Consider the following 72,089-nt stretch of genomic DNA (forward strand, 5'->3'; position numbering starts at 1 on the left):
GCACTTGAAGCTCACATGGCCCATCATGCAGTGAGCTTGGCCCATAGCCCAGTGTCACTGCTGTGACATCTGCCTCTAAAAGCCTGTGCCTCTAGCACTTTTTTCTTGAAATTTTCTTAGGTTCAACCTGTCTGTCTGCCTGCAGTCAGTGAGCTTAGTCACATAGCCAGCATTAAAAACACATTCAGATGGTAAAGGATTCTACTCTCCTGCATAATTATCAACTACAAGGTTTAGGGGTGTGGGGATGTTCTTGAGACTATCCTGAGGTTCTATAATTTACTAGGACTTCCAGAACTCACTGCAAGCTGTTATATTCCATTACAGTTTATTACAGCTAAAGGATGCAGATTCAAATCAGCCAAGGGAAAAGGCACATAGCACGGAGTCCAGGAAAGTTCCAGACGCAGAGCTCCCATGGAGCTGCAGACCATGTTAACTCCTCCCAGCAATGATGAAGGACGTATGCACAGAGCACTTCCAACCAAGGGAGCTCACCTGAGCTTTGGTGTGTATAATTTGCATGGGGGCTCCTCAGTTGACTGCCGACACGGCTGACACCTCTGGAGGTAGAATGGAAATTGCATGGCCCAAAGACCCCATCATAAATCACATTGTCCATTGTGGCTCAAGGCCCCCAAGCAAAGAAAGACACTCTTATCAAGTGGGATATTCCAAGGGCCTAGAGATCACCTGCCAGGAGCTGACAGCAACAGCTAGATCTTCCTGTGAGTTAACTTAATTTCTTTACTATATACCCATCCCCATGGTTTGTCAGGGCAAGCAACTCGATTGCAGGATTCTACAGCCACATACCATATTCTTAACGTTGAAAATGAAAGCTTCTTGCCTCAGGGGTCCAGGAGAGGGACTGGGGATGACTCCTTGCTCACCAGACCCACTGCGGCCATTTAATGAGATGGCAGGTCAGCGTGAGGCCCACCAGGGGGTGCTGTGGTTTGTCCCTCAGCCTTCTTCATTGGTACACTCATGCAGGGGTCAGCCCCAATTCTAGGGGTAGCCCCAAACCCTTCCTGCCCCAATGAACTATCCAACTCACTCCTTTCTGCTTATTGCAACCCCAGCTCAACCAATAGTGGGTCTTCATCTATTTAAAAATGCCTCTTCTTTCAACTGCCTAGCTTATCACAATTATGTCAGAAATAATTGACCAGATTTGCAAACTTTAGATTACTGACAATAAGTGGTGAGATGGTGGCTTAAGCTTTACAAATGAAGACCCCAGAACTCCTTTGGGGCTCAAACCATGCACCCGTTTTCCCCACGTTGCAAGGCAGAGGACCCAGACTAAGAGAACGCAGCTGCAGGCAGGCAGGACTTGACTCACATGAGAAAAGCCAGAACTGATGACTGACAGGGGTGGTGAGGGAGGCTGCGAGGGAGGCAGGTGGGTGAGCTGTGTGGGGGGTTCAGCCAGACAGATCACAGGTGCAGGGCCAAATAAACAGGTACAAACACTGCAGCCTGATCTACCCCAAGGGCAGATGCTGGGCATCTCTGACAAGGTGTGAGGGCTCCTCCAGCCCCACCTAGGCATCTGCCCAGCATCCTCCTGCAAACTTCTTTCTGCCTCAGGAATGGGGACATTTGGGTCAGGTCACCCTCTTGGTTCCCTCACTCCATCTCACAACTAACTAAATAGGACCTGTCCCATGACCTGCCCTCTCAGGGCCCTGGAAGGGAAGTAGCAATTCTGCTTTGCTAAATGGAACTAAGGTGTTACACCAATAATGTGGTCAGATAACATTTTCTCTTTAATAAGGGCTCCGATGCCTTCACTGAAAAGAAACCAGAGGCAGAAGAGATGTTTTCACTTTCATAGGTAATTGGCTTAGCTTGGCACCAACCCTGTCCACAGAAGCAAAGAGACTCAAAGAAACTGGCAGGCTTAGTATCTCAATGCCATCTAACAGTACTCCAAGATCATATAGATAAAAAATAAAGAGATTTCTCTAAGTTACCTGGATTTGCTATGTTTCAGAATCTGATTCCAGAAGCCTGAACAAGCCAACTCACCCCTGTCTTACCCCAGCTGCATCCTTCTGCAGCATGGTCCATCCTCCCTTCACATTCCCACAGAACCCTGCTTGAGCAGACCCAGCCCTGCGTCCCCCTGCCTGGCATTATCCTGTGAAGACTGGGATAGGGCTGGGCAGGGATCTCACCTTTTCTATCTCTGAGTCCCATGGTGCTTAGCAGGTCAAAATGGAATCGCCAGCTCCTGCCTTAGCTACACTAACCCTGGTTCTGATCCCCCCTCCCCACCCCAGCTCCAGGAAAAGAGGAAAGCGGGCAGCCTTGTTCTCATTTCCTGACTATGTCAGACCCGGTTCTACTCTCTTCAAAAAGAGTAGAATGTGGGGAAAGGCCAGGTGCAGAGCCCCCAGAAACAGTATGTAAACCATGACCATCTGCCAAGACCGCATCTTCAGGATTACAATCTCAGCATCCCCAATAGTGGAGGCGCCAGGGGTGCCCTGGCAGCTGAGCTCAACAATGAGTCCCCCCCCCCGCCCACCAGTTATGAGGGGGGTAGCAACAGCTATCCAGGGTCCAGAGGATGTTGCACAGGGTTGGAAGGTACTTTACACAGATGATGACTTTTCAAATGCTCCTTCTTAATCATCAAAACAAAAACGAGCCCGGTTGACTGGAGGTCCATTCCTGGTTCCTTTAATCCAGGAGTCATGAACTCAGGCCTCTTTCTCAGCCCCACCTCAGGGGGCCAGAAACAAGGCCAGACCTGGTTGTAGCTAAGACCCACCATTCACATGTTCATCTCAATTCCATCACCAATTTGTTGTGACCTTAAGCCATCTCACCTCTTCCCCTCCAATTATTTCTCCCTCAAATGCAAGTACACTAGCTCTGCAGAGATGTCCTATGGAGGAGAGAGGGGACACATGCCAGGAGGAGCCAGGAACACCTGCAGGCGCAGCAAAAGCTCTATTTTTATGTCCTACCTGAAAGTAACTGTCTCTCCACAGAGTCTGCTGTGTTGCCTTTTCTGCCCATAATATTTGTGGTCGAATCATGCCTGTATTTAAACCAAACACAATATTTAAGCCACCAGAAATAGGAAAACAAAGAGAGGAAAATTCCATTACACATTTTAGGGGGATTTTTTTTTTCAGTCTATTCATCCAGATGGTGATAATTAGTGGGATCGCCTGTCTGTACCTGTTATTCCACCTACAGGAATGTGTTGGGAATGAGTCTAACAAGTGACGCTGTGCACCAGACATAACCTCTAGCTCTAGGAATCACCCTTCAGTTCTTTGGTGGAATCAAGGGTAGAGCTCTTAGTGCCACAGGGAAATAAAAAGCCAATGACAACTTGGCCTGAGAGCCTCAGAGACTCCTACTGCTGTTTTCAATAAAGCTGCTTGCACACCCTGAACACAAATGCCTGGTGATAGCGAGAGCAGCCACGTTAGTCACCTGGTGTTTCTTAAAAATCTCCATATCAGGGCCCCAGTCTAGACCTCCTGATTTGAATTCTTTGAAGTCATGCCTAAAAAGACATCTATTTTAAATCCCCAAGTGATTCTGACATTGGTTGAGTTTGGAGTCTTATGGACTGGAAGAAATGAAGATTTTGAATGGAGACCTCCCAGGCATGGAGCTAACTTCCTGTCCTTGCTGTGTAACTCTGGGCAGCTCACTTTCCTCTGGGCCTGCCTACCTCTCAAAGAAGGATGTTGGACCTAAGTGAATTCCTGGTTTATTCTAGAAGCCCTAGGATTTCCTTGGAGGTTCCAGAAGCTTCTAAGGGGAAGGGGGGAGGAAGAGAATAGTTTGGGCTTGGGGTTCCCTGCCTTGGGAATTCATCATGGGGGCTGCTAAAAATCTATTTACAATGGCCTGACATTAAGCAAGATCAAATGTGAACATCTGCCTGGGATACAGGAAACACATAGTCCTGGAACTAATTTAAGGTGGCTTAAATGGGCACGGTTATTTAGAAATCATATTCTCCAAATGGCAATCTCTGAGGGAGTCAAGAATTTGGACTGGGGGACCCTAAGAGTACCACTTCATTTCTGGGAGTTGTGATTGCCTCATCCTTTAAAGTAAGGGTTAAACTGGGGTTTTCCAAGGATTAGGGTTAGGATGGTCTGCGTCAAATTCAGACCCCCCTATGCTGTGAGCAGACCTAGGCAGAATGTTACCTGTGCCTAGAACCAGGGTGAGTCAGCTGATCCCCTGGCGTGGTGCACAGACTCGACCTCACTGCCATCTGCTACAACTGAGTTGTGCACCTCCCCCATTCATGTGTTGACATCCTAACCCCAATGTGACTGTATTTTGAAGTAATTAAGGTTGGATGAGGTCATAAGAGTAGGGTTCTAGTCTGACAAGATTGTTGGCCTTATAGGAAGAGACACCAGAGAGTCTCTCTCCACATGTGTACTGAGCAAAGACTGTGAGGACACAGTGAGCAGGTGGCTGTCTGCAAGTCAGGAAGGGAGCCCTCACCAGAATCCAACCCTGTGGGCACCTTGATCTCAGACTTCCAGCCTCCAGAACTGCGAGAAAGTAACTGTGTGTTTATGCCACCCAGTCTGTGGTATTTTGTCAGGGCATCCTGAGCTGAGACACCATCACACCATGATGTTAGGTTCCTCGGCCACGGCCAGCTGAGGTAGCCCCCGGGCTATGTGTGGATATCACATTCTGCCTTATGGCAGCTACTGCATCATAAAAAAGTCACTTGCTCTTATTTAGAGGGTAAATCTTTCATCCCGCACTAAAACGAAGCCCTTGAGGGCCGGAAGTTTGACTTTTTTTTTTTTTTTTTTTTTGNCAAAACTGTTCATGAGGTCAGCATTATCAGACATTTTAGCAGATGGAGAAACGGAGACTCTGAAATTGGTGGCTCATACCCAGCCCCACCAGATGGAGAGAGGACCACTGGCAGAAGGTATGCCTCCAATTTCTGCCTCTCAGTGTTTGCTAGTGTGCGATTTCCCTTTGGGGCCCCAGCTCAGAGAAGACCTATTGAGGGAGTGAGTGTGGGAAGGGAAGTGATGGCTTCCTGGTGCTTTGGCTACGTCTTACCCTTCAGGACAGACGGAGCAGCAGTTCTTGTGGCCCAGCAGTTGGGCATCCTTGCACAGGGGGACTTCCAACACGAAAGGAGCGGGTTTCCTTGGTGGGCCACGGTGGGCCTGGCACAGCAGAGTCGGTGCTTCTGTGTTTCACTCCAGAAGTCCTAGAGAGTGAGGATGCTATTTGTCAGGTTAGAGAGGCCTGTGGATTCTGGAGCACCAGGCATGAGCCAAGTTGATAAAACACAATACTAACAAGGTTACAATTTTTGGGTTTGTTCCTACACTAATAAACACCTTAAAATTACTTGTCTAGAGCATTTAGATTTAACTAAGCACTTTCATAAACAATGCCATTTATTCTTTACAACAACCCTGGGAGGCAGATCTTATCCCCAGTTTATAGGGAAGGAAACAGCCTCAGCTGTGATTAACCAAATTCACGTAGTGTTTGAGCAGCAATGCCAAGACATGAAGCCCTGTGTTCTATTGCACACCCAATGTTCTATTTCACCCGGGGTTTGCTTCACACAGAAATCAGTAACGATTCTAGGCTGTTCCTCAACTCAGCCACGTGTACTCCTGTGCTATTGGCTTTGGGGTGTGAAGTGAACAGGTGAAAATTTGGACAGACTTAATATAAAGTGGTGTTTCTCAGATGGAGTTCCAGGAGTTCCTAACAAGATGTTCCAACATACGTTTTAAAAACAAGAGTGAGACTATTCTATAGTCAAGTTTGGGCAATACTGCATAGCGCCTGTTGTTTCGAGGTAATTACGTTAACCCTTCAAGGCTCTGAAAAGTCCAATGAGGAAGCTGGTATACATTTAATTCGTCTTTTGACAACATAACACATTTTTCTATCAACATCTTGGTTCAGAGAGAACGTGATGCAGGATTTTGAAGTGTCATTAGCTAAGAGTACAGTGGGCATTTGTTCACTATGACAGAAGTAAAGGATTATTGAATTAAAAGGAATTAAAACTACTATCATTGTCAAATAAGCATGCTTAATTCCTCTCTTAAAACTTGTCACTAAAAATATGTTAGCTAAATCACTTTAAAGGATTAAATCATGTCATTGCTCATGTCTACGTGTATTTTCACTTAAAGGATTAATAAACAAAACATCAACTACTTTTGTTCTTATTTTATCTCACTTTCCTGCATTTTCCAAGTTTACAAATAGGTATCATTTATAAACTATCCAAAACAAATGATTTAAAATAATCTGCCACCCAACAGCTAAAGATTTAGGACCGAGAGTGGACCATGGGGGACCAAGGGAACAGAGGAGGAAATCTCAATGTGTAGCCTACGAGGTAGAGATACAACATACTGGAAGGTATTGAAAAACCGTGGGTTCAAAAGTGATTCTGTAGGTATGGAAATGTAGGTTTTAGATATGTAGATTTACAGATCCAAGACATACATACACCCCAAGTCTGACCTATGTGTGTCCCCGTGTGGCCAGAAGGAAGGACGAGGCCGGGGAGCTTGAAGGGCAATGTGACACAGGGCAGTACTCAGCTTACAAAGTGGGAAATGGGGAGCAGGACAGCAGCATGGTCTGACACTCTGCAGTCCTTCCAGGGTAGACAGGGCAAGGCTGTGTGCAGGATCAGCTGGAAACAGATCACAGCAGTGGCTGTGATAACGGAAGCTCATGGTTAACCCTTACCCTGTACTAGGCACTGTTCAGAAAGCTTTATGATTGACTCATTTAATTCTCACAACAACCCATCTTCATTATATAGAGGGAGAGATGGAAGTAAGACAAGCTAAGAGCTTGCTCAAGTTCACAGAGCTAGTAAGTGGCTGCCCCAGCAGCTCACTCCCCTGAGAGATGGTCAAGGTGTATCTGACCCACACTCCCTGACAATGGAGGAAGAGAAAGGCACATACGTCCATTTCAGAAGGAGGAGACTGGCTATGGAAGCTCAATGCAGGACCCAGAGAGGCCAGCCCTGCCTGGGAGGACAATATGGAAAACCAGAGCTGGGGGGTGAAGGCCTGGCCAGAGTCTAATCAAGTCGTTCATGTTCCCCAGGCAGATGAGGCCAGGCGAGGACTTAATTCCCAGGGGCACAAAGGTAGTTTGCGACTTAGCAGGGCTTTAGTTCCTTGTAGCCTGGTGCCTTGTTCGGTGCTCTTTCCACTTCCCACATCTCATGTCAACTGTAGGTTGGGGCAGGTCCATGACAGGCAGAGACTAGGGTCTGGGAGTACATCAGGAAGATTCACTGCTCTGGGTTGGGGAGCCAGGCTTTAAAATGCTTTAGCTTTGAAGGGGCCCATCTCCCTCCCCAACCCAATGAGGTACCGGCCCTGACAATGGCCCCTTCAAACTAAAGTATTTTAAAGCCTGATAAACCAAGATGCAAATAAATCATCTGGTTTGGTTAACCCAGAGCTGAGGTTTAGATGACCTCATTAGATAATTAGGGACTCAGATGAGGGGGAGGACCCTCCCTGAAGAACTGGGGCAGAGCAGGGTGGGTACCCACAGCATGAGGCCCACCCTGGGCAGGAGCAGCATAGATAGAGCAGCAGAGACACAGGGGCACCAGGAGGAAGGCGAGGCACAGGGATGAGAAAGACACCAAGATGCCCCTCCATATGCATGTACATGCACACAGCCTCTGAGCAGCCCTGGGAGGCTCGCTCTAAGATCCTCCCTTACCCCAACATTCTCTTCCACACGTGCCACCTTCCACTTCGAGTAGATTTCCTTTCCTAACATCACTCCCCTCCACTCTCCATCCTCCCCTCCTTATAGCTTCCACCCTCCTCCCTGAAGCGGAGATGCATGGGCCTGAAAAGCAGGGCTCACAGTTACCTTGATCAATGAGTAAATGCAGGTAAAACACCCAGAATGGTGTCTGAGACTTAGTAAGCACCATGCCTTACTAGTTTCCCCCAGGCAGTATTTTGCCAAGGACATAAACTTTGAGGCACTACTTAACATTTCATATTTTTAAAACGTCCAAAGTGACTCCCAGTGTAATGCTGCTCCCAATTTAACAAACAGGAGAGGAGTGGGCGGTGCAAAAGAGATGCTGTCAGTTAAAATTCAAAGCTGGTCCCTCAGTCTGTTGGCTCTTTAGTTGCACACCCTCCATGCTCATCTTTCCCCAAATAGCATCTCAGGCACTATTTCACTTGCTGCTAGATGTCCCAAGAGGTGGGATGGGCCAGGGCATGAGTTAAAACCTGACAGCACAAGCTAAAGGGATAGCTCTTTCAGAACTATACCTGTAAAAGAATGAAACTGGACCCCTTCCTCACTCCATATACAAAAATCAACTCAAAGTTTGTCACAGACCTAAATGTAAAAGCTAAAACTATAAAACTCTTAGAAGAAAACATAGGTGGGATGCTTGGGGGGCTCAGTAGGTTAAGTGTCCGGCTCTTGATTTCAGCTCAGGTCATGATCTCAGGGTAGTGAGATGGAGCCCTGTACTGGGCTCCGTGCTCAGTGGGGTGTCTGCTTCTCTCCCTCTGCCCCTCCCCCACTCGTGCACACACTCTCTCTAAAATAAAGAAATAAGTCTTCTTAAAAAAGAAAACATGGAGTAAATTGTTATAACCTTCATTTAGGCAACAGTTTCTTAGGTACGATGCCAAAACCACAAGAAACAAAAGAAAAACAATACATTGGGCTTCATAAAAATTAACAGCTTTGTGCTGCAAATGATACCATCAAGTAAATGAAAATACAACCCACAGAATGGGAGAAAATATGTGCAAATGTTATATCTGATTAGGAACTTGTTTCCAAAATATGTAAAGAAATCTTACAACAGTAAAAAGTAACCCAAGTTAAAAAATGGGCAAATAATCTGAACAGACATTTCTCCAAAGAAGATATACAAGCAGTTAATAAACACACAAAAAGATGTTCAACATCCTTTGTCATCAGGGATATGTAATTCAAAACCACTGTAGGGGTGCCTGGGTGGCTCAGTTGGTTAAGCAGCTGCCTTTGGCTCAGGTCACAATCCCAGGACCCTGGGATCAAGCCCCACATTGGGCTCCCAGGTCAGCAGAGAGCCTGCTTCTCCCTCTCCCTCTGCTTGTGCTCTTTCTCGCTGTCAAATAAATAAAATCTTAAAAAAAAAAAAACCCACAGTGTAACACCACAACAACTAGGATGGCTATGATCAAAAAGACAGACAAGGCAATAAGCAATGATGAGGATATGGAGAAATTAGAACCCTCAGATATGGCTGTTGGGAATGTAAAATGGTGGAGCCACTTTGGAAAAGTGTGGCAGTCCCTCAAAATTTTAAGCATAGGTAGGTACCACAGGACCCAGTAATTCCCCTCCTAAGTATATATCCAAGAGAAATGAAAACGAAAGTTTACACAAAATCTTGTACACCAATACTCACAGCAGTATTACTCATAGTAGTCAAAAAGTAGAAACCCTAATCTCCATCAACAAAATGTGATATATTCATACAACAGAATATTTGATTATCAGAAGAAATGAAGCTGTGGCACACGCTACAGCAGGGGTGAACCCTGCAAACATTGTGTTGAGTAAAAGAAGCCACATAATGTAGGATTCCATTTTTACAAAATGTCTAGAATAAGGAACTTGAGACAGAGAGAAAGTAGATTTGTGGTTGCCAGGGACTGAGGATTGGTGTGGGAAAATGGGGAGTGATTGCTAAAGGCCATACGGTTTCTTTCCAGGGTGATGAAAATGCTCCAAAATTAGACTGTAGTGATGGTTGCACAACCTTGTGATTTTGCTAAAAGACACTGAAATGTATACCTGAAAAGGGGGAACTGTATGGCATATAGATGATATTTCAATAAGCCATTCTTATTTTTTAAAGATTAAGAAAATAGCGTAACCCCATTACGAAACCAAAAAGGCCAACTTAAATGTCCAATTTTGCTTTTGACTGGAATTCCCCCAGTTTGGCAATACTGACAGTCATATATTGACTATAAGTTGATTTGGAGACCTAAATACCTTCACATTTGGGTATTTACCATCTGCGAGGTCTAGGGCTAACACTAGTGAAAATAACGCCTGGGGTCAAGATGAAGACAACAGTGGGCAGAAAAGGCTGTCTTCTGGGTAGGAGGCTCTGGGCCAAGAAGGCGGCCAGGACATGTGGTCTCTCACTTCACCAGCAGGAACAGGGGATACTATGATGCCTCTAAGCCCCCAGTTCAGGCCTGGGGAGAGCTTCCCAACTCGAGAGGAAGAGCCAGACCACTTGAGCTCTATCCACCGTTGACTCTCCGAGCTCCCAACTGGCTTCTAAAATGCTCCAAGGTTTCCTTTCTCTAGACAGGGGTCACCTCCATCTCAGCAGAGGCCTACCTCTCGGCACTGGAGGCAAACCCCCTCCCACCCAACCCCAGAGCTCATGGCAGCTTGGTGGTCTCTCTTGCCATGATGGAGATGGTCTTACACGTCAATGCCTGTTACTGAGCTGGGAGAAGCAGGGCAAACAGTATGCGATGAAATTCACAGATGATACTAATTTGGGAGGTGCAGGATACACCAACCCTCAGGGAGAAAGCAAACAATCTGTGGAGGGAGAGGTTAGAAACCCAAGGCAAATGATCACCAAGCGAGGCATGTTGGAAAACAGTGTCTGTTAACCAACACTGCTGGCAGAGAGAAGAACCAGAAGCCTGTTCCTTGAGGCTCAGGAGACGCAACTGTTGACTTCAGCTCCTGCCGATCATCTACGGCAAATGAAATGAGAACGTGCCAATTGAAAAGGCTGTGCAATGTGGAGCCATTAGCTCAGCCAGTCCAAGCAGAGCATGCCAACTCTTCTAGTAAAGACCTTGGTCCTATCATGATAGAAGGATATTTTTTCAGGGATATTTCCATATCCTCTGGCATTCTCTTGGGTGGCATTAACAGAAACTTTTGAGAACAAAGGTTTATCAGGACTGACACAAGACTCTACAAATGTTGCCTACTGTGAGTTTATAGATGAGATCTGGTCAGTTGAGCAGGGCAGCAAACAGGTGCCATAAAATGAAGAAAAGCTAGCCGGGGCTGCGGGGAGGAGTGGGCAGAAGCAAGAAAGGCAGATCTCTGGCAGGCCTGGGTGGGGGGTCAGGGGGGTTTGGAAGAAGCACAGATATTTGCTGATGAGTTGGGGCTGGGGGAAGAACAAGCTGTTATGGACTGAACTGTGTTCCCGAAATTCATACATTGAAGCCCTACCCCCAACATGGTGGTAGCTGAAAATGAGGCCTTTGGGAAGTAATCAGGGTTAGATGAGGTCATGAGGGTGGGGCCCTCATGATGGGATGAGTGGTTTTTTTTTTTTTTTTTTAAGATTTTATTGATTTATTTGACAGAGATAGAGACAGTCAGTGAGAGAGGGAACACAAGCAAGGGGAGTGGGAGAGGAAGAAGCAGGCTCCCAGCAGAGGAGCCTGACGTGGGGCTCGATCCCGGAACGCCGGGATCACGCCCTGAGCCGAAGGCAGACGCTTAACCGCTGTGCCACCCAGGCGCCCCATGGGATGAGTGGTTTTATAAGAAAAAGAGACACAGCTATGAGGAAAAAGAGAGGAAGCAGCTATCTTCAAGCCAAGAAGAGTTTCCTCACTAGGCAACAAATCAGTCGGCACCATGATCTTGGACTTCCCTATCTCCAGAACTTCGAGAAATAAATGTCTCTTGTTTAAGCCACCCAGGCAATGGTATTTTGTTTGGCAGCCGAATCCAACTAAGAAACCAGGTGTCCACAATCAGGCAAATGGCGCTACTCACATTATGGCAAGGGACTCAGGGAACATTAACTCACAACAACTGCTGAAAAACCCTGTATCCCTCATGCACTCAACAAATATTTAAGAATCCCTAGTCTCCAGACACTGGTAACACAGCATGGAGCCAAAAACAGGGCCTTGCTCTCATAGCGTTTATATTCTATGGACTTCACCATATGGCTAACAATTCAATAAAGACATTTCTGTGTGCCCCTGAGTGAAATTCCTTCAAACAGTGTTTTCCTAAGACTTACATTGATGTAAAGATATACTTTAGAATATAGCAACTTTTTTTTGCCATTCCAATTAAAGCTTATTAGGAACGAGACACTGTATGAAGCACCTTATTACACCAGCCCTTTTGGGGACAATATTCTTTTTTTTAAATATTTTTTATTATATTATGTTAGTCACCATACAGTACATCCCTGGTTTTGATGTAAAGTTCGATGATTCATTAGTTGCATATAACACCCAGTGCACCATGCAATAAGTGCCCTCCCCACCACCCATCACCAGCTTATCCCATTCCCCCACCCCCCTCCCTTCTGAACCAATATACTTATCCCCATTTTACAGACGATGAAGCAGACTTGAAGAGGTTTAAGTAAGTTCCCAGAGTTCACACAGCTTTCAGGTTAACTGAGCCAAAACTCAAGGTAAGGTCTGTGACTCTAAAACTCTGCCGTAACTGTGTCTTCATGATACAGTGTGCTATGGTTATGTACGCAACACTCAGCATTCTTTCTGCAAATAAACACCTTCTACTAGGCAGGAACCATTATTCTGAAGGCCAGAACTCTCCTCTCGTCTCTCAGTTAGCAAACTTGAGCATGAGAAGGGTCTCTGGGGAGCCGAGCATTCCCTGACCTCACTCCTGGAGGGTCTGATCTGTAGGTCTCAGGAGATGCCTGGGGAATCCATAATCTAAACTCCCCAGGTGTTTTGTTTTTTCAGATGCATAAAAGTCACATGTATTATTATACTATATAGCAAATGTTTTTGCCTATTTCTTTTTACCAAACGAACGGGGGCAATTCCAATTCTTGTAAATTCAGAAAGCAAAAAAGGTTTAATTGGATTTCTTTCTTAAACATCTTAAAGATATGATTCACCTACCATAAAATTCGCCCATTTAATGTGCACAATTCAGTGGTTTTAGTATATGCAGAGTTGTACAACTATTACCACCAAAAAGAAACTGTACCTTGTATCAGTCACTCCCCACTCCCCCTAACACTTACCCTGGCGCCCACTGTATACTTTGTCGTCTCTGTGGATTTTCCTTGCTGGTTTTCAGGGCTCATCTGTACCATAACAAGTATCAGAATTTCATTCCCTTTCCTACCAAATAATATTTCACTGTGTGGATATGCCACATTTAGTTTCTTCATTCATCAGCTGGTGGAGATTTGGGTTGTTTCCACTTTTTGGCTATTATAAGTAAAGCTGCTATGAGCACTCATGTACAGGTTCGTGTGTGGGCCTAGCTCTTCAGTTCTCTTGGGTCTATTTCTAGGGGTGAAACTGCTGGCTCATATAGTAACTATGTTTAACTGTTTGAGGAACTTCTAGACTCTCCCAAAGCAGCTGCACCATTTCACACCCCCAGCAGCGTATGAGAGTTCTCATTTCTCCGCATCCTCGCCAACACTTGCTAGTGTCCTTTTTAATCACAGCCGTCCTAGGGGGAGGGAAGTGGTATCTCACTGTGATTTTGATTTGCATTTCCCTAATGACCGGTGATGCTGAACGTCTTTCCCTGCGCTTATGGCCCATTTGTGTCTCTTCTCTGGATCTTCTGCCCATTTCCCATGTGATTCTGATGTACCTGATTGGGGAATTCATTTCACACTGTTCCCTTCTAAGGATTAAAAGTCTAACCTTGAGCAAACAGTTGGCGAGAAAGAGGCTGAGGTGACTGAATGTGAAGATATCATTAAAAACCCAACCCCTGCTGGAGAGAAAAAAAAAAAAAAGCTAGCCTGCAGTCGGCGCCACAATAAGGGAAGCTCAGGAAGTGGGAGAGGGAGGCTGCATCTGTGTTAAATGCAGATGGATCAGGTTTTCAGCCCATGTAACACCAAACCAGCTCAACCACATAAAGGACAAGGAGAAATGTATCACCTCTCATAACAAGAAGTCCAATGGTAGACCAGTTTCAGCGGACGCACGGGCTCTTCCCACATTTTACCTCTGCTCTCCGCCATGTCTGTCTCTGTCCCCAAGCCTGGTGCTCCATGATCACAGGTGGGCACCCAAGCTCCAGTCTTGAGCACTCACACAGCAACATCCAGAGCCATCAGGGGACATTAAACCCAGCCTCACTAATGTCCCTATTTAACCTTCCCAGAAGCACCCAGAAAACTCCCCACATCTCATTGGCCAGAATTAGATCACATGTCCACTCCAATCACTAACAAGGAAAATGAAATTACTATGATTGGCTTAGGTTATTTAAGATTCATCCCGGCAGCTGGGAAGGCAAGGCAAGTTGCCCCCGAAAACACCTGGCCACCTGATACTTGAACAAACTCAAAGAAGGATACTTTTAGGCAGGCCACAGTGAACATCATCACAGTCTGCGTGAGATTATGGGGAAAAGCACTGGAAGAGACCTCGACCTTCTTATACTACTCTCCACCGATTTATAGAGATTTTCCTGAAGGATGTTATAGACCAGCCATAATCTTTTTAGTGCCTAGTAATGATCACTCTAAGGACATTATTTATGTGACTTCAAGCTGTCTATAAACCAGGCAGTGGCCCAAGTTCTCCTGGCTCTAAACGACTGTCAGGTCCAAATGGATGGTACTTGAAGGTGAGCCAGAGAAGGTGGGTGGGAGGGTGGGGGGTAAGTCTATGGACCCCTAGACTTCAGACCCACGAGGTAGGTGGTGCAGGTATCAAAATAAATCCTGAGAACAGCAGGTTCAGGAGAGGTGAGGGAACTGTAAATAATTAGCTGTTTTGGGCAACTTGAGATGGTGGTAAAAACTGTCCAGGAAAATACATGCAGAGTTCTCAGAATTTGATTTCTTTTTTAATCTTCTAGCAACAGGAAAAGGGCACAGTGAGGGCGAGTGGTTGAGGCTGACTTGGTGATATTTCATGGGGCCCCCACGCACCTGCTCTGTACCTGCATTATTGAGCAGCTCCGGCTTCAAAGCCAGTGACCAGTCACCACTGAACATGCCTTGAGAGTTCCAAACCAAGTTACTTTTCTTTGGAAGTCTTCTTGCCTCAGGAGACCTTGGAAAGCCAGTAGGAATGTGGAAGTAAGAGTTTTATTTAGAATGGCTGGGCTCTGCGCCCTGCACCCTCCTGGCCCACCTAGGGCCTGCGGAGCGGTTGCACCTGGGACACCCTCCGGAGGCAGAAGCAACAGGCATGCACGCAGCCTGGCTGCTTCTCCATCGCTTCCTGGGTGGCAGGCCGAGGGAGGGAACATGATGAAGTTAAGCAGATGACTTGGAGCTCAGGGAAGGTAAAAAAGGAAATAGGGAATTTGTCTGACAAATGCCGGCAAGCAAAACTAGCATCAGCCAGAGGCAGGAGGCTTTCTGTGATTGTTCCTCTGCCTCAAACCTCAGTAACTTTGCACAGGAAAAAAACTCTTGCACTAGTGCAGCCAGTACATGAGAGAACGTGGATGAAAAGAATGGAGCGTTTACTGAAGGCTTATATTGTACAAGGCACTGGACTAGAGGCTGTGGGGGGCGGTGTGCGGTTACAGCAGTTTACAATAAACAGAGATGCCCTGAAGGTCTTGGTGGCAGGATGAGGTAAGAGCAGAAAGGGGACCCTGCAGCAATTAAGAGCCAGACTTCTGAGGAGAAACGGGACTGGGTCCAGTTTACTAGCTGTATGACCTTTGGCAAATTACTTAACCCCTCCAAGCCTCAGCTTCTTTAACTGTGAAATAGGAATAAAAGTACCTAATTTATAGAATTACTGCAATAAGAGATGATGTATATAAAATGCTCAATACAGTGCTTGGCTCAAAATACCCCTCAACAAATGTCAGTTACTAACTGGTAGGTATTGTCAAGGGAGCAGAAATGACTTTGTAGTAGGGATAGCTTTAAACCTGTTTAAATTTATTTCGAACACTTCTTATTGTGAAGTATAAGACACAATAAGTACATAAATGTACAGCCCAGTGAATTATCATAAATTAAATAGATCGATTTACCACACAGGCAAAGAACGAGTATTACCAGGACCCCTGAAGACCCATTCTTGTCCCTTCTCATCAGTAACCTCTCTGATCCCCAGAAAGGTCACAGCTATCCATTTATGCTAATACTTCAATTTTCTTCAAGTTTAACTGCATAAGCATCCATCCATAAACGCTATCATGTACTTTGCCTTTTTAAGCAGTTTATATGAATGGAATTATACAATATGTATTAATATTACTTTTCCTCGTTTGTGAGAATCACCCATTTTCACATATAGCCCTAATGCATTCATCTGTAGTAATGTATACTATTCCATATGCTTCCATACATATTTTTACTACAAGGCACATTTGGTTGTTTCCACTTTGCAGCTAGTATGAATGCTATTGGGTGTTCTCTGGGATGTACTTAGACATGGTATTGCTGGGTCATCAGTTATGGGCATGTGCTATAGAACGAATGTGTGTCCTCCCAACATCAAATGTTGAAACCTAATGCCCAGCGTGATGGTATCTGGAAGTGGGACCTTGAGGGAGGCGATTTGGCCAGGAGGGTGGATCACCCATGAATGGGGTTAGTGTCCTTATAAAAGAGATCTCCTAGAGCCCCCTTGACCCTTTTGCCACGTGAGGGTCCAGGGAGAAAACAGCCATCTAAGAACCGGGACCTGGCCTGCACCAGACACCAAATCCGCCAGCACTTTGATTTGGGATTCCCAGCCTCCAGAACAGTGAGAAATAAATTCGTGTTGTTATAAGCCACCCAGTCATCTATAGTAGTTCTGTTGTAACTAAAGCAGTTATGTTCAGCTTTAACAGGTAATGCCAAATCATTTCTCAAATTGGTTGTACCAATTTGCAGTCTTACCAGCAACGTATTAGAAGCTAGTTGCTTCACATCCTTGTCAACACTCCGTATTTTTCATCTTTTTAATTTCTGCCATTCTTGTGGTACATGGTGGCATCTCATTGTGAATTTAATTTGCATTCCCCTAATTAGTAATGCTGTTGAGTACATTTCATATGCTTATTGGCCATTTAGATATTTACTTTCTGTGAAGTGCTTATTTCAGTCTCTTGCTCATTTTTCTGTTCAGTTGCCTTTTTCTTACTGATTTGTAGTTCTTTATATAGTCTGGATATGAGCCCTTTGTTGGCTTATGCTTCACAAGTATCTTGTCTTTTAAGGCCTGCCTTTTCACTCTTCATGGTGTCTTGATGAACAGAAATTCTTAGTTTTAAAGTGATCCAATTTATCAACCTTTTCCCTTATGGTGTTTTTTTTTTTTTTTTTTTTTTTTTTTGGTATCCTGTTTAAGAAATTTTTCCTTACACTGAGGTCACGAAGCTATTCTTCCGTATTGTATTCTAGAAGTGTTAGTCTTTTGCTTATTCATTTAAATGACACTCCAATTAAAACTGGCTTGAGTATGGAACAAAGTAGGGTCCAATCTCCCTTTTGCTCCATATCGGTATTAAATTGACCCAGCACTACATATTTTTTATTGAGATCTGACATATAACATTATAATAGTTTCAGGTATATAACATAATGATACAATATTTGCACATATTGTGAAAAGATCAGCACAATTACGTCTGATATCCATCACCACACATATACATTTTTTTTCTTGTGATAACTTTTAAGATCTACTTTTTCTACTCTTAGTGACTTTCAAATATACAATATGGTATTATTAACCATAGCCCCCATACTGCACATTACATTCCCATGATTTAGTTTAGAGTTGGAAGTTTGTACCTTGACCACCTTCACCCATTTGGCCAATCCCTCCCCCCCTCACCTCTTGCAACCACCAATATCTTCTCCATTTTCATGAGCTTGGGTTTACTGAAGATTCCACGTATAGGAGAGATCATACAGTATTTGTCTTTTTCTGATTAGCATAATGCCCTCAAGGGCCATCCATGTGGTTGCAAATGGCAGGATTACCTTCTTTTTTATGGTTTAATAATATCCCATTGTGTGTATATACACATAGATCTCTTCTTCATCCATACATCTATTGATGGACACAGGTTGCTTCCCTATCCTGGCTATGACAGTAAAAAACTACAGTAAATAATGCTGCAATGAACATGGGTGTGTGTATCTTTTTGAGTTAGTGTTTTCATTTTCTTCAGTTAATACCACAAGTGGAATTTCTGGATCATATGGCAGTTCTATTTTTACTGTTTTGCAGACCTCCATATTATTTTCAATAGTGGCTGCACCAACTTACACCCCCACCAACATGCACAAGGGCTCCCTTTTTCCCCACATCTTCACCAACACTTGTTGTCTTTTTGATAATCATTCTAACAGGTAAGAGGTGACATATGTTTTTAAGGACCAGTCTCCGGCCTGCAGTATTACCTTGGTTATACAGCAACCATTCACCTATGCATCGTTCTGTTTGTGGATGCCCTATGCTGTTCTACTAGTCTGTCCAAGGTCATACTCTCCTCATTAGTGTAACCTGATAATGACTCTAGTGCAGCAAGTCCTCCCTTCTAGTTCTTCAAGAGATTTTTATCTATTCCTTTTTTTAAAATTTTTTAAAGTAAATCTCTTTACTCTTGGCTACTTTATAATTTTTTTGATTTCAAAATAATTCCAAACCTATAGAAAAGTTTCAAGAAGAATACAAATAACTTTATCCTGAACCATTCGACTGTGAGTTGCTGACTTGTGCCCCATCGCCCCAATACCCTGAACAAGAATAGTCCCTTACATAACTACCATATGATCATCCAAAAAATTAAAAAGTCACCATATTACTATCATCTAATCCATAGTCCAGTCCCTGTTCAAGTTCTGCCAAGTATCCCAACAATGTCTTTTACAGGGCGCCTGGGTGGCTCAGTCAGCTAAGCATCTGCCTTTGGCTCAGGTCATGATCCTGGAGTCCTGGGGTGGAGTCTTCACGTCAGGTTCCCTCACTCAGCAGGGAGTCTACTTCTCCCTCTGACCCTCCCCCCTCTCCTGCTTTCTCTCTCGCAAATAAATAAAATCTTGAAAAAAAACCACAGCAATGTCTTTTACAGCAAAAAGGTATCATCTAGGATCACGTACTGGATTTAGTTACTGTTGTCTCGTTTCCTTCAATTTGGAATAGTTCTTCAGCTTTTTTCTTGGCGTTCAGAATTTTGACACTTTGGAAGGTTACAAGCCTTTCATATACTGTCCCTCATGTTGGGTTTATCTGATATTTCCTCACGATTAGATTAGGCTACACATTTTTGGTAGGAGTATTGCAGAGGTGATAATGCCATTGTGTGTCCTCACTGCATCCCATCAGATCTTGATTTGACCCATTATTGGAATTGGAATGTTGGTCACTTGATTAAGGTTTCTGTCAGGTTTCTTCACTGTAAGGTTACTCTTTTTACTTTTGTAATTCATAAATTAGGCATCAATTGAGACTATGTTTCTTAAAAATCTTCCCCCCGTTAATGTCCATTGATGTTTCTTGGGTGAATTATCACTGTAATGGTTGTCTAGTGATGATTTTGTAATCCTATCATTTCTTTTCCATTTATTAGTTTGCAGTCTATCTTAAGGAAGAAGTATTTCCTTTTCCCTATCTATTCATCCATTTATTTATATGTATCCATGTTATTCCATGGATTACTATCAGTATTTATTTTGATGCTTAAACCATCCCAGATGTGAACAATGATATCCCCTTCAAGCTGGCTCTGCCCTTTTGGTACGTTCCCATCTTGTATTTTCTGGGCCCCAACCCTGGAGGTAGTCGTCATTTCTTCGACAAGTTATGGTTCCTTTTGGCCCACTGAATGGTATTTAGAAACCAAGATCTGGGTACCTGGAATGCTCATTGCCATTAAGATGCTGCTGTTTCTCAGTCCTCTCAGTGACAGAGCTAAGGAATATATGTATGAATATACATACAAATACACACACACACACACACATATGTACTTAATATACACAATGATATGAATATGTACATAGCAACATGCACACACATACATATCTGCATTTATTTCTGTACCTATATATATTTAAAATCACAACCGCATCAATATCTCCAATTCCAAAACGACACCACAGAGTTCTTACTTTTCTCCTCTTCCATATTTGTAATTCCTTCCTCTGACAGTAAATAACTTCCTTCCTCTGGCTCCCATCATCTTCACTGTATTTATTTCCTAGGTCAGTGTCCTCTAGATATAATCACTTTCCCATTGCTACTGCCACCATTCTTCCCTACCAACACAACCACCCTCCCACTCAGGCTCTGACACCACACTGTAATGTTCCTCTTCCAGGAATGGGCACCCTCCTCACTGTGTTCAGGCATCCCAATCTGGGCCACCATCACCCCAACCTCCAGCATGGAGGCTTACCTTGTGAGATCCCACCTAATGGCTTTTGGACTGAATTATTCAGGAAGGAAGAAAAGGTAGAGAGAAAGGAAGGTGCTCAGCTACTTTAATTATTAGTAGTGAACATTAACTTGGGATAATCCTTGTAGCTCATCAGAAAATAGAAGCCATTAGAAGAGAATGACCTGACCCTCTCATGACCAAACCCATAGCCTGCCTGCATCTATATTTACGAACTTGACCTTCTCTCCTATCACAACACACAAACTGTGCCTATCTAAGACTGGATCCCCACCTCTTGGCCTGCTTGCTCTGAAACTTTTCACTGAACTTCTCTTCCCTTGGTTATTTCCATTGGCATACAAAACAGGCTAAAATATCCCCAGTCTTAAAAAGAAACCTCCCTAGAACCTTCACAGCTCTTCCACCTACTTCTCTGCCTTTTAGTTAAAACTTCTCAGAAGTGCTGTCTCTCCTGTCTCCACTTCCCAAACCCATTCTTTCCTCAACCCCATTATCACAGTCACCAAAACTGCTCGTCAATTAGCCTTCAAGTCGCTGAATCCATTGACTAAATCTGTCTTCCTCTTGTTTGATCCATTAGCAGCACTTAATACAGCTGGGCATGCCCTCCCTTTTTAAACACTTTCTTCCCTTGGCCTTCAATTTGGCCTTGGTTTGTCCCCCACCCCAACAGCCACTGTCCTATTCCTCTCTGCTCAGTTCTCTCCTGAGAGCCATAGGACTAAGTTGTCCGTTCACTCCCTGGGTGAGCACAATCCGTGCCAAGGCTCTGGATCATGGCCACACTGATGCCTCAATCTTATATCTAGCCCCAGTGTTTACCTAACAGCCTACTCAGCGTTTCTACTAGAAATTGTAATTTACATATTAAACATAACACGATCAAAACTGAATCCTTGATTCCTGCCCCCCCTCCCCGATCTTGCTTGTGTTGTGTCTCCACCTCAGTAAATGGCTGAGTTATTAGCTGCTGAGGCAAATCTTGGGCTTCTTATACTTTCCTCTCTTTCCCTCACCCCCACCCCCATCTAATGCAAGAGTAAGCCTTACTGGGTCTACTTTTATCTATAGATGTCCTAAATCTGATGACTTCTCACTTTCTCCATTGTTGCCATCCTAGTCCACATCTGCACCTCTTGCTTACATCATTAATAGTTTCCTACTGTTCTCTCTTCCACTTTATCCAAACTTCAGATAATTCTTCACACAGCAGCCCGATTGATCTTTTAGAAATGTAAATTAGATAAACTGATGACCCTGCACCAAACCCTCCAATGGTTTTTAATCACACTCCAAGTAAAACAATTCTTACCATGGAGAAGAGGTCCCTCCTGTTTGGACTCTGCCTACCTCTCTGAACTCATCTCCTAATACCATTTGCCTTTTTTACTCCACTCAAGCCTCTTCGCTGTTCCCAAACACACCGAACTTATTCTCCCCAGCCTGGAATGAACTTCTCACTACCTTCAAGAATCTGCTCAGCTGTCACTTCCTTATAGCTTGTCTTCGCCACTGAATCTTACAGAGCACCCTCCTCCCCCCACAAGCCCTATTCCATCTCCCTGAACTCTCTAGTCCTCGCCCTGCTTTAATATTTGCGTAGCCATTTACTATTCTGTGACATTATGTTTACTGTTCATTCCCCTCACACCCCGCCCAGCGTAAACTCCGCGAGGCCAGGACCCGTCTATCGTGTTGATCACTGTCTCCCTGACTCCTGGGACAGTGCCCGGGGCACAAAGGTAGCCTCTGCAGCACCAAGGTGTGGATGATTTAGGCAATGCCAGCGTGGCATGGTACTGTGGCTGAAAACCACCCCTGCCGGGTCCAAGAGAGTGCAGGAGTGATGAGCGAGAGTGGTACAGGGAGACCCATACGGTGATGAACAAGTCACTCCTATCCGGAGGAAGAAGTTGTAAGTGGTTATATAAACTCGGGACAGTAACTTCTGATGTTCCTGAAAGAGCACCACCTCAATGGGGATCCATAACTTGTTTTCTGCTTCTATACAATAGCGTCTTTCTAACTGCACAGATAAATTCATTTCCAGTGGAGGAAAATCACCTTCTGCCTTCGTTACTGAGGTTTCCAGGTTCTGTGTTACGCACCTGAGAGTGAGGAGTGTGGGCTCTTTTATTTTGGGTCCACATTTAACATGTGGCTCCTGCAAAGGCATTTTAAGAACACTGAGGTAACTCAAAATAAACTCCCGCCAGCAGGTGAGCCGACATCCTATTCAGCCTCAGCTATAGCAAAGTTGCCGGTGTCCTCTAAGCTTGAGATAAAAAGACACTGCCACTTCAACTCTGTGTTGAATGGTATTTTCAATGACGTTGTGGACAAGTTTCTGAGACTAGGGTGCACGTTACCTCAGGGAGATGCAAAGCAAAACTCAACTTTGCACACTGGACTGGTCTCTGGTTTGATGCTGATGTAGGGGAGCAGCCTGTGGCTATGAGATGGAAGAAAATGTCTTTGTCTCTCAGGCTGCACAGGCAGATAATAAGCAGGTGGTCCCAGGAGCAGGGCCTTCAACCCCTATTTTCTATATATTTGCCAGGCACGGGGGAAACAGAGCAAGCACAGGCTCTCAACCTGTGCTGAAGCCATTGACGAGAACCTAGTAGCAGGCTGGCCTGGGGCACACCTGGCAGAGAAGGGCGCCGCGGGAGGCTCCCCAGTCTGGGTAGGCCCTTACTGCTCCAGGACCAAGTCTAGGAAGGAGAGGTGTGGCCAGAGCAGAGTGGGACCCTGCAACTTGGCCAGGGACCTCAGGCTGCCACATTTGCATTTAAAAGCCATTATGGAGGAGAGCCTGGGTGGCACAGTGGTTAAGCGTCTGCCTTCGGCTCAGGGCACGATCCAGGCGTTCTGGGATTGAGCCCCACATCAGGCTCCTCCGCTATGAGCCTGCTTCTTCCTCTCCCACTCCCCTGCTTGTGCTCCCTCTTTCGCTGGCTGTCTCTATCTCTGTCAAATAAATAAATAAAATCTTTAAAAATAAAAAGCCATTATGGAAATGTAATTTACTTTGAAGACAAGGTTATAGTCAAAGCACACTGCTCTCTCAGCAAAGTGACAGTGACCAGGAGAGGAAGAGGGGAGACTGTGTAGGGTACAAACAGGTGAGGGAAGTCAAACTTTTTTGCACAGGGAAACTCTTTGATGTGTACGGAGGCCATGCCTAGTCATGCTCACCTCAAGAGGTCTGAAGAATTTCATTAAATTGAGGTATAGCTATTTCCCATTTAGGTTGACTTGGTTTGAGGGAGTTTCAGGGACTGAACTTGAGTTTCAGTTTTCAGTTTCTAACTTCCTTAACTGAAAAGCCATAAATATGGTGACCATATGCTTGAGTCTAAGCTGGGTTTAATACTGGAATGTCCCATAAATACAAGGCATATTATTATGGTCTAAAGAAGGCTGTGGGTCTGGGGTGTCTGGTTGGCTCAGACAGTAACTCTTGATCTTCGGGGTCATGAGTTCAAGTGTCACATTGGGCATCGAGCTTACTTCAAAACAATAATAAGGTTGTGGGTCTATTTGGAAGGTTCAAGACAACTGATAGGAAAAGTGGAAGATTCTTTGATTGGGATGAATACTTTACTAAAGGAATCAGCTGGGGAGGGGGGGTGGCATGGTCCTACCAGCAATACTGAGGCTGGAAAAACCTGGAGACAGACAGAGAGAGAGAGAGAGAGAGAGAGAGAGAGAGAGAGAGCATACAACATGAAATATAAAACATATATATTCAATAGAGAAGGTACAGTGAGAAACCTAAGAAGGGACTTGCCCCAATCGGCAAGAGCAGCAGAACCAGAGTAAGAGTCCAAGATTCTGTACCCAAGATAATGCCCTCAGCACCCCTGTAATAACACCTCCCAGGAGCTGGCCCTGAAAGGCCAAGTAGGATGAGAGAAGTTTAAGCAGATAGAAGAAGCTAGAAGAGGAGAAACAGATGGGAAAGAGGGGAGGAAGCAAAGAAATGGTTGGAGACCTGGGGGGTTAGGGGAACAGAGCAGTGACAGAAAACAAATGAATTATTAACTCATTCAAAGTATTAGCTTTTCGAGAATATTAACTCAAAACAAATTCCTAGTTTTCAGTTCACTTGGTCTGAATCACAGTAAGTTATTGCTACCCTTTCAATTGTTCCTTTGCTCTAATTCTTAAATCTTGAAAGGGTCAGATCCTATGGCTCACCGAAAGGGGGGAAACAGAATTATCCTGTGGGTTTCTGGCAAAAGCAATTATACATGTGGACTGAAAGATATCAAGCTAAGAACCGCAGGTTCCCAGCTCCTAAGCCAGAGAAGCTAAGGCCATCTGGCTGCTTGTTCAGTTCTAAGCAAAATACAACTCAGAGCTGCTATGGAGTCTCATTGGTTGACCAGCAAGCCACAAGCATCTGGCTTTTAGCAGTCCACATTTGCTATTAATAATGATTAGCCAATAATTTTTTAAACCATCACATGTTAGCAAGTCTTCTGTAATAAATTCCTGACTGATTTTCAAAGAGAGGACTTTGTACTGGTCTGACCCAGCTGTCTTCTAGAAATTCCCCAGACATCTGCTTAGTGTGACCAACTTTCAGGATAGATACGTTATTCTTCTGGATTTCAAGAACTAATCTATTGTGGTTCAAGGTCTGCTCCACTTCCTGGAGAAAGTGATTGGAGTGTGTCACTCCTGAGACTCATAAATCACAACATTCTTCCCAGGCAGTTGTCCTAAAGTCAACAGTGACCTGAACAGAGCTGTGATGTAGTCAACAGGGAGGCCTCCAAAAGTGGTGGAAAGGCACCATGTCATCCTTTTATTTCCCCCAAAGTGCTGTCTTCCCCCCTCCCCCGTATTCATCCCGTTTATCAGAATGATAAATCAGTAATCTGACAAACCACCCTCCCATTCTCATGTATCTAACCAGCTTGAAATGCCTGATGCTTCAGTGCTGCATTTCTCTGCCAGCGACAAGACTGGCAGCCTGGGATGTGCCAAGTTCTTGGCTCTCAATTGCAAAACAAAACAGTATAGGAGGGAATTTGTGAGTTAGCTGATTTGCAAACACTACAGCAAGTCACCGCGTAAACACTTGTTTTTGTGTACCTACTATTTCTCCCAGGAAGTTACCTGGATGCGGTCCTGACAGTGGCCAAATGTGCTGCTCAAGTTACCCTGCTTCCTTCATTCACATTTAAGTAGGCTCAGCTTATTTTGCACCATTAAAAAACAAAGACAAAAACAAAAAAACCTTCATTAAACAGTAATCACAGAGCCTCTCGGTTAATTATGGAAGGAGAGTCACCAAGGTCACTCACAATCAACATCAGGTCTACAGGTGTGTCCATAAAGGTACAGGAAAATGCCATTCAAATGCAACCAACTCAGGAATCAAGAGGAATTAAGAAGCCACACTTACATATACGGGGGTTGCTGGAAATTTCCAAGCACAAATTCATCCTGATTCCTCTACAGTAGAAGGTAATCTGGGTTATATGGACATTCTTTCCATGCCCCCAACTCCAAATACCAGTTTACTGAATGATCACACAAACCAACAACAACGTATACTGAGCACGACTGAACGTATGTGGGAAGCACTGTGACTCTTCCTCAGAAGCCTAACAAGGCAGGTTCTTCAACCTTCCGTCTATTTACGGTTGAAGAATCAGAGGATCGGTATACTTGGGTGACTTTAGTCCCAAAGTTGGTAGAAGCAGAGACACAATCTGAATACAGATACTCCTTATTCCAGAGCCTGCATTCTTAATCATTTTGCTAAATTCTCTCTCTCTCTATCAAAATAAAAATGGAATAAAACTTCTACATGACAAAAGCTTTTCAGATGACATCACAGAGCCCTGGCATTTTCTTCTCCATGTGTATCCCAGAAAGAACTTTCCATTCAGCTTCAGTGTGAATGCTAACTTCCAACTTACCAAAATTCAGGGTTGAAGCACCAATCCTCTGGTAGAAAAATAAGTTATAGTCAAGAAATTTCAATGAAATTGGAAAGAGGAAAAAGCTGCTAAGGATTGGGGTTTTTTTTTGTTTTTAAACATTTTCATACTATTGCAGGGTCAGACATTCCTAACCAAGCTTATCTAATCCAGTTCTTGCCCCAGGCAGGGTGTCTTAAATCATCCCAAAGACAGGAAGGTTCATGCAATTTGTAAAGATCTTACTGAATCCTACCTAGCTAAGAGGCAAGTTTTAAGTATCTCTTGCCTGTCTGAGGCTCTGCAAAGTGCTCTGGAGCTTTTTAGAGGAAAGGTACCGCACAGATGCAAATTAATAACTACATAAATCAACTCAATTCCCATAGGCATAACCATCTAACCCAACGAAAAGAATACACGAGGCCCCAGGCTGCAACGCCAGTCTTCTTCGGAAAATATATTTATTATTGATAGTGAGTGCAGTAAAGATGTCAGTATTCATGATAGAGAAGAGGTTGTATAAGCCAAGGTTGCCTTTATGTTTGATAAAAAAATGCCTTATTTCACTTGTAATCATAAACATTATTCCAGTAAAAGAGGTACATTTTTCTCTCCTTTTTGTCTTACTTATATGATCACCATAATAAGTTAAAATGAAGCAGCTCTTATATAGTCAAGGGAGAAAAGAAAAAGAGAAACCAACACGCCAGAGCCTAGATGACCCAGCACTGCTGGGGGAGGTATGGTGCCCTCTCCCCACCCCACTCCAAAAACCTTAGCCCCCATCCCAACCCCCTGCCCCAGCTCTGCTGGAATGAAGATTCACCCAACCCTGGAGCTTGTGAGAAGAAAGAGTTGAATAGAAAGTCGGAAAGGTGGAGAGGGCTGCCTTTCTCTTTTAATCATCATGAACAGGGTTGACTAACACTGCAGTGTGTCCTTGCTGGCTGATACCTGATCTAGACCTTGGCTTTTCAAACTGCAGTTGATCAAACTGGGATATGCTTCAGCTGGATCTGCTCTTTGGTGCTTCTCTTTAATCGTCTTCTCCTTAAATGGGTTACTTTCTTACTAGGAAAAAAAAATGTTCCGCCTCTGGAATTAACGTTGAGGAGTTCTGCTTGTTCGAAAAGTTGACTTTATCCTCCCTTCTCAAGCATGCTCTGCAAGAGAAATAGAAAACATGAGTTTTTACCAGCAGAAGGAGGGATCCCCAAAATGGCAAGAACTATTTAATACTATTTGTATTACTTTTCAAAGATCTACTCAAAAACACATAAAACAAGGTGCATGCTTCTTGGTCTCAAAATATTACTACCTTTAATGAACGCTATTGCTTAATCATGTATAATCTCCAAATGACCCCACCCCCACCCCTGCCGCCATACCAAGCTGAACCTGAGTGAGCATGGCCTGGATCGTAGCAGGGTGTGGACATGGGTGCTGTCTCACAACCATGGGCATTTGGGATGCATGGGAGTATTTCTGGTGGCCACAGGGACTGGGGTGAAGCTATTGTCAAGACAGCGGGGGTGGGGGCTGGGGTGGAGTAGAGGTTAAACCCCAAAGGCTCTGAGAGGACAAGAATCTCTCCCAGAAACCTCTGCCCATCCCAGGCAGAACACAGATGTTCGTGAGCTTGTAATGCTAGACGGACATACAAAGATAAGTATCTATTCCGAAATTGCAAAAATGGCCCCTACATCCTATTTGGTTATTTATTTTTGTGATTGGGGGTAGGGGGTGGTTCTCAACTATCAGATTAAAATTCTATAACTAGCCAAGGCAAGGGATATATTCTCTCTATTCTCAGAAACCTTTAAAAGACAAAAGTGATGCTTTCCCCTTTAGTTTTGAAATTATTCAGGAAGAGGAGGCTACGTCAGGCAGAAGGTTGCCTATAGTTCACACCTTCTTCCCTACAGCCCTCACCCTTCCAGCTCTTAACTGAGCTCCTACTAGGTAATCACTGCACTGAGTAAAGTGCTATGGGGAAACCAATACACAGGCCCATGGAAAATTAAGGCATAATATAATGTAATAATTTGCTACTTAAAAAATATACTTGCTAAATTTATGCTAAAAAGTAATTTTACTGAGTAAGTAATACATACAGTATAAAATTCAAGATAAACAAAAGAATACAGAGGAGAAAGTAATTAGAACTGGAGTGGTCAGGGGCGCCTGGGTGGCTCAGTTGTTAAGTGTCTGCCTTCAGCTCAGGGCGTGATCCTGGCGTTCTGGGATCGAGCCCCATGTCAGGCTCCTCTGTTAGGAGCCTGATTCTTCCTCTCCCACTCCCCCTGCTTGTGTTCCTTCTCTCACTGGCTGTCTCTCTCTCTGTCAAATGAATAAATAAAATCTTAAAAAAANCGCCGGGATCACGCCCTGAGCCGAAGGCAGACGCTTAACCGCTGAGCCACCCAGGCGCCCCCAGAGGAGGCTTCTAATAGGACCTTTCAGACCATCTCTCTGAGTCTTTCAGAATCTAGACAGAAGGACCAGAAGCGGGTTGGGGAGGGGTGAGGGCAGGGAGCAGAGGCAAGGACTTGGAGATAGGAGCAAGCCCAGTATGCATGGAGGGCAGAGGAGAAAGACCGGCCTAGCTAGAGGAGAGGGTGTACAACAAGGATGTACCGAGGAAAAGAGTGTCCAAAGGGCCCAGGGTGAAAGCCTGTTGGCTTTCTGGAAAAAACCTGCTGGCCTCTGGAAAAAACCTGGGAATCCAACACATGTCTTTAAATAGGAAAATGTCATTTAGGAGGGTTACCCTGACATCCTTGGCATAACGAATCCCACAGATGAGAGCCTGGAGGCAAGAAGACCAGGGCAGAGGCAGATTAGGAATCACGGGTGGGAATGAGAAATAGAGCCATAAAAGACATGGCTAGAAAAACAGAGGTGGTCAGACCTAAGGTATGATGATCCTCAGTGACAGGGGGAATGGAGGTGTCACCAAGAGAAATGGAAAAGTCAGGGGGAGAAGCCAGCCTGGGAATGAGGAAAAGGACTTAAATTTTGGGTTTATAAGAAAACCCAGATGGAAATGTCTAGAAGGAAGATACAACCTTGGGAAGAGATGTCAACAGTCTTTAGAGATAGAGATTTAAAGCCAAAGATGAAGAAAAATGATTGAAATAACAGGGCAGAACAGAAAGTGTAGAAGGACAAATAAGAGAGTGTGTTGGGTCACAAAAGCAAAAGATGGGTAGATTATCCTAAGAAGTCTATGTCCACAAGGCACAAAAGACCACATACCAAAGCAGGCAAACTAGTTTAGAGAGAACACATACAGAAATGGTCACAAAAGATGATACGCTCAAGGAGGAAGTAAACTAGAAAAGCCAGATGCATCTAGAGAAAACAGGAAAGACAAAGCAGATAAAGCAGAAGACTTGGCTCAGCAGAGCTGTCTTACAGAACAAACATCACAATGTGAGATTTCTCTCAAACACCTCATTCACATATGCTCTGTGTTTGTTGGAAAAATTAAAAATTGAGCACACACGATGTTAAGAGTCAGACCAGACAATGTCCCAGTATCCTAGTGTCTCATTTATTCTCTTGTGGCTTGATCCGTGTGAGACAACAACCATGTGTCCAACTATTTGGACAGGAAACGATGACTTCCACATATATAGACCATCTCACCACAACATTATATGGTAATACAAAATAAAAGTCAGTATAAAGTAGATTTATACTTGGCCCATCTAAAGGCATTCAGTTACTAAAAAAGATGATCACTTTATGAGGGATGCCATTTTGCATTTGGGGAGTTACACACTTACTACTTTTTTCAACATACCAATGGGAACTTTAAGCTATGATCTGTCTGATCAAGATTACATGGCTATGCCTCATTCTACAGTTTAGGTCCTATGGTTATGAAAGCCATGTGACAACGTGTAACTCTTTGCAAATGTTGCAAAATAATCTGCAGCCACCACAATATAATTAAAGCAACAAAGTGTTTTTTGAGAGTCAAGGGAATTTTTTTTTACTATCCTTCTTTCTGTAACCCCAAGCAAATATATAAGGGTAATTTTCCACCCGGATTATATAATGTTAAGTGTATCAGACTCTCTTTATAGTCTTTGAGAGAGACAAGCTAGGCCCTGGCTGGTTAGAAGATCAGCAGCCCAGTCTAATGAAAAGACTAACAGAACACTTCTGAGCAAATATGAAACAGAGAGAAATCACTACATTCACAGAATAGCCTGCTACATGTATTAAAATTCTAATTTTCAAAGACAGCACAACAGTTCAGCTAATTCACGGGTGGCTCTTTGGACAAGGGAAGGCTCCAGAGCCAGTCTACACGCATGTTGTAAACTGCACAAGGGTAACAGAGGTGATACAAAACCTCTTGACTTCAAAGACATTAATAAATACAACGTCAAGTTGAATTAAAAAAAATTAGATTGGCAGAACACTGTGTTATTACTATTCTAACTATTCCATAAAACCTGCTCAAAACCCAGGCCCAACGACGTTTGGCTGGAAGGATCCAGAGGCCTGGAAAGGTCTGTGTCATTTAGTGTCACCTTATAGGTTCTCCCACAGTCTCTGTATCGGTTCTGTAAGTAGATGCTTTTGGGCTGAATTTCAACACTGCATAAATTTAACACTGCATAAATTAACATAGGAAATTCCCCGAAGAATCAGGGAGAAGATTTGCAAGTTATAAAAAATTGCTTCCTTCATTTAAGGAACTGCTAACACTTAATCTTAATGTGGAGAAAGAAATTCCTTGCATTGGCTCATCATTCACGTATATGGGCCTGCAGAAAACCCTTTTATAAACAGCTGGGTAAATTACCAAAAGGAGAGAATGGCTCAGGCATCCGTACTGCTCTTTCCCCGAGTCTGTCTCTGATTCCAGCCACCGAGGAAGGAACAACTGGCAGCTCACGCTGTCAGACAAGAGCAGGGCCCCTGGAGACCGGAGATTGCCTGCCATTTCCATTTATTAAAATGATCTTCACTGTTTTCCTCAAATATTTTTGTTACACAGTAATCTCATCAACTGGTTTTTGAATTATAGCTTTCCTGAAGGGGTTGACTATCACAGCCACGTGTCGGCTACTGGATGTGTCAATGTATTTAAGAAGAATTACGGCAACCCTGGATTGCTAAACAATCATCATCAAGAGAAAAAAAAAATTTTTTTTTTTAAAGACACTATTCAGAATGCTTGTCTCTGAGCTCACCCAGCATCTCGCCAAGATTTCAAAAGCCCTAATAAAGCCGAGTACGGAAGCAGGAGGGTTTATGGGGGAGAACTAAAATGGGAATGTGTCTGAGTATACCTGAGTTTTTCCCAAGAAGGGACATGAAAAGTGGGGAGCAAAAGACAAGGGAGTGTGGAAGTCACAATGAGGAGAGGATGAGACAGAAACAAAAGTAATCAATAAATTCAATTTCGGAGGAACACAAAGAGAGCTTTGCCTGTGCACCAAGCACTACTCCCGACCACCTGAAAATCTGATTAGCCAACTTCCTGTTTTCTCACTCCGTCTCTCCCCGGACAGCCAGTGCTGCTCCTTCTTCTCCCTGCTTTATGCCTGGATCCAGTTTCATACCTTCTCTGACAAATGCTCTGTGTAATATTCAAATGAAGTTACGAGTAATTAACTGTTTACACAACTTGCTGCAATAACAGACAAAACACGAACATATTGCAGCTCTAACTCTTGAAGGATAAGCACCAGAAAAGAAATGCTTATTAAGAAAAAAGAGTCTATTACCATTGTAATATTTCTTCTATTAAATCCAAATTAAAAAAAAAAGAAAATGCCATAGAGCGACGATTACTCTCAGAAAGAGGTTGTGAGAAGGGTTCCCTACGATAGGAGAGACTGATAACACATGTAAAGTCTGGATTCAGTTCACTTTGATGTGACTCCAAGTCCAAAAGGACACCCCACCAAAGGATGGGAATCTACTGTGGAACACCCATGTGTTATCTTGAGTATAAGCAGCCCCGCTGGGCCATTAATAAATGTCATTAGGTGATGATGATAAAGAAGCCTCTGAACACAAGAAAAACATGCTCCCATAGGTCTTCCCAGAATATTAACCTTCTTGATTTATCTCTGTGCTCCCTAGGTGGCTGTCTGTGGACATCAGAAGCAAATGCATAGGGGCGCCTGGGTGGCTCAGTCGTTAAGCGTCTGCCTTCGGCTCAGGCCGTGATCCCAGGGCCCTGGGACTGAGCCCCAAATCGGGCTCCCTGCTCTGCTGGGAGCCTGCTTCTTCCTCTCCCACTCCCCCTGCTTGTGTTCCCTCTCTCGCTGGCTGTCTCTCCCTCTGTCAAATAATAAATCTTAAAAAGAAAAAAGAAAAAAAAGCAAATGCATAAAGAGAGGGGACCCCACGGTGGGTCAGGAGAGGGGAGCAGGGTACTGAAGTAACAGAGCCAAGGGAGGGTCTAGTCATGATCCTGAGCTGGCCAGGGGACCGTGTTACCTTGGTTCAGTGCCTCTTTCCTCCCTCCCGCCCATGAAAACCAGGTGCGGCTCCCCACCCAGGGGTACCTACAGTTTCAAAGGAGGGAACAGGAGGGGAAAAAATAACTTCTTTGTAAGGGGCTCCCACCCTCTGTTCAAGACCTCTTCTAATTTGTTCCTGAGGCTGAACTAGGAATAAGTTCCCAGGGTCGGTCTGATGAGACCTCTGCCAGATGGCTCAGACCCGAGAAGCTGTGACAGGTAACGGCAGGTCCTCAACTCCCGAAAGAGGGAAAACAGAGATTTAGCAGGGCCTCTGAAAGATCAAAGACCTCTAATCCAGGGTAGGCCAATGGGCTCTAGAGTATGTCTGTCAAACTCCTGTGAACAGAGTTACTTGGGGAATTTGTTGAAAGTTCAGATGTCCAGGTCCAACCTCAGACTTTCTGAACTATAATCTCCAGGGATGGGGCCAGATGTGTGCATTTCAAATGCACTCCTCAGCTGATTCTGGTGTTCACCCATGTCTGAGACCTGGTATTACAGAAAAACAGCACACTGGGTTTGGTACCAGGAACAGGCTAGTCTGGTCTGGACTTCGTCCCATAAACAGATCACTGACACCGTGAGTGAAAATTTTTCCAGGTGAGAAGACCTGGAAATTAAATTTATGCAGGTCACATGATCTCTAAAGCCTGTTTAGCTCTACAGCCTACGACTCTGTTCAATCATTTGGATGTACTTTATAATTCAGCTGAAAGCAATGATAAAATACAGCCTGCTCTGGCACTGGATTTTTCTTTCAAGAACGCTGATTTCTAAAGCGACAGTGACTACTGTGTTTTTAGACCTTCTTTACACTCAGACAACAGGGACGTGCCTGAGGCCTGGTCTAATACAAACTCAGGTCACAGGGGAGATAAAATACAATGTCCTCAAGAAGGCTGACGCTTCCTGCCATGGGAAATCCCTCCATATGCCCTGATCTTAATTAAGGTTTTCTATTTTGGGGGTTACCCAAGGACTGGAAGTGTCATTTCCACTTTGGAAAGGAAAAAGTGGATGTACAACATTGGGCTGAAGTAACTTCATATTAAGATCTAGCCTCATTTACCAGGGTCTCGACCTCATGCTCTCCACTACCGCCTGGTGACGTTCTGATCTCCCCAACGATATCAGCAAGAAGCATAGGCCTAAGGAATGCACTGCCTTGCTTACAAGATGTCCGCATTTCAATCCTTCCTTCAACTGAGCTACTTACTTGGCTATTGACCCACTGCCCACTTGCTGATTTAAGCTTATGCGATGGTTTTATCTTCTCCTGACTGGCCTCTATCGTCTGACTCCAGGCTCGACACTGACCTCTGTTCTTTGGCATCTCTGGGTCTGGCCCTTGCTTGTAGTCCCAGGCTTTCCTTGGCTCTTCTGACTTGGCTTCCTGCTCTGTCTCCACACTCCCTTACCGCCACGATCCACGGTGGGTAGGTGAAAGCCACTGCAGAACAGGGGGGTCTGAGGCTGGCTAGAGGGAGACAGCCTACGTTTTCTGATGGCCTTTATTAGCTGCCAGGCAGTGCTGCGACAGCTGTTTTTCAATACACTGCCTTCGGAGAAACTGGTTTTACCCCCTCCTAGTTCATCCTGCTACTTTGGCTTCCCTGGGGCTGTCAGGAGCATCAGCTCAAGGAAAGGGTACATAGCGGCGGGAGGCCAGGCAACATGCAGAAAAGTCAGAAGTACAAGTTTAAGGCTGACAGAAAAACCTACGAGGCAGAGGCACAAGTGCTGGAGGTCCCCAGAGCAGGGGTGCTGCCTATACCAAACAGACAGAAATGTGCTCACAGACGTGTGTTCCTGTGCACATAGACTCTTGCTCTCATGCACGGAAGTAGAACTAGTCCCACAGCATCACTGCTGAAAGGCCTTCGTGGATCACCTAGTTCAAACCCATAATTTAGCAAAGAAGAAACTGAAGCCCAGGTCACCATGACTAGACTGGAATTTCCAATATTTCCCACAAACTCTACCTTCCAGGGAACACAGAATGGTTGCCCAGAGTCCAGCCAGCTTCTGTACCAATTCTTTTAGCAGCAGGGTTAGGAAGAGAGTTGGAATGCTTCGATTTGCCCCCTAACCATGCTACCCCCCAAGCCCCCAGAGATGTTGCAAGAAAATATCAGGGCAGTGGGGTATCCAGGGGAACAGAGCAATGCAGATCTGAGAGGGGCTCTTTCTCTATCCTCTTCCCACCTTTTTATAAAGAAAAACTGAGTACATTTTGGCCCAGTAGTGGCAAATATCACTGGCTTCCCATTTCTCTCCCACCTTCTGTAGTCCCCTGTAAGGAAGGTGAACCAAGATAGAATAGGAATCAGGTTATAATGGTAAGAATAGGTAATTCAATTTTGGGGAGTTTATAGAAAGCTATGAAGCTAGCCAGATACGAGAAATAAAAGACACAGTCTATCAATCGATGTCCTCCTACATTTTTAAAAGCCGTAACTCATACAGCTAGCCAGTGGCTTTTAAGTCTTAGAAATAATAATTACAGCAATTTATTACCTCTTTACCCTTATGAAGAACACATAACTTAATATACTGGAAGTAACAGTCTAAATGTCTCATATCAACCCATGAGGAATTGTTTAAGAATAGCTGAAGAAAGACTGATGTGAGTAAATGGATGAAGAACGAAAAATAAGGCTAAGGAATATCCGGAAATTTTCCAATCAGTAAATCTATTAGTCTATAGAACAGGGCCTCAAGGGAACCAGTGAAAGCCCAATCTTATGAGTCATTTAAAAGTGGAGGGGATTTGGTTCTTGGAATTATTCCAAGGGGAAAACTCTTGCACTGTGCCGGAAATGGGCAATATGACCTAATGCGTTGTTGTCAGGTTTACCATTTTCCACATTAGCATGTCTAGGTGGTTCTTTGGATCTAACAAGGGAACACAAGAAGGGGAGCTGAACGGTCAGGACCCGCGACAACTGATGCTCAGGACTACTATGCTGCTGACGCTCCTTCTACCAACGGGCAGTGTCAGGGGTCCCAAGGTTAGACAAACTTCACACTGAGGAAAAGGGGACACGTGGTATTAGAGGAAAAGTGCTCAGGAAATGCTGGTATCGAGCCCCTGTGGCCATTTTGGTGTGGTCTTAAAATAGGGCATCTTTTTGCTGAGCTGCACCTTTGTCCATGGCCTTTAAAACCCCACCTCCTTATTTACCACCTTCAGTCTCCGTTATGACTTCATCTGATATTCATGTTTTCCTCTTCACTTCATGATCAGCGTTGACACTTTCTCTCATTGCCTTATTTCTGTATTAGTGGATAAAGGATGTCCCTTCTCACACCCAACTCAAAAACCAAATACCATGTTTAATTTTTTTGTTTTCATGGTAAGGTATATCTTGGTTTAGTTGTTACATTTACCATCATGACTTTCCTGGGTTTCAAGTCTCTCAACTGTAAAACCGTGAAAATAAGACTGTCTCTATTTACATCTCAGGTTGTCATAAAAACAAGCAAGAGAATGGATGTGAAATCACCTGGAAATCTAAAATACTATAGAAATACAAGGTATTGCTGTTTCTTGTTTTCTTGCCCATTTCAATGTTGCCCATCTTAGGATAAAAATACTTTGTGGACAGCTATCTTTGTATTATTACCTGGTGGTATATGCTCCCTAATATTTGAATATAAGAGTTGTGAAAACAATAGGTACCTCAAAACACACTTGCTGGAAAGGATATTAAATTATGTTGCAGATTGGGGGAGGGGGATCTCTTGTGGAATCAGTAGTAATAATTTGGTGCTTTGGGATGATCTGTTTAGTGATTTCAACATGATTTCAATATGAAATAATACAACTGAGGAAAGATGGAAAAATAAGATTTACCGAATACTTTATATAAATGTAATCCCCACAACACTGGGGATAACATCACCCCAATTCACAGACGAGAAAATTCAATGCCCAAGGTCACAGAGTTAGTAAAAGACAAAGCTTTCATACAAACCCAGATCTGCCCAGTTTGAACTCCCTACTGCACCGTGCGGCATATTTGATGTTGTCACAAAGCAACTTTGTTTTATTCTATAAATATATGCCGTTGATCCCAAGAGGCAAGGTGCAGATAATTCAACACAACCCAGACAGGCAGGGTGGAGTCGAAACTCCATATACCCTTGCAGTTGCCACTTTGGTAACGTTACAAATCACACTGTGCAAATAGGCATGTTTGTCAGACACCAGCATAGAAACCTACACTTTGTCACAGCCCTTCTTTGCACTAACTACTACCCCCACCTCGATGTGGCATTAATATCAAGTTAGAAAAACCCATGAGTCAGCCTGCAGGTCTCAGGTGCTTCAGTTAGTATCAGTATTAAAGGCTGGGGCTTGTTAAGAGCATATCAGAAGCTGTCTTTGACAAATAAAATGTACTAACTTAACATTAGCAACATTACTTCTACCAAAGACCTTTAAAGAAAAGAATCACCGGCACACTACTAGGAGTTATACAGCTGGAGCTACAAGTAAGAAACAGAAGAAAGCCTCAAGCTACTAGGCTTTTAAAGAAAACACAGGCTTTTAATAAATCTTGGTTATATTTTTTCCTACTAGTGTTGATGTTACTTTCTAGGTACCCAGACAACACCAACCCTCCCATAAATAACAGAAATTTATAGAGTGTTAGAAATTTACACTAAGTGGTTTTATTAAAACTATAGCAAATTAGACTGCAAAAAGGCATGCTGTGTAACTCAAACACTAGATTTAGTTGGGTCAGAAGGTCAACTCTAGGGAGTTCATCAGCAGAAAGAATCAGGGTTTCCAACAATTTCTGTCTGTCAGAACAACCTACATCCAACTGTTAAATCAGTTAAATGATAGGCAATTATGTGACCTGCCAGAATTGATAATTTGCTTCAGGGTTTATCATTAGCTTTTTAAAGCACATGAATTAGAGAAAACACATTCCTGTGAACATCAAATTATTCTGGAATGGGGGGTGGGGATCAAGGGAAGAGTATGGCTGAGATACATAAAAGTGATGGAAAGTGTTGCCTAAATCCCATCTCTGGCCTCCCTTTCCCTTCCCAATCCGGTGGGCTGTACCAACTGGTAGAAGATTGAACGGTGCGCGAAAGGTGGCTTTTTGTTTGTCTTTTGTGTTTCTAAACCAGGTTCTCTGCATGACTACTAGCCGCTCACAGACCCAAAGCTGCTGGTCCCTTAACTTGTATTCTTCCTCTTTGCTGGCTTTGAGTTTTGGCTCAGAAATATGGGGCAATGATCTTCAGGATACAATTACCATAAAAGACAAAAGTTCAAAGCAACTGGAAAAAAATATTTAGTAAGAATCTTTTTCTTCCCTGCAAGTAAATGAGTTAAAGACCTAGATGGAAGTTGATTACTAACTAATGGACTTGTTATGGCAATTTTTGATGATGCAACAACTTGTTTGGTGTATAAAGCTCTTCCATACGCATGAGCCTATTCAGTCCTCATCTTGCTTTCTTCTGGTGCCCCAGTTAACCTGGCCTGCACACCCACCTGTTTGGCCTGATTGACACAGCGCATGTACTGGTTGGCCAGAGCAGAGCAGCTGAGGGTCTGCTGGGTGTTCTGGCGGTAACACTGGAGAATTTTGGCCTGCAGATCAGCACAGACAGGATGAAACTCATACCTCCTGAAAACAAAAACAGGAACCAGTGAGACAAACTGTCTTCAATCAGAATGAAGATCAAGGCCAAAGAGTATATAAAACATTAAATAAGATATAAAGGTTGCAAGCATAGAAAAAAAGTTTCTAAAAATGATTTCTATGAAATTAAGTTCCAGTAACTGATACCACCATAAGCCTCTCCAGACACTGTAACGTTCCCAACCAAACCTATACCTAAACCAGGTGAATGGTGCCAATATGCTTCAGCCCAGTCAGCCAAATCAGAAACCTGAGAGCCCTAACTTCTCTCTTCCATGCCCACATCTAGTAGGTCTCAAAGTTAGAGATAACGCAGTCTGGTCCTCTTTCTCTATATTCACTATCATTACGTTAATTCATAATCACTTTTATCCTGGATTCAGGCAAAGCCCTCTAAACTAATCTCTTAGCTTTTGCCCCTCTACTCCTGCCTTCCAGAAGGTTCTTTCTAACACATATATCTGAGACCGTATCTCTCCCTACTGCTTTCTTTAAAAAATGCAAGGTCAACAGGCAAGTCCTTCTGGATCATGTTTCCACCTACTTTTTAGCCTTCATTCCCCACATTGCTGCAGCCTGACCAAACCACTTTCAAGGTTTGATCCACACACATCCCTTCATGTCTTCACTCACGCTGCTCTTGATCTTGGACATGCCCTGCACCCAAACTCCCACCCATTCCTATATATCCAGAAAATAACTACTTATCTCGCAATACTTGAGCAAGTGTTGAAGTGTAACCTTCTCTAGACAGGTTCCCTAGCTCTCCATCGAGGGTGGAGTCCACTAGTCCCTTTTCAGTGACTCCACGGACCCTGTATTAGCTTCTTCTACCACCTCTTTCCCCTTCCACTTAATGCTGACTACACCATAGCCTGGTGTAATTTACTAGCCTACATCGACTAGGAGGAAAATCCCAAGAAGGAAGGACTGTCTTATTTTCTTTGTGACCTCAGCTATTGATATGGATACCTCTTATAGAAGCCACGCAATAAATTACTGAGAATACAGATGGATGGAGAAAAAACATTTTTAAATTTTCTGGGCTAAAATTTTACTAATTATACTTACAAATCTCAGATTTTAGTTAGATTTGCTTTCAGTGAATATGCAGTACCAAACACAAATGCCTCCAAATATCTTAAAATATACACTTGAAAAATGATAACAAAATCAACCAAATGAATTATACCAATGAAAAGGAAATATTCCTGTTAAGATGGTAGAGGAACTTGAATTATAAGGACTAAACAGACACAGAAAAAATACATAATATTATCACTTTTAATCTAGGAATTCATATTTTTTTTTCAAATTAGTTTTGTTTAGTACAAAAGGCTTCCAGTTTTTCATATCAGTTCTTTTTTTGCAATTTACATTTTTTTATTTCTGTAGTAATCTTGAAATAGCATTATTTTATATTAAATGGGTTCTAAAAAAAAATCCTAGAGAATACAGGGGGAATACTTCTCATCAATAAGGAAACCCCTGGGTGACGATTTGTCTCATTACTTTTATCCAACACACTAAGCTAATACATGTTTTGCTAGTACAGAAAACTGAAATGCAAACCATGTTACTGGTCCCTGAGGGAATTTACTTCTTACTACCTTCTAAGGAAAGCAGACATAGAGGGAAAAAAAATAATCCCACAAATTTTACATAATATTGCTTTTAGTTTTTCATTCATTATCTTACTGCTCTGCCACATATCCAAGCACAGAATTTAAATTCCCTGGAGTTTCCATTCTAAGATTTCAAAGTTCATATGTCTATGCATTTTTTGGGGGCATGGATTTCCCTAATCCCCTACCACGAACATCAGCATCTAAAGGGAGTCAGCTGTGCTTCGAAAAGTAGAAGCAGAGACACCACAAACTGACTGATTATAGCAAGACACACATCTGGATAAATACTGAATAAAATATACGTAAGCATTAGGTCAGCTGAACCCAGCAAACACATGACTAACGCCTGGGCTCATTCATGGGAAAACAGGGTTACGTTCTAGCCCAGAGCTGAGGACCACACTTCTTCTACCATACCTTAGATGTAAAAGGAGGGGAAGGAGGAGGGGAAAGAAGACTAGAACAATCCTGACCTTCTCTTCAGCTCTTCGCCATTAACATACAGGAAAAGACTGTAAAGAATGAGCTTCCACACGCTACACATCATAAAGAAGAGTGTGTTTTTTCTTTTAAAAAACTATTTGCGATGGAATAATTCATCCAATGCTATGAACTCCTTAGAAAGCGGTAATTTAAGTTGTATATAAACATTTACCGAGTTGAGCCGTTAGTCGTGTAAGTTAATGTCCATAAGTTATTTATGATTTGAGATGTGTCAAAATATACTTTTATCACCACAAATCAATACTGCTCACTTGCAGTGTCCTTGATTTCCTGTCTGGTAGTCTGGTCTACGTGTGTGTGTCCCCTCCTCCCCCACAGATATCTGCTGAAATCCTTTTTGTATACATTTCAACGTGTATTGATGATTAGATAGTAGAAAGGGGGCAAACGGGGGGGTGGAAATCAGCATAATTGTCTCCCAGCTGCTGGAGTAGACTCTGGTACATTCTTCTTGGATTAATCTGTAAGGGCAAAGCTCTGCCTCCGTATTGATCTGCAATGCTTGTTATGCTGCTCTAATGCACTGTTTTCACTCTGGGAAAATGCTAAATGAGATTACCGTCCACCATTAGAAGGCCATAAAACACAAGCCATGGCACCTTCCATTCAGGAAAAGGTTTAAAGGCATTTCCAATATGCATTATGGTAAGCCCTCCATATAGCCACTGAGTCAGCAATTGATTTCTATTGACTGATCTCCTTCCTGCTGATGGAAAAAGCCACTACTAGGCAAAAATAACAAAAGGGCAGAATTTCAAGATACCTACGAAGGAAAATTAAATCTTAGCTGCAAGAGACATTTAAACAATTTAATTTCAGTGTATAAAAATAAGATTAAAAAAGGCAATGGTGAATGAGAAATGTTAAGACAAAGACAAAATGCAAATTTGGAGAACTCGAAACAGTAACAGAGAAGAGATAGAACAGTAATCCAAAAACATATCTGGCAAAAAGGAATTGGTGGAATAAAAAGGAATTGGTGGAATAAAGTCGATACTTGAAAATATATATTGATCAAAAACAAGAAAAAAACCAGTTTTGTGGTCACTTTAAATGATTGGGAATTTTGATGGGTCCCACCACGTATCTCTATGTCCCTCTTCATTTTCCTTTTCATTCCCGGACTCTACACTCTGTCCCCTTCCTCCTCCTCATTCCCACAAGCACCAGCAGCTGCTGTCGCCCTTCCTACCCCACCCCACAATGGCACTGAGGACCAAGGGGGTTGATGACTTTTTTCAGCGAAAGAACTGGAAAGCCAAAGACTTGAACAGAGAATAAAATCACTCCTGGTAAGGCATTCCGTAGCTAGTGAAACCATCTTTGCTAATGTTTAATACTAAATATTCACTTAAAAGGCAGCTAAGAAAATAGATCCATGTATTTTGCTCATTACACTGACAGGGCCATTGTAGAAACTTTGGGGGAAAAAACAGAAAAGAATACAGAAATACATTTGGGCTGTTTCTAATTTCTCAGTGCTTAAAATAACACGGTGATGGATATAAATTGTTACTGTTGTCTCTGATTCTTTCCTGGGGATAATTTCTTAGAAGTTGAATTAAGGGTCAAAGACAAATAAAAACATTTTGGTAAAACTGAAGCTGAGATAAGCAGTGTTCAGCTCTCCTCTTCAGACTTGGTGACACCCTGACACTCGGCCATCTGTTTTCGAGCTACTGCAGGTTTCGCTGCTGCTTCCCCCACTTTCATGTCTGAGAAACTTCTTTGATGTGGGTCTGAGCTTTACATTTCGAAGAAACTACTTACCCATCTTTTTAGTTCTGCTAATATAAATGGCAAGGATAATAAGGTAACTTCAGAGAAGGAAAAAAAATATGGAGATAGCTCTCCTCATACCAGCCTCCACCGGAAGGCTAAAGAAGTCATGTAATGACAATCAGCAGCCACAAATGCCCCAAGCTCTCGGGAACACGGAAATCACTCATTAGGAACACAGGTGCACAGAAAAGGATTCTTTCCCTGTATCTGGACCAGTTAGGTACAAAGTGGTGGGGCGGGGTGAGAGAGGGAAGTGGAGGGAGGGATGGAGGGGAAGGGGGAAAGAGAGGGAGAGAGAAGGAAGGAAGGGAGGCGGGAAAGGAATGGATGGGTAGATGGATAGATATGAGAATGGCTGGTGCTAAAAGAATTCTGATTCTTTTAACAGGTTGCAACAATGCATCCTTCATGGGATCTGGTGATCTCAGAAAATGGTATTTACCACATTAAAAGCAGGCACACAACATAGCCATGGAGCCAAATCTTTAGCTCTAATTCCTATGGCACAATGGAAAAACTCTAATTTTATTCTGTATTAAACATTTCATTAGATGTTATGCCCAGGAGTCAGGATTTCTGCTTTTATGACACAAAACTAAAGCTCTCAAGCCCATTGCCAATAGTTAAAAATATGTAATAATCTACTCACTTATCATTTATAATAAAGCTATCATAAAATGCAGTATCAAGGAAGAAAGTATTAACTCAAATGTATTATCTATTCAACTTTTTTTCATTTTTCATTTTACTTTAAATTACAATATCCTAATAATAATTTCCAGAATAAAATGTAAACAGCCTCTTTCTAACAATGCAAAATCTGAAACACAACTCAGCTTCAAACTTTTCTGGCATTCCTAATAACGGCTAACCACCTTTATTAATGATGCTTCTACCTGAGCTGCAATCAAATTTCCACAATTGCACTTAAGAGCCCAACATCTCCAAAAACTGCTTGCTTTCTTAGTTTCAACGTGTCTCCATATACACTTTGCTATAAAATCTGAAAAAATAAAGTGAAATAAATGCAGAGGACCTCTTTTACATTTATTTTCTAAAATGATGAAAGTGAGCTATGATGTTGTCTATCATCTCAACACAAAAAATGCCAAGAGGCCTCCCCCGTTATCAGAGGAGGGACCGCTGACCTTGACGGCACCTGGTCCAGCACTCAGTTCAATGAACCAATGGCGCTGGAGAGCGGATCCTTACTCATAATGGGCGCCATACCATTCAACCAGCAGATTCAACCGGGTGTTGTTAAAGAAAAACTCAGCTTTGGCTAGAGATACACCAGAGTTTATATAGACTTCCATCCCATACACGCAAGGCTTGAAAGAGCAATATCATCTGAAAATATTTTCATATTTAATTTTTAATTTTAATCTATGATTGACTTTGGAGAAAGAGGTCAGTACCACAACTCAGTAATCTGGATCCATAGGAGGAAGGTAACCTAACTGCAGGGAGGGAGGGGAAAACATTGCCAGTCTTACCCCAGATATTAGCATCCCAAGTAAAAGGCCTAATACCAGGAAAAATACCAGATGGGAACTCTGGTCACCTAACCAAGATGAAATGAATACTACAGTGTTCCACATACACAGATTCAATGTTCTTAGACCAGTAGGCCTCACAAACCCCAAATAGATGAACACAAACACGCCAGAGTATAAGGTGAGTGAAAAGCTTTCCAATTTTGCGATATATTTTTCTTCCTTATTCAGTAATATTGAGCTTGGAAATGATGGGGACGTTAAGGCAAACAGGAGGAGAGTGGGAACTTGACTGGTGACCACGTGAAAGCTGGTGGGGGCTGGCTGCTCTCTGTTCTCACGGTGCTCAGGGGACACAGACGTTACGGGACTCCCAGCTGTCTGCTTTGTCGTCCTGAGCGCCGCTCTTACACTGCTCTTCAGAGAGAGCCACGTGACATGTTGCCAACTTCACCACACCCCGAGTGAGATCCTACTACATGCACTCACCCCACAAGGGGCTGGATTTAGAAAAATGGGGGAATCTCCTGCTGCATCTCCAAAGAATAAGGGCCCAAATCGTTTTTGTTTTATAAATATTTTCTCAAAACCTGGTAACCTAGAAAGACTAATGGCCACTTCATATTAGTAAAAAAATTTTTCCAGAAAATTTCTCCAAGTAATGGCTTGGACGAGAAATATTTATTTGGCTGAAAGATTTGTAAAGTCAGGCATCAGGTATGAGGCAGAGAAGAACAATCAGTTGGCTAATTTCAATTTTCTACCACATCATGGTACCCGTGACACATACGGGCTACGTGCAGCAAGGCGTGTATCTCTAAATCCAGAGATAAAATACTTCTTACTTACATGAAAGATTATCTGGAATAAGAGCAATAATTATACAAAGTTTAGGGACACAGAACATAAATGATGCCAACATTTAACTCAACCTGGAAGGACACCAAATCAATTTCTGATCACACTTTCTCAAACTCACACAATCTTCTCATTAGGCGAAATGCTAGAGCTAACATACCGCACTGAGTGAGCCTTAATTTAGAGAAGTATAAGCCATCCTTCCTTTTCTCCCCTTCTTTCTTAACGATGCTTGGAATATTGTTATTGCTTAATAAATGCCAAGTAATAATGTTGTAATGAAAACAGGGACTAGTGGGTTAACAACGCAGTTCTTTGCTTTAACAGTGCCTGAGACAGCCGCAGTTTACACAAGTGTCCTGACTAGAAACATCACCTCCTGTGTCCACATAGTAGGAACAAAACAGGATCGCAGTTCACAGAAGCGGCCCTTGTTTATAAGAACTGTACTATCTGCAGAAGCTTGCTCTGTCCCTTCAAAAGACCTACAAGCGGTGGAATGCAGAGATGTCCAGGGCCCAATGTTAAATGTGAATCTCCAAAGGATACATCACTCTGTGAGTGAGACCAAGCCATCTAATACACCAAATTATTTTTATCTGAAATATCTCAATAAGGCTTCAAGGTGAACAAATGCATTATTATTAATAGTATAACACAACGGAAGAAAAGCATGGCATTTACTCTCACCTGACTTGGTGAAGTAACTGTTTAATTAAACAACTTACAAAATGTTAATCCCGAGATTACAACATATCACCCTTGCATTTCTTTTATATAATACATTGAATTTATACCAACACAAGTTAATTTATTTTGCCCGCCCCCCCCCCCACTTTGTGAGTGATTTCTATTTCCCCTGTCCTGTTACTTTGGAATGTTCACTAAAATTGGTCTAAGGATGGAAAATATGAGGGTTGACTGGTTCATTCATTCTTTCATCCATTCTGTTACTCCAACAACCGATATTATTAAGCATATTACATGCCATTCACTATGATAGGCTCTGAATAAGATATGATCTTTGCCTTCAGGTAGCTCCGTCTAATGGGGGTGGGGAGAGACAAAAGTGCACATGAGGTCTTATAATAAGATCGAGAGGTAATATAATTGTAAACATAGTAATAAGCAAATCCAGAGATCTGGTTTGGGATAGGATAGAAAAAGAATATACAGTGTTTTAGACAAGAGGGCATCTATCACTGGTGAACAGGAAGCAAGAACTGGCCTTACGATTTTCTCGACATAACTTTCGAGCCTGCTGAAGATCTGTCCAGCGTAGCTGGACTACAGAGACAGACCCAGAGATGGAGAGGAGAGACCTCCTTTGATCTTGGGGATATGAATACACCCATTACCTGGTGACACCAAGCCTTCTGAACTCCTCCACTTTCCCCTGGAGAAAAGCCTGGTATTTGTGTTCATGACACTTGCTAACACAGGCTTGGTTTGGAGAGGTGAAAGTAGCTGTATATTGTTAGAGCTTATAAATTTTCGGAGTCAAGTAGGAATCCACAAGAAAAAATCCGAAGCCAGAGCACAGTTTTAGACCTACCGAAAATAAACAACTATTGAGAAAAGTTCCCAATTGCCGTCTTAGTAGGAGAGCTCTGGTGGTAACTCTCCATTGGTGCTAAAATGACTCTTCAGCCTTCATTGTTTTCCCTATTTGGGAATGACTTTTGTAATCACTCTATTGCTTTATTACTTGATATGGCCAAGGAGAATAAAACTGGATAATTTGGTCCTGGACCAACGTCCAAATTTGGAGGTAGGAGGGAGGAACTGGGATAAGATGGGGAAGTTAGAAAGATACTGGGAAGCACAAGAACATACCAGAATTACAGGGAAATCATGCAGGAGGAGGGAAGACATTTTGGGCCAGATGAGTTCCAGTGGAGAAAAAACAGACGGTCTGGCTGAGCATCCCAACCAGTCCGTGGGGGAAGGACAATGCAAACAGGAGGCTGCACATTCTAGGCCATGGAAGCAAACTGTGGCATTTGTTTTTCAAAACAGCTTTCACTGCAATTTCTGGAAGGGCTATCATAGTTCCCTTCATTGCCCGTTCTTCCTGTAGAAAGTCCTCAAGTTCAGAAGAGGAAGAACTGGATACAGCCAGCGTGCTTATCCCCAGTACAGCCAAAAGGAAGGCAAGAGTCCTGGCAATTTAGCAGGTTGGTCTGACAGAGTATACTTGTAGTGAACCTGAGACTCTCCAAGCAAATGTAATGAAATATTGAATACAACCTCCTAGAGATTATCCTTCCATATGTGAAGAAATATATATTTTATAGGCCTTATTATATCACTCTCAGCAACAAGCTCTAGCCGTTATAGCAGCGCAGAGTCCCAGAATCTTCTCGTTGAGTAGCAGGGTACCAGCAGTCTGTACAGGAATATGGTTGAGCATACACATTCGTGTTAAGATCCTATTTTTAGGCACTTAAAATTTTTCAAAAAGAATTACCCTTTGAGATGGATTTCTTATGCTCTTTAGCTGGGGGGATGCTGGGGGGCGGGGTGAGACGTTTGGTGAAATCCCACTTGAGTCACCCAAGCATAAAAATACATTCCACTATCCCCACCTCTTCCCTGCTGTGATCACATGAAAGAGTGCTTTTCATATTAAGAAAAGTCAAGGATAGCTTCATTTTTAAAATTTCCAAACTGTCGCATAGCTCAGTGCAGACTGCGGCACATCCTAAAACAGCGAGGTGCAGACCAAATGCGCAGTCTGTCGTGACATAGCGTGCTGCATGACTGGAGGGGGTAGCCTTCCTCCACCACACTGTGAAAGCCAGCGCCAACTACCAGATACACCAGGAAGCAATGTGTCTGGCTCTCTTAACTGTAAGAACTGCAAATGTACTTATTTTAGTGACAAGTGAAGGTAAAAAAAAAAAAAAATCACCCACACTGATTTGCCCTCTAAGTATCGGGGGTGCCAGAAACAAGGAGTGGGGGGACTCGCAGGTGGGAAGGAGATGGAGCTCAGCTGGTTCTCCCTGCCGTGGGGAGGACTGGAAGGGGAGGACTGGAAGGGCAGAGTACGTAAGCACTGCCACTGGAAGCAGGAAATCCCTGAATGGGGGCACCAGGCCACACCAGCAGACCTCCAGGGACACAGGGTAGCCAGGCAGAGAAAAGCCACATGGGCATCATAGTGATGGCCACCATTTAGACACCGTGAAGAGGGAGCTAGAGGGTGTGTAGAAACAAAACACACGCTCGTTAAAGACACACCCTCACAGAAGTCATGGGTAACACCAGGCAATGAGGGTCCCAAGGAAAGAGTACAGCAGCAGGTGCTACACTGTTCTGAGGAGTGGTGGTCTCTCCCGGGTGGGGGTAGTGTGGGAGTCCAAGGAAAAGGAGATGGGATAACAGAAGGCCCTTGAATGAAGGGTGGGACTGCAGGAGAACAGAGGACATTTGAGAGGGGGGTTGTGAGCCCTGGCCCAGGCTCAGGGGAGCCAGGCATGTTCAGGGGACTCGGGCTGGAGGCAGGGCTTGCAGAGGTGAGAGGCAATGCTGGAAAGGAAGGGGCCGGGACTGCGAGAGACCACCTATAGCAGACAGCATGCTTAGAATCTACGTGGCAGCTGATGGCAAGCCACGGGCCTTTCCAAGTGAGGGGGTGAGGTTATAAAGGTGCCACTGTGAAAAGCCTGGTCCATTATGAATAAACCAGCTGGATGGCAGAGGGACCTGCCTAGCCTGGGAGGCCAGCAGAGCACTTCCCCAGGTATGAAAACAGGCCAGAAGCGGAGCCCTGGAAGGCAGGAATGGAAGGATGCGCTAGCGGACAGGACGCGGAGGTAAAAGGAAGAAAGACTGAGTGACACACACATGACTTAGGCCTGAGGATTTACAGAATGAAGTGCTCAAGGATGCCAGGAACCCCAGGTGGACGGATGTGGAGCCGGAGCTGAGCACGCGGCAGGGCTGCAAGCACATGGGAAAGCCCCGAGCAAGGCACAGGGGGCACTGAGACAGAGGAGCCTCCCAAGAGAGTGACAGGGAAGGGAGTGGATGCTCCCATGCTAGAGTGGAGGGAAGAATCAGTACAACGCACTCTCCCAGACAGGGGAGCTGGGGAGGGCTGAGTCTCACGACAGAGGACACTATCAACAAGAAGGAGGCTGATAAAAGGCCATGGCATTTGATCCCTCACAATCTGGAGAAACAATTTCGGGAACGGGCGGTAAGAGAAATGGAGGGAGCTACTTTAATGGGTACAACTGGCAATGGAAAAAAAGGAAAAATAGGAAAGGGGAAGATTACCTCTGGCTGAAGATGTGGAGGTCGTAGATGAGATGAAAGAATTTCAGTAGAGTTTAAAGAACAGAACTGGAAAGCCTTAGGTAGTTAAGGGAGGGGATGGAAAGGAAGTCCAGACAGAAAAGTAAAGGAAGTAAAGGCAGTGATGTCACTAATAAACTTTCCTTCCAAAGATTCCTACGGAAATTTATGTACAGATCAGAAAGCCAAACACTTTGAACAGGCACGTTCTCGGAGCAGACAAAGGAATTCCCATCAAGTACAGTCACAAGTGAAGGTGTGCTCAGAAATCAGGAAATAGGGAAGGCTGGGTGGAAGGAGGAGAGTTTTCAACAGTCTTTAAAGGAAGGCAAGAAAAGCAGAATGGAGGGCCTGGTCCCTGCAGACGTGGGGCAATCACGGAGAAACACAGATTTCCTGGTCAAAGCAAAAAGTCCACTGTAAAGAATACGTGAGGTGCAGGAGGAGAAGGCAATAGTCTGCTGAGAAACCTCAAAGGCACTTAGCGGAGGCATGTGACAGAAACAGAACTCTTGTCAGGACAGGAGAGGGTTTCTCCTCCTAAAGGAGTTACTAGGTGCTCGTGGCGGAAGAGCAGAGATGGCCCTGCAAACCCAGAGCACGCCGACGAGGGACTGGCCAGAGGCCCTCCTAGACTCCCCACCCCACACTGGACTTCCCACCACAGCACTCTCTTTTATACATAAAGTAAATGCATTGGAGCCAGGGATCTCTGTGTGCATGTACTGGTAGGTCTTGTCTTCACGCTCACACTGTGTCTTGTGTGTTCATTTTGAGCCCCTTCTTGCTCTCCAAAATAGACGTACAGTGAAATTAATGGTGGATTAATGGTTAATAGAAGATGGAGAAAGCCTGGCATAAAGTACATTTGAAAAATAGGAGTTTATGGGTGTTAGTCAACTATAGTTACTTATTCTCCGCAAGCTCATCATGTACTCAAGTTCGATTATTAAATCCCGCAACATGTATCTGCTAATATATGCATAGGACGGATCTGAAAAAGACACACAACTAGTAACGGGAGTTGCTTCAAAGGAGAAGACTTGGATGGGAGGTCACGGACTTAAGGAGGAGGCCTACCTTGGCATGCAACATTTAAATCTTCTATCACAGGCATATGTTGCTTATCAAGAAATAATTCATTTTAAAGATTACAGTGTTGTATTATCTACAGATACTTTGTATGCCCTGAAAAACTGCTAAAAGAAAGGTTGCTTTCCCTCTAGCTGCCTAAACACCAAAACCCGTTTCTGGGAATCTGTAGCACTTAACAGACAGCACCAAGATATCAGGTAAGAAATCCCACAGACCAACTCTACAGAGACACAAAAATGTGAACTGGGAAATAATTCACAGTGCCTTCACACATGTCAGCCTTCAGCACAGCCCTTCTGGTTTAATACCTCAGCAACCTTGTGAGAAAAAAGGACAGAGAAACCCCGATTATTTTAAGTCACAGGGCAAGACACTGGGAGTAAATGTAACATGAGCAGAAAGCCTGGACGCTGTCTCCATCCATGAAATCCTTGTCGGTCAGGGAGGCTGGTCCCTTCCTTATCATTTTCACTATTCTTTCTCCACCACCCTCCCTCTCTTAGTTGTGTGTCATCCCCAAAAGCTCAGGTCTTTGTCCCTGTTGTTCTTCTGTGGTTCCAGGTGGAGTTTTCCTTCCCTCTTTGTGGGCTTTCCTATTACTTCTGTGTGACAGATGGGTTTCCCAGTTGCTCTCCATTAGGTAGTAGCTCTGTGATCTTTGGCTTCTTTGGGCATCAGTTCTTTATAAAATACACAGACAGTAATCTTCCCTACCTGAAGCTAGGGACTAGATCTGGAGGTCCTCTTATATTTCTTCTAACTCGAAGACCTTTAGACTAAGCATCAACTGGATACATCCAATTTATTTGATTTCCAATTTCTTATCCAAACAGGATTTTCCTTCTATTTTTCACCAAGAGCAATACTGTTAGCTTATCAGTAGGCATTACATTTTTGCTCTTTTGTGCTCTTAATACTTTATATTCAAGAAGCCACGAGATTGTTAGTTCTTCCTTTGAAAAGTCTTTCACTTTCAACCATTGCTCGGTTCGCCTTAACAGCGCCCTAGGCTAAGCTAACAGTTGATGCAGAGACTACTATCATTTTACCCTCTGAATAGTCTCTCTGCCCTCCGCTGCCTCCTCTTCAAGCTCATCAACATCAATTCTACCAACTGCATACCCTGCAAAATGCCAACCTTTTGTAGGAAGCAATCGGGATCCTCACTTCTCCCTCTTCACCACCCGTAACTAATTTTACTTTTAAAATATTTCTCCTATCCCTTGCGCCTCCTCAACAAGCTACTATTGTGGTGTTGGGAGAAAAAGAACGCACTGAAACTTCTACTAAACCACTATTCACCTATTCCGGCTTCAACGTGAAGGACAGATGGTGACATATGCAAGGTTGTTTTCAAACACAATCTAAACAGCTAAAGAGCACAGTTACACATATTCCTAATGTCCACTTCCCAAGCCATGTTACAAAATTATACAATCATACTCTGAATTGATTTTATTTTTCACTGTGGGTAAGGGCATTACCTACCAACCACAGTGGTAAGTTTCCATAGGAACTAAATCCATTTAAAAGGGTTGGAACATAGAGGCTTAAAAAAAAAAAATGCTCAAATGTGACTTTGTACACAGTGCCTTGCATCCTGGGAACACAGTATTACAAATATTAACCTCTGAATTCCCTGGAAGTCCCAGAAATTGGGGGGGAGGGTGAGTCTCTTTGTATTTGGGAAATGGATGTTTCATGTAACTGGCAGGGAAAAGAAAGAACTTAGAAGATAAGTTGCTGATAATCCATTTCACCTCTAGCATTGAGCAAAACTAATCACATATGGTAACATGACTGACCAAGTTTTAGAAGAAAAGTACATTATGAATTCAAGGAACTAGTATTTCTCTACTTAATACCCCATAAATGAGGGATACACCTCTAAGCATTTTATAGCTAATGAAAGTGGAAAGTTTATATGGGATGTATAATCACATTGAACTACACGCACGCCTATGAAACATCAACACAATTACTCCTTAATTTAAAAATTCTAACATGTTTCTTTTTTTGCTTCTGATTAACTAAAGTATTCAGTACCAATGCCATAAGAAGGCATTAAATTCTAACATATCATATAACCTCAACCCCTTGTGTTACATAAATGGATTTAAGCATTTTTCAGAGGGCAGGCAAGATGTAGCAAATTGGTTTAACATTCTAGACTGCTGCTGAGACCGAAATTAATAAGACCGACCATGAAGTACAGAAAACAACAGGCTGCTATGCAAATTCTCCAAATGATGATGATGAGCTTCATACATAAGTATTTCAGAGGTGGAATCTCAATGATTCCTATATAAAGGGATAATGATGTATTACTGCAGGACTAAACAATGCATTTCTCAATTCATGTCCTGGATTGGATTCACCATGCTGAGCTCCATTAGTTTTACATCTCCCTAAGGGTTCCAATTCAGCAGTATTAATCTAAGCCATTACACACAGCCCCGATCTATGAACGTCTGCCTTACGAACGTCCCTTAATACAGCTCTCCAGTTGAGTGTTTCTGGGGGAAAATCACATAAACCAGGGAAACTTGAATCATTATAAATTCATAAGCAGACACTAAATTCCCCCTGCCATACTTTTACATTTCTGTGATAAATTCACTCTCACCCCATTTACAATGATCATTTTATCCCATCTCCAACCTCCCCCTCAAAAAAAAAATCTCACCCCTTTCCTTCCTCTTTCACGCTTGGCCATTTGTCTATATTTTTCTGAGAAAAACAGAAACCAAGAGAGAACTCCTTTATCTTCCCACTACAAACACTGGATCTGCACCTTCTCTAGTGTTACTTTGGAGGAAGAGTCCTTTCTTTCGTAAAAAGAAAGGCAATCCCTACACATGGATCCAATTCTTACCTTCCCCCTACCTTACTTTCTAGGGGGATTTCTTCCTCCTTCTCCCTTCAATCTCTTTCTTGACTATATCGTTGTCACTAGCATTCCAAAGTCTCTCCTACAGGACTTTCTATGGTGGTGGGAATGTCCTATACCTATGTAGTCCAACACCATGGGGACAGCCACATGGTGGTACTGAGCACCTGAAAGGTGACTAATGCAAAGGGAATGCATTCTAAATTTTACTTAATTTTAATTTACATCTAAACATTAAATCTAAACAATGGCTATCATATTGTTGAAAGCACAGCTCTGGGAAATACTATGCTTATAACAACCACCTCCCCTGCCCTACTTTGCAACCATTTGCTTTTATTCACACCAAAATGGCCAAATCCATTGATTTTTGTACACATCATCTAGGAAACATCAGCACATTGTTCCCACTGTTTAAGATTGTTGTAAAGATCAGTAAGGTAATGTTTAAGCTCTCAATGCAATGCCTGGCACAGAGTAAACTTTTAATAAATACGAATGTTATTATTAATATTGTATTGTCTAATAAGCTTCAGTAAGTTATTCTGGGAACTTATTAGTTACCACCTTATTTCCAAAGCTAAACGAAACTCTACTTTCAAACAACCAACTTAAAAAACAAGTTCTAGAATCTAATCCACGTGATAGCTGCTAACTGTTCATACAATGTGAAGGTGCCCACAAAGTGTTCAGGTGGTGGTGAAATAAGGCTCCTGCATGTATTTTGATAAAGGGATTAAAAAGCTGCACTCCTGCTAAAATCAAACCTCCAGCATGGGGTATATAATTAACATAAACCTATGTATCTTCTCTTTTCTCAGCGAAGTTCTCACGGGGAGCAACAGTCCTCCCTCTGAATAAACGGAATTGTACTTGAAGTAATTACGCTTGGCACAGATTTGCCCACTGCTGGTGGCAGGGCTGCTACCTGTGACTAGGCAGTGAGGGGAACTTGGCGGAACTGGTGGCAAACTGCTTTAATTTGCTTTCATAGTAGCAAAAGCCTGTCTAAAACAAGTTGGGCATTTCAAGAATAATCAACACCACACAGCTAAAGTTCTATTACCATTAAACCAGTACTCAAACAGGCCAGAAACTGGTTTTCAGCCTCTTTCAGTGAGTTTCCGTATCTTTAGTGTCATAAATGTCATTTTGTAAAGTCAAGCCGGCAGTCCTCAGCGGGAAGTCCAGAAATGCCAGTGTTAATTAAAAATGTTGGATAACTTTTCAGTTTATTCATGCTGTGAGATCTGTTCCCCCACCCCACCCTCAAAAACTTGAACCACCAAAGGACACTCAGGAGAAGGGAGAAACAGAAGAAAACTAACTACGATTTCACTTCCAAACGGTTTGCAATTGACAGGCAGTGACAGCATTGACTCTAATGGTGTTGGAGTGCAGTCTACAAGCTGGGAATGGGGGAAAGGATGGCTGGGAGGACTCTTCTCATACTGGATGCAAAGAAAGCCCAGGTCAGAAATTAGAAATGGTCTTCCCTGTGCCTGAATGAGTATCCCTTGTGAAGGATAAATGAGATACCTAGGTATCCCTACACATAAAACAACAACAACAACAAAAACCCAGCACAATAGATATTCGTGGATTGATTACTGCTCAGAAATTAGTTACACGGGACTAACTTAGGATGTATAAAGTCTATACAATTTAGAGTTTTGCTATATATATATATAATTTCATATCATGGTAAGAAGTATATAATGGCTGTGGCTATATACCATGTCATGAAGGAGAAATTTTAGACTTATCTGCCTAATTTGATCAATGTAAGCAGTCAAAAACCTGCCTGATGATGGCCAGCAACTCCAGCTAAGAGTTAGGACTAAAGGAAGAGTCCTAAAAGAGGAAGATCTTAAGTACTGCCCAGGATTATAACTTCAGTTTCAGGTCTGAATAGCTGGTGTGGTTATCCGAAGTGAATTAATTAATTAATTAATTCATCACAATCACACAGTGAAATAAAGCACTGAGGCACTTGCGAAAACTTTTTTTTTTTTTCCAAGTAGGCTCCATGCCCAATGCAGGGCTTAAACTCATGACCCTGAGATCAAGACCTGAGCTAGCCACTAGCCACCCAGGTGCCCCTGAAAACTTCTCAACACAAAGATAAATCAAGTGTGATATTAATTTCTACCAAATACCGTAAATTTTTACCACTTTGAGATCTCCAATATTAGCTAAAGGTGCCAATATTTAGACTGAAGGAAGAATCACTTAACAGATGGAGTCTCACTACTCTTAGTATTTAGGAAAGAGGTCATTTGATGCCAGTCTTATTTCCGTACTTGAAAACTAAGGCTTCTGCCCAAGAGACACTATTTCAGAAATGCACTGAAGGTTAATATCTTTGCATGTATTACAAATGCTAATCAAAGTGGAATGTTAATATATTCTCCTATTCATTACAAAGAAAATGGCAGATACGACTGCACATGAAGGTTTTACCAACAGTTGTTTCTCTCCTGCTTATTTCTTAGGTCCCTGCAAATGCCAGTCACGGTTTCACTGGTGCTCAGGTAGCTGAAGTGAGGCAAAGGAAATGGGCTCTCCTACGAGGAGCCACATCAGGACAAGAGGTAATAAAATAAAGAGTTTGTTTTGTGATATTTCATTTCACTGAACCTGCTGGTAGGAGAAAAGGTGAAAAGAGAACAGAGGGGAAAAAAGGTTTTTTTGAGAAAAGATATTAAAATCGCAGCCTTTCTTGCTCCCTCCCCATCCCCCTCCCTCCTATTTCTAGTTTAGGCACTGTCAGTCAGGGAGTAAACAGATTTTTATATATGCTTCTAAAGCAGGGGCAGCAAATATAAAGGAAACATGCCAACTCTCTCAATGCTCATGCCAACGCCGGACATCACTCATCAATGGTGACACTCCAGGCGGAGCCTCGTCACAGCCTCAGAACCCTTCTCAACAACATGCTGCAGGGAGGTCACTACAATCAGCTGGAGTTGGTGACTGGAACCAAATTTATTTGTGTTCCCTTGCTCTAAAGTTTGCCCTGGTGTCCTAGCTTTAGCACGGGGTCTGACCCTCTTGGTTCCGCACTCTCCTAGGTCCCGCAGAGAAGGCTGAGTAGCCTGTGATGTCGAAATTCACAAGAGGCCTAGCTTTCCTCTAATGAGCCCTTACCCATACAAAAGCGGAGGCTGCTGAAAGTAAGCAAGAGGCCAGATAATACCCCTTTCTGACTCATCCCACATCCCTCTAAAACATGAGCAAAACCAGGAAAAATTATCTGGGCTTAGTCTATTTCTTTCCTTCCTGGAGAAAAAGGAAGGGCTCCTATTCATGTTCAAGCTGGGTCTTAACTCTGTTGGTTCCTGAGGCTGATAGGAGGTTCAGACGCAGCATTTACATTTTTTAAAAGTATGTGTTTAAAAGAAAGTTTCGTGACAGTCACTAGATCACCTGTATGAGCATTTTCAGAGTAACTTCCCCATACATTAACGTACTTGCCCATTTGGCTTCCAACGTAATTGCTCTCTCTCTCTCCAGAAAGCCATTAATGACACCAGCTCGCATCCAACCTTCCAATTTGGCTCCCTCCACCTCGGAGAGCGGGACTCCCTGGGCACGGTCTTCCTGCCTGCCACTGTGGGCCAAATGTGACTCTCCCCAGCTGATGCTGTGCGTCCTCCTTTATGACAGGGGCCTGCCTGATCGCTCGGGGCCATTCCAGGAACAGAAGCTATGAGATGCAACCTGCCTGGGCCAGGCCCACGTTCTGTTCCCAAGGATAACTCATCTATACTTCTGCCTCCATGCTCTCATTCCATAGCTTAACACAGGACTGTCTCCCACACTGGCACGAAGGGATTGCTCTGGATAGACATGTCCACAGAAGATCAGTGAACGGCAAAATCTTAGAAGTTCATTCGATAAACGGCACATACAGGCCTCAAAAATAATTTATCAAATTGGAGGTAGTAGGTTCTAATGACTAGGAATGTGGCCGCCTGAACAATGGACAGAGGCCAGAAGAGACACAGTGCATCTCTGTCTATACGTGGGAACTGAAGGAAAGGTGGCCATTTCTCCTCCGCATGTGTTTGTCCCTAGTCTCCCACAGCTGCTGGCTCTAAAGAAAATGCTAGTGCAGGAGACGGCCATATAAAGGGCAGCACTTATCTGCTTTAGAGAGAATTGAAAAGATTTACGTATTTTTTTCTGGGGTCCCAAGCTTTTTTTTTTTTTTTGGGTATTACCCATAATGTATTTGTCCGTGGGATAAACAGAGACGCCTTCCCCCACAATTATATTTGCTTAAAGGAAAACACAGCTGCCTTTCTTGCATATTAAGACGCAACTGGAACTAGAAAGACCAAACAAAGATTTCAAAGGGAAGGAAAGTTTTTACTGCATAAAAGACACTCCACCGTACCAAAGTGCATTGAAACTAAAAAACCGAGGCAGAGTAATGACTATTCTCCTCGGGGACAAAAGTCCTATTGAGCAAGAAGCTATAGGTGCCATTTTCCAGAAGAGCCACCTGCTACTACTTGGAGCTATTGCGGATATTCAGGAGGCAGAATTTCAGGGTCCTTCCATCTATGGGGTTTGTGTGGGAGAGTATGCACACACGTGTGCCCCGAGGCAAAACCAATAGGTAATTACTCGATGCTGTCACTGTGGGATAACTGAACCATCAAGTCGACTGCTTAATGATCCCCTCTTAGACGACCAGCATCACACTGCTTGCTCCCGTTAAGAGGAAACCTTTGGAGAAACATGCTAATCCAAGCAAAAGCAAGGAAGATACTGCAGTGCTAAGAGGGCCCACCCCATCAGAAGAACAGAATGTAGCAAGAAGATAATGAACCTAATTAGTCAGTCATTACTTGCTATACTTACAACTGCATCTGGTAACACTGCTACCACAGTGCTGTTTTATGTGATATCTTCTTCACGTAGCAACCTTTTCATAAATCAAAGCAAAACCCAAACCAGTTTCTTTTATCCCCCCAGTTTTATGCAGAAATAGTTGACACACATCACTGTATAAGTTTAGGGCGTACAGCATGACGGTCTGATTTACATACGTTGTGACGTGATGACCACAGGAGCTTCAGCTAACATCTACCTTCTCATACAGATACAGTAGGAGGAAAGAAGGCGCAAAATATTTTCTCCTTGTGATGAGGACTCTGAGGATCTACCCTCCTAACAGCTTTAACTGTGTATCATACAGCAGTGTCAGCTGTAGTCATCATATTGTATTTATTTATCTTGTAACTTGGAAGTTTGCACCTTTGTCCACCTTTCTCTAGTTTCCCCTTCCCCTGCTAACCACAGGTCTCATCTCTTTTTCTATAATATCTGTCTTTCTCTGACTTATCTCCCTTAGCAAAATGCTGTCAGGGTCCATCCATGTAGCCACAAATGGTAGAATTCCTTTTTTTTTTTTAATGACTGAATTATATATATTTATATACACATACACACATATTACAACTTCTTTATACATTCATCCATCAATGGACACTTAGGCTGTTTCCATGTTGTTTCCTTTGAAATATTGCCAGAAGTGCAATTGCTGGATCATACGGCTGTTCTATTTTTAATTTTTCAAGGAACTTCCATACTGTAGTGACTGCACCACTTTACAATCCCCCCCAGAGTGCACAAGGGTTCCCCTTCCTCCACATCCTCACCAGCACTTGTAATCTCTTGTCTTTTTGGTGATGGGCATTCTAACAGGCATGAGGTGGTATCTCACTGTGGCTTTAATTGCTGTGTCCCTGATGATACTGAGCCTTATCCACCTTCTTTGAAGAAATGTCTATTCGGGTCCTTTGCCAATTTTTTAATTCAGTTATTTGTTTTTTTGCTATTGAGTGTGTGAGTTCTTTATATATTATAGATATTAATCCCTTATTAGATATATGGTTTGCAAGTATTTTTTCCCCATTCCATGGATTGTCTTTTCACTTTGTTGATGGTTTCTTTTGCTGTGCAGAAGCTTTTTAGTTGATGGAGATCCACTTGTTTTTTATTTTGTTGCTTGTTCTTTAGGTGTATCTAAAAAAAATCATTATCTAAACCTCTGTCAAAGAGATCTGTTCCTACGTTTTCTTCTAGGATTTTCATACATTTAAGTCTTTAATCAATTCGAGTTAATTTTTCTGAGTGGCATAAGGGTCTAGTTTGAATCATTCTTCTACATGTGAATATTCCACTATCCCAGCACCATTTATTAAAGAGACTGTCTTTTCTTCACTGGGTATTCTTGGCCCTGTTATCAAACATTAGTTGACCATATACGGTGTAGTTTATTTCTGGGCTACTGCTTCTGTTCCATTGGTCTATTTGTCTGGTTTTCTGCCAGTATCATACTGTTTTGATGCCAGACGGTTTCTTATACAGACTGCCTGACAATAAAAGTTAATGCTGGACCTTAGCTATCTATCTTAGTAAATGTGTCCATGATGTGGTAAGTCTGCTCCACGTCATAGCAGGGCTGCCGGTAATGCGTGCAAAGTAGCAACCCACTAGGGTCAGTGGGACTTGACCATCAGTACAGTTCTAACTGCGCCAGAAAAAGAAACGGTTCTCTTAGCCTTCTCTTAAAGCATATAGTTTTCTCCTCTATGCCTTGGTTCCACCAGTGCCTTGATCAGAAAATAGCTATAATCAAGTTTAATACAGACTCATATAGCAGACAATGGAGACCTCATGGGGAAAGCAAGTCGGCTTTCATAAGGTAACTCTTACGAAGTATTTAATTGGCCTTCTTGGTAGAGAGCTACCTGACTTGAAGATGTCATGTTTCCAAGTTCAACTAGAAAATGTTAATGAGACACACTTTAGTTATGGAAAATACATAAATCCATCTTCATTCACAGAGGTGAAAAATGGTCCTCAAAAATAGCAAATATCATGAAGTTTTTCGAATATCTTCTTTTACAAAAATTCACACTGCTCAGAAATCTGAACTGAAGGAATATCCAATTAATGACAAACTTTAAACTAATAAATAATACTCCACTGACTGTTGAATCCTGCTATAATCTTAACTACCCTGTTGATACTGTCAAGAGGGATGCTTGCCTTCTCTCTGCACGTATTGGAGATGAATGGTGGCAATTAGCAAGTGTTCAACAAAAGCCAGCCCTGAATTAACAGTCTGTAACAAAGAACACCAACAACTGGATAAAGCAAACCATTAAGCTAGACGTAGAGATGTCACATAGCCACAGTCCCCTAATGTGCTGAAGGAACTTACTTCAGCATGTATTAACCGTGCTAGGTGCTAGGGGGAGATTTATGAACAGAATAAAGCACAATTCCTGCCTTCAAGAAGGTTTCACTTCACTTAGGAATGAGATTCACACACTGTAACTAGATTACACAACCTTGGTAATGGACCTTTCAAACTCCCCAGAGTCTGTAATTCTTACTCAGCTTTTTACACAAGGGTTTCCTTTAATGTAAATTCAAGGTCCCTTCTCGAGTAAAAACATTCTGAGGAGTAGAAGCTGAAAAGCAGGGAAAATTTTTATATGAGTTTAAATCAATTTAGTAAATAACAATACTGATATTAACTGAACACCTGTCAAGAGCACTACTGCTATAAACGTGGCTAAGACACAGCTCACACGCTAAGGGGTTCTTGCTTTAGAAAGGAGGCGGGCCCAGGCAACTAGTATACAAACTGGATTGTAGTAAGGGCTTAAGTTACATGAACACAGGGGAGCAATTAACTGTGCTTTTTTTTGGGAGGTAGGGTGGAAAGGAAGCGTCAAGGAAGACTTCAGAGACACTAACACGTAAGACAGGTCTTGACAGTGAAGTTTACCAGCAGGAGATGGTGAAGGTGTTCTGTGCTCTGGGGGCAGTGTGAGCAAACCTGCAAAAGCATGAAGGCACCTTCTCTCTTTAAGAAGAGATCTTTATCAAGGTCCATGAAAGATGAAAAGATGAGGTCATGTCAAAGGGTATGTTTATATTGTGCTTTAATATTGTAAGTTTTGGGCATTCGTCCTAACTTCTGTATAATGATTTATTAGATACTGTCAATTATTCAGCTTTAAAGCAGAAACTTATCTCACCTTTGATCATATGGATCAGACTGATGAATGAGTATCTTGAGATTGCAAGGCAAGCTATTAAAAAAAAAAAACTACCATCAGCTGCCACTACTTATCACTACAAACCAGGATTATCTCAATGCTATGCAACCAAATAAAATTTGGGTGCTGAGGCTGATATTAGACTGCAGCCACCACACTTAGCTCTTACTTTCAAATGTTGTGTTCATGAAAAGAAGTCTCTTTGTTTTCTTGGTAATTAGCTAAGATTGTAAATAAGCTTAAAACTACATTGATATTTTTAAAAATAACATTATTACCATTTGTAAGTATTACGATTGCACCCAAGATTTCATTTTAAAACAGAATTCCACTCACTGCTCAACACCCGCCCCACCCCCCGCAACCCCGGAAAAAAGTTTGAAAGCTACCAAAGGGACAGGGTGGAGAGAGAGGGAGAGAGAGAGAGAGCTATTCTTTCCAAGGTTTCTGTATTCCTGGTTCACTCTATACGTGGGTCTATATTTTTTCACAGAAACAAGGTTATACCCAGGATTAGATTAGCTTTTTAAATGCAGAATGTAGTTTAAACACATGAGCACAAGCAAATGCACTATTTTCTTTTTTCCTTTTTGCTGCTTTTCCTTCCCACATCCCCCAATTCCAGTCTTTTCATTCTTAAATGCAAACATACAATGGTTAAATAGGCTTTTGAGGACTAACCTAGACATTTAACCACAAATTAAGTCTTTCTCATTTCTGGAAAAAATTATGGTCCAAATGCCAAGCAAGTGACTTCAGAAGAAACTTTAGGAAGAATTTTGTTCATTCATTATAGACTACCAACCTATAATTGCCCACAATCTCAAATTAATATAAATATCCTACAGGTAAGGCAAGTTATTAGATGAAAACTATACTAGAAGTAATAGCAGCATTTATCCAAGAGCAGCCTCCCATATGCATTTCTAACTAAATTATGTACATCCTGGCAGTTAAAATATAATTATTATTTTGAGTAGTGTTGTTAACTGTTGGTTAATGATCTGACAGAAAACATATGTCCTTAAACACATGTTTTTGGAGGCATGGTATACTCTCAATTGCAAATTTGTAAGTCCAGGGATTATCACCAAGGAAATACATATTGAATTATATGATGGACATCAATTTAAAAACACACAAAATTCACTCACCAGAAACTTGAACTATTGAAGACTATCCTAATGAGCTAAATATTAACAGCTTGGGCGTGCCAAAACCAAGAATGGTCTTCATTTAATTCCTATACAGCATCTCTGTGATTATCATCTTTCACTGATGTAGCAGTACAAGCACGGAGGTGGGGGAGGAGGAGAGAGAACTTTATAGAACAACTCTATTGCATTATGTGAAGGATATCTATAAAGATTATACCCAGTAAAATTTCCGCTGACATGGATATTTACTATTTCATTATAGCTATATTGACATTATGGAATGGAATGAGGTCCTAGTGGAGGGCGGGGAGGGGAACACATCCAGGGAGACCAAGAACCACAAACAAGAGAAAATAAGCATATGTTCTTGGAAGTTGCTATAGCAAAATCCACAGCATTATTAAACATTCTCTTTTTCTTATGGCACGAGGTACAAACAGATGTATCATTAATAAGAACAGATCAGCTTTCTGAAGAACGTGGCCAAAAGCCTTAAACTCAGATCTTTTACAGATCTAGCCTTAACGCTCTCTCTGCAGCAATGATCCTATTTTCTTTCCATCATCAAGTTCTGAGAGTATATTTTTCATTTGTCTTGTCGTCAGTTAGGAAAGGTGAAGATGTGTACACATTTTGGTTTTCAATTCTCCTATTAAATCACCTCTCAGTGCTTCAGTTTCCAAATGCTCCAGAAGAGGTATGGATTGACATTTCTGCCAACGGACAATTTTTTGCTCTGTAGTTTTTCCCGGAGTTAATGGAAAAAGTTCTACCACTAATCTTTTCAATTCACCTCTAGGGAATTACAAACCAGCAGCAAAAACTCTAAAGGTTGTGCCAAAATGTAATATTTTTAAATTACACAAGTCAAAAAAGCTGAAAATTTTCACAAAATGGGTTTTCCTTTTCTTAAAGAAGAGAGAGAGACACTTGGGAGGTCAGATTTAGATTCACAGTGTAATAAAACCTCTAAAGTTAAGTAACCTAGGCTCTGCCAATTCTAACCCCACTAGATCTATACAGAAATTGATCCTGTATAGCGCTGAGTGCCTATTATATGCCCAGAATTTTACCTATATTGCTCATCACCCCTTATGACAACTCAATGCGTTATTACAGCATATACATTCCCTACATCAGCAAAGAACAGCACAATGCCACATGGTTAGAAGGACTGGTCAAACTCCACCCATGTTATAGGAATGAAAGTATCACTTCCTAAAGATTAATGTACAAATTTATTTCACTGCAGCAAACAGTTGTTTTTTTTGTTTTTCCTTGTCAAAAAAACCAAATAATTTGGAAACACAACCTGAGTGCCTGTCAATAGGGGAGGGGCTCCATGAATTCTGGTGGATCAGCGCCATGGAATAATATGCAGCTTTAAAAGAATGAGTTGGAATTACAGGTGTTGGCTAAGGAGGATATATCCGAATAAATGGAAGTTAAAGAAAACATATATGGCACAGCATTTTTTTAAAATTAAAACAAAATCTATTTTTTATTAACGTTTCTATGGATAGAGATAAATGTGAAAGGATGACTACCAAACTGCAATTTCACAACAATTTGCTTTTAAGGGTTAACCTGAAAGAAAAGAGAGGAAAAATTACATGTGCCTTGTTACCAAAAAAAAGAAAAAGTACTGCCTTGAAAATTTTTAAAAATCCAATAGCATTTATTAATTTCATATTCTTTCACTACACTAAGACTCTAGGAAGGATATCAAAAGGCAAAGGTTGATCACAAAATGCAATGGGATAAATATCCATTTAATGATAATACTAGGATCTTATTAGGTAGACTAGCAATACAGGAGCTAATTTTATATATTTTGGGTGCATGCCATCACAGACATAAACCAAAAATCATACACCCAGACAGCCCATATCTGAATAAACCATGTAAAATTTGCTTTTAACACATTCTTTGCAACAACATGTAGAATTTGGTATCATATGAATTCTTAGGATGCCCTTCAAAGAGATCATGGCTAGAAATATTTTTAAAAGTTCACCATTATACCATTTCAGGTCAAAGATGATCCCACAACATGGTCTGCAAGGATAGTGCTAAAATGAGGAACCAGCCTACTGGCTTTTGGTGTTCCTTTATCTGCAATGTTCTTTCTCTGCTAAAATGCTCTAGGATTTCCCCACACAGCATCCCATGAACGAAAACTTTCTTGAATTCTCTCTTCCCTATCTTTTCAATCACAGCTACTCTTTCCTATGTCCCAATCTCTCAAAGCCCTGAACTTTGCTAAGAGATAATTAATATGATGAATTAACATGTGCTTATTTTTGAAAAGATATTACTAATGTTAAAATAATAGTAACTAAAAGGGTATAATAAGCTGTGATTATAATAAATACATACATACGCACCAAACATTACACTTGTATATTTGATGGAAGAGGTCTAGAAACAATGACCAACTCAAAAGGCATAATTCCATGGACACCAGAGATGGGGGACAGAAAAATAATTTCAAGTAGGTAGAATTTTTTTGCTGAATCCTCATACCTTCACTCCCCAGAGTTAATAACTCTTCCTTTCACAACATGGCATGTAGAGTCTGACTCTAATCTTATATGGCCTCCTATTCCATCACATCTCCCTCCACGCTCATCCCAACCACTTCCGGCATTGGAATCCCTCTTAATGGAAAGCTATTCTCCCTCTTCTTACCTTATGAAAATCTCAAAGTGAAAAGACCCAGTCTACGCCAATCACTTCTTCCTGTAACCCAGATTCCCATCCTTGTTCCTACAGCATTTTGTTGGTACTGTTATATTAGCATTTACCACACTTTAGTCACTTTTGTATTAACCTGTCTCCCCCACATATTCTGCAAGTGTTCTGAAGTCAGGGATCATGCCCTCTTCATCTCCCTATTTCCCATTTATAAAAACCACCTGGAATGTATGCGATAGGAGGTACTCAACAATTTTTCTTGAACAAACGTTACAGCTATAGTTTCTGTATGAAGTTTTGACACCTCGATAGCAGAGCTAATGATCTCAACAAGTGTAAGACCTCCAAGGGCAGGGACTCAAACTCCTATTTCCGTATCTCCAGTGCCCACAGAGCATGGAGTACCGAAGACCCTCGATGGGTAGTTTTGTTGATTTCAATGATGATTTAAATTCTCAAAAGCAAAAATTGTCATATTAATAATCTTTCAAAATAAATAGATGTCACTGAGCTCTGCGCTGGGGGAAGAATCCAAACAAATGAGGACAGCGTGTCAGAATCCACACATTGAAAGGAACTCCAGGACAGAAGCATCAGTGAAATTGGTCTGCTGGCAAAATCTAGTATCTCAAATTCAAAGACTTCAAAAATACGCCCAAACTAAAGCTCACCTAACCAAACCAAAACCACGTATTATTCAAGCAGTGACAACACATTTGATTCCTGCTGCCTGTCAACTACCCAGGATATGTGAAAGCAGTAGTGCACACCCAGCCATGTTATTTTCTTCTTTATCTTAGCGTCTTTTGTACTGGAGAAAACATGATCATGAAAAGAAAAGAACCAGTTAATTATGAGCAGTGCCCAATGAGCTGTGATGGAGGTGTTATGAATGTGTACCAGGGAAGCCTGATGCGGAAAACAGCAGCATCTGGGCGTGCAGCTTGCAGAGTAATGAGACAGTGAGGATGCACAGGCACTGGGCTTTGATCGCTTCATCTTGTTCAAAAGCTCTGCTGGGGAAACAAAGGTGAGAGGCACTGACCTCCTTCCCACAGCTTGCACGAGCACAAAAAATAGTTAATGGATCAAGGATGGAGGCCCTTCTCTGTTCTCCTCCTCACCAACACACCCCTTTTTCAGAACTGCTGGTTCATAGTTGGGGGCCCAGCATAAAGCAGGCTGAGCAAGCTTCTGCCATATGAAGTGTTATGTCTGAACATGTATACAGTAATTGGCAATTCATTTTTCACCCTGAAAGCAGAAACAGGTGTATGCTACCTTCGAAATCCCAATCATCCACCACGCAGAATGTGCCTCTCACACAGGCAGCTTTGTGGAGATCTCTACCTGTGGCAGGCTGGTGGACTTCAGAGTCTCCAGTAGGTGGGTATGTCTTACAAATAGGTAAGTGTGTAATCTCAGCAGCACAAGAGAACAAAATGAAGAACAAATGGCAGCACATCCAAAAGAAAAAAAAAAAAAAATCCCACCACACAACAGCAGCCCTTTGTCTTTCTTGTGTTAATACTGTAATTGGCAAATAGCTGACTTCTTTGTACTTAAGATCCCTACAAAGAAGCATGTTTAACAAGCTGAAAAGGGAGGTGTGCGTCCTTGCAAAGGTGTACAAAGCCAGATGTACCACTGCACAGTATTTCTTGCCAGCTTCATCCAGAAACGGTAGCTGAGGTGACTTTTGAGAGGAGCCAAGAGCAAGAACTCCCCTTAATGAGCGCATCTATCAATTTTCAAGGGACGCCGTTGATTACCAGCATTTAGACATACACACTCACAAAAGGAACACGGCAATTTAACTGTTGGCCACTGAATGAGAAAGCACATAACACAGCCTAAGGCAGCCATGTGAGCAAGCCGGGGATGCTTGGCGCCACTTGAACATGGGAACATGTGTGCTTTCGTTTCAACATGTAGGGAAGGGCCAAGATGCAAGCTTTCACAAGTTCTGAAGCATTTTGCCAGCATGTAATACATAGTATGAACAAACTGCTGCCTCAGATCATTATATTAAAAAGGACCGGTGTTACTGTATCAACGTTTCATTTATAAATACTTCTTCCAAAACCCCTTTATCAAAAATAAATTTCAAAATGTAACCAGGTATATCTACAAGCCTCTCGACTAATGAGGAAGAGAGTATATGACAGACAAAAGTAACTTAATTAGGAGGAAAAAAGACAGATTCTTAAGAAAATAAATGAAGCAAGGTTTACTCCTATACTTCTATAGCACTGAAATAGACTGAATGATGAAAAAATATGATTACGGATACAATTAGTAATCGTAAGTTTCTTATGACTGACTAAAATTGAAGAAACTTAGAACTTATTTCACCTCTGACAAATTATAGTTAGAAGTTGGGCGCTCCTAATATTTTGGGCATTTTTTTTCCTAGTTAAAATTAATTAATAATGAATTTAGGGTGTTTTAAGTATAATGAGTATTTTCTTTAAAAGCCCCATATCTTAATTGTTCATATTGTAGTAAAAATTGTGTATGTCTGTAGTAACTATTATCCAGAAAACAAATAATCCCAGTGCCTCAGAAAGTTCATGTCCCTTTCCAGTCAAATTGCCCTCTCTCCCCATCAACTGTTCTGATTTCTGTCAGTACAGACTAATTTTTCCTATTTTTGAACTTCACGTTACAGACTCAAACAAATGGAAGCACGTAGTATTGTTTTGTGTTTGGCTTCTTTTTGCTTAACATGTTTCTCAGATTCATTCATGTTGTTACATGTATCAATATTTTGCCTTTTTTTTTTTTTAAACTCCTGAAGAGTATTCTATTCTACTGTATGAATATACCACAATTGGTTTATCCATTCTCTGGACCATGTTGGTTGGTTCTAGTTTTTGATTACTATGAATAATAAGCCTGATATGAACACAAGCGTACAAATCTTTTTGTGGATGTATATTTCTTTTCCTCTTGGATAAACACCTAGAACTGCCGAGTCATAGAGCAACTGTATGTTTAAATTTATAAGAAACTGCCAAACTTTTTCCACAGTGGCTGCCATTTTAGCACTCCACCGGCAAAGGATGAAAATTCTGGTTTCTCCACATCCTTTCAAACAATTAGTACTCAGTCCATTCGGTTTTCAGCATTCCAACATTTTTAATTCACATTTTCCTAATAACTAATGATGTTCTTAGCACTTTTCATGTGCTAATGGCCATCGTTATATCTTCCTTTGAAGAGTCTGTTCAAATCTTTTGCCCATTTAAAAATTTTTCTTAATGGTGTCTTTAGATGAACAGAAGTTTTAAATTATGGTAAGGGCCAAGTTACCAACTTTTGTATTTTGTTTGCTTACGTCTTAAGAAAATTCAACAGAGCCAGCAATGGGAATCCTTAATAGACTGAAACCATGAGATAGCTCATGATAAATTATAATTTCAAATGAGCTATAGAAATGTATGTTTAAGTACAATTATCCTAGAAGTTCTGGTTTCAATCTTATTATCATGGTTTTATCCCACACATGGTGAAAGGGCAACCACAGACATCTATAATTATCTGGTTGGAGGCATGGAAGCCTGATAGAATTTGGAATAGGCTTACCAAACTGTGGAGCGATAAAACATAACTGGATCTTACAATATGGTGGAACCTATACAACGTCCCAGAGACCATCCTGACAGCTATCATTTTTATGTGTAGATAATGGCTATGATGCAATTTTTTACCATGCTCAAGACTTTAAGATGGTTAACCCTGTAACCCTGACAAAGGAAAGAATTAAAAATCTATGTCCTAGAACTCTTCTTGGATGTTTTAAAATGTGACAGGTCAGGCAGACAATAATTAACTCTAATGGAACCCTCCTTACGAGCTTCTCTCCTTTCTACCTGCAGCTGAATGACACTCAAAAAGCAAAATAACTTTTTCTTATCTTTGAAAACATCAAAGGAAAATCAAAAATTATTTTCTACTGGATCCTTTAAAATATAAAGGAACTGTAGTCAGAATGAGCAAGAGGAAAAAACTTCCTAGCCCCAGTCATTAATAGCTTTTGGGAACTATGAGCTGTACGGTTAGTTAATGACTCAAATAAGCAAGGATCAGTAAACAAATTCCAAAATAGCATGCACTCCAGAACTCTAAATGTTCTCATTTTAAATACTATGATACAAGCTATCATTCTGGCAGAATCTCCACTTATCTAACAGCGTGCAATTAATATTTCATATAACCATGTAGGGTATGCTAGATTCTTAATGGATTGTATTGATTAAGGAAAAAAGTTCAATGCTAATGTTCTTATAGGGGGAAAACAGAACAATCTGTTACCTCACGTGGAACAAATCATGAATTCAGGAGCTTACGGCCACAAACCTAAGGGCTACAACAAGACTGGTTAGGATCATTTACATGTAACACATAAACAGGTTAAAATAAAGAAGCTGCCCAGGGCAAACCAAACCAACCCTGACTGCCACAGCTAGGACACAGACCAGAGTCCCGGGTCCTGGATAGGGTGGGGCTAACTGGAGGGACCTTCAGCAGCTTCTGGTACCCCTCAAGGTTCCTTTACAGACTTACATTGACGTGAGGAGGAAGCGGCTGTGGCAACCCTCTCTTGACCTTGTGACCAACTGCAGACGTTCATGTGCGGGCTGCAGTTTGTGTCCTTTTTTGTGACACAGACCATCCTGTCTGTGGTTTACATTCCCGTACCTGCCCTCTGGGGCCCTATATTCCAATCAATTTTGCCACCCTGCCCTGCCCCTTTCTGCAGACACTTCTGGATTGAGTGGAATGCTGTGAAGGACGGTTTGGAAAGCAGAGAAAAAGGAGAGATAGAAAGCTAACTCCCACTGGTGTTAATATTTCTTGCCATTTACTTCTGTTCCCTAAGAAGACAGTGTATAGACTAAATACAGAGATCCAAAAGGATCAAAAAGAAACTAAATAACTTAGACCTGATTAGAAGGGCTCCAACCCTTAAAGGAATTTTAAAAAGCATTAATCACTTAAGGTTTCTTCACAAATCTAACCAATTTTAAATGCCTATCATATGAAATGTTGTCAAATACTGGTGTTCCAAAGCAGATCTTACTTTACTTGGAACTAATTTGTGACTGGAGGTGGGTGGGATGTGGGGGATGGAAAGGGAGACAGACTCATAGCTAGAGAGGTGGCAGGCTACCCTGTACATATCCCCTGAGGAAGTACCGGAGGGCTGCCACTCTATCCAGAACATACTTAAAATGGCAGCCAGTGTCTTAGAACTGAGTAAAACAACTACTTACAACCATTTTTAGATGAGGCTCACTGACAACTTTCTTTTCTTTCTTTTTTAACTTTTAAACCTTCTCAGCTTGGATGCCCTAAAGAGAGTGGCGGTTATAATTTACATTTTACAGATGGAAGAGACAAGCCAAAGATGTAATAAATAACCTGCCTGAGGAATCAGTTGTTCTAAATAACAAAGACTATATTTCAGCCAAATGCGTATTTGCCATTAGCTTCATATACAAAGTATATTCTTCAGCTCATAAACATTGTTTCTCAATTTCAGAAGTGAAACCCTCCACCAGCAACATACCGATGTTCTCTAGAGGGTTTGAGATAACCCGTCAGTTGACATAGGTGAACTGATGTTTCTTAAAAAACAACAAATAAACTTAAACTTCTAAACAGGCTATTGGAACCAAGTTTATTATACACAAAGGGTACAGGTATATTTACTTTATCTAGAATTTTGCCTCTTCGGTTACTAAATCTCTCACTGAATAATCAAGATGTTACTTGGCTCCGAGGACCTCAGGGGATAAAATGTCACCAGTGCAGCTGCTATACTTCCTGCTCACAGACTTTCAAATTAAAAAAAGGGGAAGGACGGCCCAATACAAATGCAGAATTTAATTAGTTAGTAAAAGCCCAAATCCTTGCTCAAAGCCCTGTTCTTCCTGCAATATCGCATTCTTTTCTTCTTGTGTAAACTTTTCATTATGAAGGAGACATCTTTATAATACAATAACTCTAGTTATAATGTAACTGCTCGAAACCTAACTCCTGCATTAGAAAAGACAGCATGTTCAAGTAATGTTGTTTTAATACAATTTGTGTTCAGCAGAAACCAAGTCAACTTGGTCATTTAGAATTTGATCAATGTGAATTAGTGTCTTACTGAGATAAACCATTTGATCATTTAGAAATTGATCAATGAGAATCAGAGATAAAACATTTATCATGTATATTTGGTCTATCAGAGCCATTCACGCAGCACTAAAGTAGGTTATAAGCAGACATCAGTAAGTGTTAGAGACGATGTGCAGGGTACCTGTCAGCTACAGATACAAATACAGGTACAACTGTATATAATTTTAATACTTTTGATAAGGCAAGGTATTCAATAAGGCAGCTGGAGTCACCGAAAAATTGCTGGAGCTCCACTTTAGAGAAGCCAGAAAGAGAAGCACAACAAAACTGAACAGCTCAAACTTTTGAAGTAAGTTTTAATTAAAAGTAAAAGGTAAAAGGTAAGTAACATAAATTTACTTGGCTACCCTTCTAGAAAAGTTTTAAGACTATTAATCAGAGTAAACTTTGTACCTGCAGTACAATTAGTTCTATTAATCTAATATTTCCAAATTGAAGTCATACTGACATTCAGGCGCACTGGCTTACACATCTAACAGAATTATAAATTTGCCAGTCAAAACCTTATTTAATTATTTTACAGCCAATTAAGCAGGATCTTTAAACACTGTTGCTTAAAACTGTCCCTGATCCCATGTGTAATTACAGAGAACATGAGAAACACCTGCTGATAGTGCTGGCATGTCATCCTCAGCACCACCAATTCATCTGCAGAATAGCTATTAAAATCACCCACCCAAAAGAGAAACAGAACAGGACTGCTCGTGTAGCGGAGCAGAATCTGCCACCCTAAAACATGTCTCTCTAGCATAAGGATTATTTTTGGTTGATGACTTTTAAGAAACTGCCAACACATGACAACCTCTGCACACCAAACGGAAGGGACCCTTTTGCGGGAGACATCGACATGTCTAAAGGAATCCTCCATTTGCAGGGGCGTCTCCCTGGCGGTA

The 72,089-nt window shown here is 42.2% G+C and overlaps 1 long non-coding RNA gene and 1 other non-coding gene across 2 annotated transcripts; both read right to left on the reverse strand.

Annotated features, from left to right (window-relative positions):
* Positions 1-2,979: 2,979 nt before the first annotated feature.
* Positions 2,980-13,317, reverse strand: LOC117801003. Its single transcript, XR_004623283.1, has 3 exons — positions 13,079-13,317; positions 5,083-5,236; positions 2,980-3,058 (listed from the first exon to the last, which is right to left on the reverse strand). It is a non-coding gene; the product is annotated as an uncharacterized LOC117801003 (long non-coding RNA).
* A 13,456-nt stretch (positions 13,318-26,773) lies between these two features.
* Positions 26,774-38,511, reverse strand: LOC100467942. Its single transcript, XR_004629034.1, has 2 exons — positions 38,352-38,511; positions 26,774-27,499 (listed from the first exon to the last, which is right to left on the reverse strand). It is a non-coding gene; the product is annotated as an uncharacterized LOC100467942 (transcript).
* Between the last annotated feature and the right edge of the window lie 33,578 nt (positions 38,512-72,089).

The sequence above is a fragment of the Ailuropoda melanoleuca genome, chromosome 1 (genome assembly GCF_002007445.2).
Source record: "Ailuropoda melanoleuca isolate Jingjing chromosome 1, ASM200744v2, whole genome shotgun sequence".
Classification (NCBI taxonomy): Eukaryota; Metazoa; Chordata; class Mammalia; order Carnivora; family Ursidae; genus Ailuropoda; species Ailuropoda melanoleuca.